At 41.8% G+C, this 72,089-nt stretch overlaps 1 protein-coding gene across 1 annotated transcript; it reads right to left on the minus strand.

The window, feature by feature from the left end:
• Positions 1–517: 517 nt before the first annotated feature.
• SCAMP1 (secretory carrier membrane protein 1) lies at positions 518–41,569 on the minus strand. The gene is made up of 9 exons (XM_063181538.1): positions 41,424–41,569; positions 29,083–29,160; positions 21,314–21,412; positions 20,943–21,054; positions 14,591–14,719; positions 8,992–9,151; positions 7,240–7,341; positions 5,343–5,460; positions 518–3,769 (listed from the first exon to the last, which is right to left on the minus strand). The coding sequence occupies exons 1-9, from the start codon at positions 41,478–41,480 to the stop codon at positions 3,605–3,607; spliced, it is 1,020 nt and encodes a 339-aa protein (XP_063037608.1). The 5' UTR covers positions 41,481–41,569; the 3' UTR covers positions 518–3,604.
• Positions 41,570–72,089: the final 30,520 nt, after the last annotated feature.

A 72,089-nucleotide genomic window follows, 5' to 3' on the forward strand; every position in this document is an offset into this window, starting at 1 on the left:
GAATTACGTCCCATGAAGAGCACTAAAATTGTGTAATAATTCTAAACATAAAACATGACTGGATCATACGGCACAACCATGCTTACATTTACAAGAAAGTACAAAACTTCTTCCTTCAGTCTGCTGACACTGCCATTCTAGATCTGTAAATTACAAAGATCAAGTGGATGAAGAATGTCAATACTGACTGATGCATGCATGTGAAAATGTCTTCAAAAACACACGTCTGCCATCTCCCAAAATAATCCTGACCATACCTCAGAGCACTGTTCACTGTATCAGTGCATGAATATGCATCACGTATTTGCAAACTTACCTACATCGTCACTCAGCCCTTCAGAGGAAACCCAGGAGTAAGATGAGTACTAGAGAGCAGGTGCTGCAACTGACATTACATGAAAAAAAATCAACAGATTGTGCTAGTGACAGAAAAAAAAAGAAAGAGCAGGATGGCAGTAACACAGAAATGTTGATTCACTGGCAGAAATTAGGAAAATAAATACTACCAAGGCAAAACTTTTTTCAGCAACTTCATTTTACTTTCAATAATGTTTTAAGAGTCACTTAATACCTGTAGAATTCCATTCAGTCATGACAGAGCATGTTTAATTTTATCCCTTGTGAGTTTACAGCACAAGAAGGTAAACTGCAAGTATTTTAAGAATTTTCTTCGTAACAGTTGAGTAGACTAATTCTCTATAACCAGATTTATTGATAGTGGACATTTTGCTTCACCATTTCAGCAGAAATACAGCATCTATATACAGAATTATAAAAAGCAAGTCAGACTTTTACATAGATCAACCTCCCTGCACATCACCCTGACTGTTAGAAGAAAGATCCCCATTATTGGTCAAAACTATACAGAGCAAACACCTAGGAAAAAAGTATTTTTTTAATTCTATGACACTGTGTTAATACAATAAATATACAAAACTTCTGAACTACCCAGACATGCAACAGAGGGACAGAAGAAGTGCATTTGTACAGAACCATGACATTCACCAGGATGGCTGAACATTGTTAGTAATTTACAAAATATACAAACATCCTCAGATAAATAAAAACAACTCCTAAATTACAAATCAAAGACTACTGACATACCAGTGTTTAAACTTCATACCTTGTACTGTTTGTCACAATACTACAAAAAGACAACTCAAGTGGGCGCCATACTCTGATTATTAAGAGATTGTAAAATCTAATTTTTGTTAGATACAAAATATTTTTAACAAATTTCAGCCTTCTGTTATCAAAGCTAAACAAACTTTTTCCTCCCTTTCGGGTTGCAAAGTGTCACAGATTTCTGGTTTAAAGAATTCACGTGACACAACCCTGAATTTCACTCAGAAGGCTTAAATCTGTACATTCAACCCATGATATTACAAATCAACAATTCTTATACACAGAACATTACATATGTTTTCTCAAAGACCCTTCAAACATTTGAGAAAAAAAATCTACCTGTCAAATTCAGGTTTTATTTCTAATGTTTTTGGTGTTTTTTTCTGGTAATCTATGCTATTATGCAATCTTCAACTTCAGTTAAATTCTAAGGATGATGTTCCTAGGATTCCAATCCCAGAGATACCAAAATTTAGATTTAAAAGTAATCCATAGCAGAGTTCCTAGATACAACCCTCAAGTTAAGTTTAAAATATGAAAAGAATAATCTTGATATATAGCTTCTAGAATGATGGTCCCCCAGTCTCAGCAGAAGACAGTGACTTTAATCTGGAAAGCTTAAAAAACATTCCACGCAAATTTAAGTTCAATGTTAGCATGTCCACTATTATGACATTTTTAACAGCCTTGTTAGATAGAATATTTAAGCAAGTATATTCATTAATGTGAACTTCAGCATAGGTGACACTATAACGCTTTTTCAAATTCAAGTGTGGTTTAAAGAATTTAGTAAATGAAAGGAGACTAATAGAAGAATTCATGCTACCAGTATATTACTGATTCAGTGATTAAGCTAGGGGAGTATTTTTTTAAATGAACTTCTGTTAATATGAATACAGTGTATTGAAACAGAATACAGTGTATTGAAATTCAATCCACTTTCAGAATGTGGAGGGGCCTCAGAACTTTATGCTGTGTTATGATTCACCTTAAGAGCTGAATTAATTTCAGCCATGGTGTGTACTTACACAAGTTATGGGACGTAATTTTTCCATTTCCTGGAAGAGTTTGAAAAACTGTGTAAGTATTGTATGTAAGTCTCATGAGGCAATCCAAAAATGTAAGGTCTTCAAAGCAGAGAAACTCATACTATACCAAGTCCTGACTGTATTATATTCTAAAATATTGTGATGGTATGTGTACCATTATGGATTGTTAGTTTCACAGCATCAATCTAACCTCTTAGGCCTCCAATTCAATGAGTTAAAATCTAACTTTAATAAAGATAAACATCTCTCCCTTTGCCGAATCCAAATAGTTTAAAAACTTTTTTCTATAGCTTAAATCACATCACAGAGATGGCTGAGTTAATATTAAAATTCATTCAAGTATCTGTTAAATGCCATTGCTTCAAGAGCCTGGTTTTAGACAATATACCTGTAGGAAAATTAAATACTGTATATATAGTGTTTTGGACAGGCAGTAAACAGAGTGGCTGTCCAGGAGAGAGATTTAGTACCACTGTTAAACATAAATCTATACTTGAAAAAAATCCAAACAAAAACTAACAAAAAACCAATCCCAAATAAAAATACCACGACACATAGAAGAGGGACAGAGGATATGTGAATACTGAAGTTAAAAACAGCAAATACATAACCATTTAGCTCTGTGATTGAAATCACCAGTTAACTTCCTTAAACTGAACTATTCTATTACAGAGAATATTTATGCCCCATAGTAATTTCCCACAGGTAGAGAATACTCCATGGAAATACATATAAACAAATGCTATAAAGTGGCACAGGTAAATTCTGGACCAAAACACTACTTAAACAGGTAAAAAGATCAGGTAACTCAACAGTATTCATGCAAACTTACAGGTTTATATCAAAAGACTTACCTAATAAAAAGAAAACAAAACCAAACAGGAAAAGAATTTATACTCTCTGCCTTACTTGTATTTGACCCCCAGCAGTTGCTGAAAGTGCAAAAACAATAGTCAAACCTAACTCTATCTCTCAGTCACTTCTTACTGACCACTTATTACCCCCACTTCTTATGGCAGAAATAGGGAAGTCAGTTCTTGCAAAAAAAAATCATTAATCCAAACTGCTTTCCTGAACTTAAAAAAAACAACTGGTGTGAATTGCTAAAAAGCCTTCTAGATTCTTATTACATTGACTTGATCATTATATACCAGAGTTCATTCTCAGGCCAATTGTTGAAATTATTTATCCCCCATAAAATATGTAAAGCTTTACACTGCAGAATTCAACATGTTAAAGAAGGGGAAAAATTGGTTTTCTTCTTAAAATAAATAAATTTATAATAAAATAAACCAACCATTTCCCATTTAACCCATGCACAGCTGTAGAAGAAACAAACATGCTGTGTGATTTTGATCTAGGCATTTAGGGAATACAGTAAGTGACTGGGAAATAAAGAACAGTTGAGGAGAACCGGGGTGACTGTTTCTCTACATCCGGTTACCCTTGAAGGCGTTCTGGGCTGCGCTGGTGGCCGCTGTCGAGGCGGCATTGGCCGCAGCAGTTTGTACAGTTTTGTTGGACATCACTCCCGTGGCAAACTCCTGCTGCGCCTTCTCAAAGCTCGCGCCAGTCGTGCGGTACAGCCCGTGCACCTGTGGAGAGGAAAAGCACTGAGAAAGTGGTGTCACGCTTCCCATTTCTTAGCAGAGCAACAGCAAAGTCTCAACGCAAAGCAGAGCTGTGAGGTGGGGAAAGGTGATTCGTTCATGTGTTTGAGCAAATACAGAGATGAGAACATGGATTTTTCCCCACAAACTTTTGAATTTTTCATTGTCCTGCTGCACTCACAATTTGACTGTGGGGGTTACCTGTAATTATCTGCAAGTTCAGAGGGATCTCATCATGGTCACTAAAATATGTGATGTATATTTGGTGAATTTTTCTTTACAACAATATTTAGAAACATTTTAGTTATTCTGATTGGTAACAAGAGTAAGCAACACTCTGACTGAATATTAAAAATTTCAAAATATCCATATTACACAGTTACACATTTGCAGAACTAGTGTGATGACCAATAGCTCTGCTTAATAACCAGAGGAATAAACAATATGACTTACAAACACTCTTAGCAATATGGTATGTAACAAAATAAAAACCACAAAACCTGACAAAAAAAAATCTGATTAACTTCCAATTATCTAAGTATTGAAATTCAAATGCTATTTTTCACTCAGTTAAGTCACAAAAAGGTTGTTAAATAATACTATGAAGACATTTTCATTCCAGTGTAGCATGAAAATTAACATAACTTTTTTCTCTGTTATAAATGTGACTACTTCTCATCCATAAAGATAAACCAAGTCATATATGAATATGCAGACTTTTTGAAAGAATCTTTGATAAGAAAAGTAAAAGCATATTCCACCACACTTTTTTCTTGTTTGTTGCTTCTTATGTATAGAGTATTTCTACAGAAGACAAGAAAGGACATCTCCAGGCACACATGTATAATTTCTAGTTAATGTGAAGAGGTCAAAATAATTTATGCATGTGTAAAATCCTTAAACCTAACTATAACTGAGGTTGAATTACTGGAATCCAGCCAGGACATCATAATCAGAATTCTCAGTTACATGTATCTCAATGACTACTACTGCATCAGTATCTATACTTAGATATTCTGGGTGGAAATCCACCAGAAGTAACCATCGATAAAGAGTTTATTTCCTTGAGTTTTCATGCTCCTGCATCATTAGCTGGCAATAAAATATTAAAAAACAGAGATAGAGAAATAAAAATAATTTTCTGAGGTGCTAAGCATCTCTCTCTTCTATTGATTTTAATGGGAACGATTTTGGTAAGAGCTGTAACTTAGCAATCATTTCAGTCACGCTTCTCTGTGCCTAATGGACAACCTGGCATGTACAGCTACAGTCACAGTGTCCAGTGCTTTCACCTACTCCTTTGTGGTGGGGTTTCCTCTCAGATTCTCTAATTCAGAGCTATCATTCCCCATTTGCAGAAAATACCTGCATTGTACAAACAGCATTTTGTACCTCCACAACAGTATAAACAAAACTGTACAAATGTTAATAGGCAAGGCTCACCTTGAAGAATGTAATTTAATCCCCACTACTTTGTGAAAGAGTACCTCTCTCAAAACAGAAAGCAAAATCCAAATCAAATATAGGAAACAAAAGAGGGGAATAATACATAACTTACCTTCTTAAACATAACTAGAGAGATAACAGCAGATGCTGTGAAAAGTGCAGCTATGATTATCATCATAATGCCAACAGGAATACTCTTATTAAGTCCAGTAAGAGATGAAATCCATCCACTGAAAGAAGGAGAAATAACAAATTTTACTAGTACAGCCCATGAACTATTTATTCAGATACCCTCACCAAAACAAATTTCATAACCTCCTGGTTCTTAACCATTTTGAGTATTTTTAAAGAAAAATAATGGGAATTTTACATAAGCATATTCTGGTTCTATGATATGCTTTTAAAGTTTAATTTCCACTTTTTTCACAGAAAATGCAGTGAAACTGTATGAAAAGTTGTAAATATTATTGTCCTTGAGCAAAATTGTGGAGAAATTAGAAAGCTGCTTCTCAACTGTCATTTCAGATTGATTCAAGACTACATTAATTCATAGATGAGGAAATATCCCTAAAAAGATAGTTTTTAACTTCTATAAATACAGAACAGAATACCACACATACACAGCTTCTATATGAAGACTCATTTAATTGTATCCACACAGTGATGCTTTCCCAACTGAGGTAAATATTTTTTTTTAAGTAGAGAGCATCAGATGAACTAATAGAAAAAAACCTGCTAAATAAGTATCTACTTCAAGCATTTCCCCATTGTTCAAAACTGAAACACCAACAGACACCAACAGTTTCAGACCTGAAAATTTAAAAAGCAGGCTGCCTTATGAACAAAACCCATGCATTAAGACGAATAAGATTTTTCCACGTTATTAAAAAAAAAAAATACAAATAAAACCCTAGCAAAAAATTATGTAAATCCAAACCTTAAAACTGTCCCCTACCTGCTTCACACTGCTTTGATATCCACTGTATCCCACTATGATATACCACAAAACCCCAAAATCTGAACTGTAATTAGGATTTCCTGATTTTTCTGATTATCTGGCTCATTTCAATACTTCTTCCCCAAGTATGCTTAAAAGCACACTTCCCAGACTTGGATGAATAAGCAATAGAGGATTTCAAAGAAAAAAAAAGCAGGCCCTTTCCTTACATAACAATTCTAAAGTAATACTGTTTTGTCTGCCTTCCATATATTTCGAGGTTTGCAGCAAAAAGCACTGATAGAGGGAAATGTCATTACCCAACTACAGCACTGCCATTCATGACTCCTCATGTTACCAGCTGGCTACTACATCATTCCTTTTAGTTAATTCCTTTATTTCAAGGACAGTGACTGATTCCCCATAGTTTCTCCTTGTAAAATCTAAGTATTAGACCTCAAAGATTCAAATAAAAGATAATCTACATACAAGCTTCATGTAAAAGCTTATATATTTGCAAACATTTAAAAGAAAGATCAACTTATTGCAGAATATGAATGTGACTCTAACCAACGTACTTTTCAAATAATATCCAATATTCACTCAAATGCCTTGTTAAGTCATTCTACAAAGTTTAGCCATAAATTTCTCAATAAGTAGCAAGTATATAAATATAACTAATAATACCTAATGATATGAAAAATATGCAAACAATATATTATTGATGTCTAAATTTTTGCTTTTCTTTACTTTAAATACAGAATGAGTAATAACTCCTTACACCACAAAAATAGAGGAGGTAGTGTAAGAAAGAGTAAGTTCAAGGTGGTTTAAATTGAAGGATAAAACTGTGAGTAGCCCAGTAACAGTACCTCACATTCTTTGGATACATTTCACCCACTGCTCCTAGTCAAGAGCACTCCAAAAATGCTTTCTTTTGAGAGCTAAATGTAACATTCTAGTGAACACAAGATTATTCCTTTGAAAACATAGACTGTATTGCAGTTGTTACTTCAAGTAAGAGTGTTTGTCTTACAGACAGTATAACACTATGGCAAACAAGAGTACTCACCAGTTTCCCCATCTTTGAAATCCTGCAGCTTGAAGTACATGTACAGCAAACTGACAGATATATACAAAGAAGAACACAAAGAACCTGAATGAACTGTCACTCCTGAAAGAGGTGGGGGGAAAAAGATTAAAGCAGACAGAAAATTCATTATTTTTATTCATATTCTGTAGTACCAATCTAACATTTTACTGCATTAACTGGGCAAAAAGTACTTTCATTTATCAAGTGACCTGAAGTATCAGCAATTCTGTGGTTTTTTAGTGTGTTTATTTACAAGAACTGCTCTTTTTCTTTAATATAGTGATTTTGCCACCTGCATCTCTAAGAAAGGTGAGAATAGTTCTGTTCAGCCCAGAGCAGGACCCTTCAACTAACCATTTAAGTTTGCATTCTGCACCACTTTCAGAGTGAAGTTCACAGTGATAGCAGGATGGGAAGATAATATTTAACTTGTGAAAGGAAAGAAGATCTCATATGGAATTACTTAAACACATGGCACACCAGAATACTGAAGCAGCAGTTATTTTAAAGTAAAATGTACAAAATACATTTCCTGGCAAATTACTAAAATGCCAGCCTTACAAAGACTGAAAATAAATTTAAAAAAATGAGCCAAATATAAATGTACAGGCAGAATTTCAATGAAGACTCAAGTTACTACTCTCAAAACCATTGATCATATAAAATGCTTCCTACTAGAGTTCTAAAGAAAGCAGAAATCATTTATTTAAGTCACAAAAAGAGATTTTGTCCTTAACAGCTCTTCCTGCAGAAGGGAGTTTGTAATTTCTGTATAACCAGTTCAGTTCAATAACTATTTCATTTTCAGCTGAGCAACTGACAGAAAGTTGAATATGCAAGTAGAGTTTTCCTTCCTCAACCAACAATTTTTTCTAAGAAAAGATATGGTTTTATTAGACAAGAAATGCAAGTTAAACTATATGATTCCTCGAAGATTTGTGGGTATAGCAATACCTCATTGGTTAGCAAAAAGATACACTTCCTGTAGTCTAAATGGTAAAGTTAATTGCAACTTCTGGCTATCATTAAAAGATTGATGAATCGCTTCAATGTAAAAAAAAAAAAAAAACAACCCAAAACTTCCTGAGTACAGGACTTAAAATCTCTACATGCTGATCTTCACTAAGAAAAGGTTTAATTTTGCACGCAAACACATCATTCTCTTCTTAATCACACACCTTATGCTTCTGAAGTTTACAAAGATTGCTAAGACTAGGAAAAATACTAGTTTGTCTAATATATACCTGCTCTACTAATTCTTAAGAATCTCAGGCTATTTCAATTAGAGACACAATAAGTGTCTATCACTTAAAATAACAAAAATACAAGATTTTAAAAGTAGCTCTTCATGAAGTTCATTCAGGAAGGAAAAAAATTAACACACTATTGACTACTAATCTGCTCAAATTCTTGGTGTGTAGAAACAGAGATTTAATGAGAGAATGTTGTTTGCAACTGTTACCAGCCCTTACTAACTTCAACAAAGTTAAGGATTTCTGACAAATATTTTGTCTGTGGTAAAAACGGTAAATACTGTAAAGGATATTCCATGGTATTACTAACTACTGCCATCTGCATTTCAAATTCGACAACTGAATTAATGGCAAACATACTCTTTGTTTCTAATGAAAGCACTTTAAAGGATTATCATCATGATAATCAAGCAAATTCTCGAATGTTAATGCATTTTGACAAGTTTTTAAATACCCTAAGTCAAGCTGAAGTTGTTACCTGAAAGCTCCATAAAGTGGTCTGTACCAGCAGACAAAAGAACATGGGGTAAAAAGCAAGAACCAGAGAATACTCAATCCAAAATCAACCCCTCTTGTAGCATCAACGTAAAACCAGGCCAAACATCCAAAGATATTAAGAAACAGTGTCACTGTATGGACTGTAGAGGCAAAAGCAAAATAGTATTAATTAAATTATGTTTAAACAATAAATTATTACAAATGCTAAAGTTATACCCGAACTTTAAAACATTTTAAACATTTAAAGAAAACAGCATTTTAAACAAAACATCAGCATGCAGACAATACCAATACCATCTCAAGGCCTTCTGTAATAAATTGATTTTTATAGTTTTCTAAATTTTAGGTAAACCCTATATTCACAAGTAAGAGCACTCAACATGAAATTTCAAGTACCATCAGCTACCTGGCAATGGAAAATATCTTGTCATAAAAATAAAATACTTTCAAACATTAAATTAAGAAAAAAGAGGTTTCTACAGATGCAATAATTGATTCTTTTCTACAGTAATAACTGAATACAAATATTTATGAGTCTACTGAATGTTTTTTGAGAAAGCTTAAAAATTAACAAAGTGCATCACAAAATATACACTGTACACATTCAAATTCGAAACCAAAAAATTCCCAAATAGTCTTTCAACAGAAAGCTCTTTGTCTTCCATATAATAAAACAAATACCTCAGTTACTAAGAATGTTCTTCAGTAAAATATGGTCTGCAAGAAGCTGTTTGAGATGTTTTAATGTATTTTGTATATTCAAATATTTCTTAGGACACTGGTCTTTCTTAGAATACCTGCCTTTTTGGGTGGTGTGTTGTTAGCTCAATAGTACAATTTTCTCACTGGCAGACCTTGTTACATAGTAATTATTCAATTTCTACTAAAAACAAATGCATTTGCATTATGACTTTACGTTTTATTTCAATTAAGTTTACTTCTTAGAACAGAATAAGGCAATATTAAGAAACATTACAACTACTACCTTCATGCTATCTGGCACAGAATTTAGTTCTGCTAGACTTCAAAGATGAACAAGAATTTTTCTCTTTGTTCAGCAATAACCAGTGATTCAGGAAGGATTTTGCTGCCTCAGAGAACAATTTCTTTCCTTGCAGATCAAGATAAAGTAGGATATTTATAACTGCACAAACTGCTGCTGACAGCAATGATTTTATTTTATTTAAGTTCAACAGAGCAACAGAGCAACATTTTAGTCATTCTCCTGGATAGCAAGGTTAACAGAACAGGCAAAATACTAAAGATTCTGAAAAAGGGAATCCTGAAACTCTTTGTTGTTGTCTTAATCATGACTTGAGCTCTAAATCAACACAATGGGGAAAAACTCTTAAAAGCAAGATGCACAGATCATTGCATGGAAGACTGATGAAAGTGAAAACATTTCCTCAGATAAATCATATTCTCTAGTAAGAGTTGCCAGAATCAAAACACTTTGTTCTTTAAAATAAAAGGCAATTATTGCACCTATGTATCTTAGCACTGCCCCAAGGGGTAGGCAAACCAACTCCTTTCTGAATTTGTGTGTTTCTGCCTCAAAGCAAAAGAAACTATACAAATCCCAGTTCCTGCCTTCCTTTGATACGTACAAGAAAGGGGTATTCTCTCTTTTTCTACTCAATACTGGAACACATCGAGACCCCTATGTTACTAGAAACATTCAAATTCTGGTGGAAACTGAACTTTACAAAATTACTTTCTTTTAATAACTGCAATTAACAGGACAAGTTTTAAAAGAGTAATGTCAGTGCAGAAAAGGGGGAAGCATCACACCCACTACTGATACTCAAACCAGCAACCCAGGGGTCTGGCTTCACTACAGTAACAGTCTCAGCAGTACAAAACAAGTATTAGCAAGCAATAAAGGAAGAGAGCAGACTTGACTGACAATTCCCACTTCACTGTGCTTGCCATTCACTTGCCTGCTGCAAGATACAGAGAATCACTTACACTTATGCTTTGAGCCAACGCCTTCACTAAAGGATGTAGGCAAGCTTAAGCTCTTATATGAACAGACGTGTTTGTAGGTTCAGGGTAACAGTTATAAAGTACCTTCCACCTACTTGCCTCAGCAAATTAAACCATAATACAAGCTATTAGAAAATAATGACTACCTGGGAGCTGAAATCACCTAGGGCTTAGTCAGAAGTCTGCAACATGCAATTTCTGTATGACAGCCTCACAATAGACAGCTGTAACAATAGAGTACCCTGTGTGATTGAAGAAAGCCTTCTCCTAGTTTGTGTGTGGAAGCAGCTGAAGTTGAACAAAAAAGTTGTTCATGCCAGAATAAGAGTCAACAATGGAAAAATACATTAGTTTAATAAATATTAATACTTTTTTTTGGTATAAACTTCCCTGAACAGAAGAATTCTCCTTTAGATATATTCCTTGTCTTAATTAACTACACTTTATCATCCATAAATGTCTGAAAGAGAGTTGTAAATTAAAAAAAATCACAAGTTGCACTGAAGATATTTCGCATGTACATTATTAAGGTGATTTTGCTACTCCATTTGAGACCATATGAAAACAAATTTTTGTACTAAGCTTAATTTCAATAATATTTCATTGATTATATTCTCAGGAAACCTAAGTCCACATTAGGGCACATGACTGTCACCCTGGATTGGAACTGCCTTAAGGCAAATGGGATGCCTGTAGAATGGAGAGTTTTGAAACCACAAGGCAACTCACAAGTGAGGACTGCACTAGTGAAGTTTGATCACACATAATCTTGGAGTACCAAGGAGCTTCAGATGTTGTTTTGGCTTTTGTTCTTAGTCTTTTCTGCTTACTTGGGAGAGATGTGCTAACATGCCTTACAAAAAAGAGGAAGATTTTCCATAGGGAAAAAATAAGATTCTAAAACACTAACATAACCATTAAACAGCCTTGGATTAGCACATAAACATGTGCTATCTAAAATGTGAAGGTACATTTTAAAAATTTCCTGATGCTACACACTAAAAAACACATAATAATATGGAGCGGACTAACAGTGAATTTGTATGACAGCAACCAGTCAAACCTTGAGAAAACATCACCCACAATGAAAGGCTGAGTGAAATATGCTAAGTAAGGCAAAAGGAGATGACTAATGGGCATAAATGTATTTTCCATAGCAACAGTAGATAGAACATGAAAGATCAAACACAGGAGAGGAGAATTAAATTAATATAGGAGAGGAGGATTAAATTAATATACTAATAAACATCTTCTAATTCTAAAAGTCAGCAATGCATTAGAACAAGCTTGGAGGGAGTTTGTGAAGTGTCTATCATTGGAGGTTCCCAGGGACAGGCAGGACAAACATCTACACAGACTGATATGTATACAGACACACCATCTCTCATATCCTCAGACAAAGGATGAGATTAAAATCTCCTGAATAGAAGCAGAAAAAAAGTTGGCACCTCAGTGTATTGTTCTTCTACCAAAATCTCTTCCATTTGTAACTTCAAATAAGAAATATTCTTTAAAAATCAAAATGGTGTTTATTAGGCACATGCTATCAGCCTGTGGGGAAAGTAGCTTGGAAACATGCTTTTGAGTATGTTTTTGACTGTTAGCACAAGTCAAGAGACATTGTACTTGACGCTGGACACAGTAATAGCACAAAAGATCTAAACAGTGCTAATGAGCTAGGAAAACTGTCATTTTCATGTGTAAGCCCTTAAAGCACCAATGGCCACAATGCCAAGATAGAATAGAATAGACTTTTCACAGTTGCTCCAATGGCAACTGTGAAAAGTCATTGCTAATTGATTGTTATAGTTCACAAAAACGTGAGCATTCAGTCTCCTGGAAAAAGTAAAGTTTCCACTAATGGCGGAAATACAGAAACTAACCGAGTAAGTTTGTTCCCAGGGCTACTACAAAGAAAAAGGACTACTTTATAAAGTGCGGAGAATGCAGTACTGGATTTATCCAAATGTGATTATGTTCACAGAACCCCTAGACCTTACAAGACATAGGAAGTTCTGGAAGAGGAAAAAGAAGAGGCAAGCAGAAGCAGGTCTACCATGGCAATAAATACCTCCTCAGAGGATAAGCAGTCAATGAGAAATTACCCAAAGCACACAGATGCAATCTTAGGAATGAAAAGACCCAATTCAACAGCCAACCCTAAGGGATGAGGTTCTACACCCAATCTTTTTTATCTTTCTGGTTTTTACTGTGAAGTAGATTTTGGGGTTTTTTTTTCCTTTATTATGCCCTATTCCTGCCTTCCTTAGTAATACATGTAAATCAGAGAGCACTACAGCTAAAGAACAAAGAATGCAAGAAGACTTGGTTGAAACCTCAGCCTACCTAGAAGACAGTCATGTCAGTATAAAAGCACAGGTCCTATGTATTTTGAAATAATATAATATAATATTACTTCTTTATTTGTTGCCATAAAAAGGAAAATTAAGAAGAGTATTAATATTCCAATTCTAACTGCCTAACTTCACCTCATATTTGAAGCATATCCACTTTCAGAACTCAGTCCTGCAAATGGCCAGAATTGGTAACCATCCTAAAATTTTGAGTATTTCACCTTAGATTTCATATACATCTCAATTATCTGTCAATTTTATGAGAATGACCAGTCAAACGCTTTATAGTTGCTTTATCTGAAGATTAACGATCTAGCAATGAATATAGAAAGCAGTAGATTATTGATGGAGTGGAATTGATTTGATTCAGTGCAGCCTGCTCATTTCATGTGTTTCAATTACGTGGTTCAATCACAGCAATAAGATTACCAGAGTAATGCATAAAATTATGGAGATTTCCTACCTACATCTTAAGCTACAAAAAAAAGTTCAGAAAACATCTGAAATCCTCATTTTCTTAGGAAGGCTGAAAATATATTAAAGGCATCAAAGTATCTAAATCTTGAAATTTTGTCAGAGTCAGAGTATTTATTAGTCTTGTATCAATCACAGTGGACAAGGCAGAAGAAACAAGTACGGCATCTGCACACTTCTTTAACCCAATACTTCTCCAGTAAAAACACAGACACCCAGTGAGGGCAAAATTAATCTTACAAAGATGGTGTAGAGCAATCTTTGCCTACAAAGGATAGCTTTAACATGGACTGATTCTTCAGATAAGTGACACTATTTCTTAAAATAGGGTATAACGATATTAAGCCTTTGCTATATGAGAGCCATATTAAACTATATAAAATTATGTATATTAAAGTAAATGGATATCATACATCTAGAACTCAAAAGTCCATTAACACTAATAAGCTGATTTTAAAACCAGTAGAATTATTTCTAAGTTAATAAATGGTCGAAGTTCATTTTACAACTGGAGAAACTTAAACCAGACAATTGCAATAAATTAGAACCAAATTGCCCTAGGATAATCCTCCTTTTCTTCTGTGGAAGCTTTTATGATGTAATTCAATACTTTTAAAACTGAAGTTAACATAAAATTTTGCTTCAATATTTGGCTTCTGGATTTAAAATAATTCTTCACTACAGATGCTCCAAAAGCCAAAGTAGCAGGTATACATTACCAAGCTTGAACAGGCACTTTATTTTTCTTCAAAAGAGAATACTTACACATCCACAGATAGTACATAATCTTTACTGTCTTCTGGAATTCTACAGGAATGTCTACTGAAAAATCCTGGTAAAAACAAGGACCTACAGGAAAATTCTCAGGGAGAGGTGGCCAGTTATTTTTTCTACCTGCAAAACAGAAAAAAAAGGAAAAAAAAATGGTGTTTATAATGTAGTTTCAGTCTCTGTATACTTGAAAGAGATACACGTTTGAACTTGTTTGAAGTGTTTAATGCATGAGTTTCTCAAGTGGATGGATAACTAGTGCTACCAAAACCCAAGAGTTTTAAGAGCTATCCTTAATATAAACTTTAGAAATTAAATACAATTAAGTGTAGCCAGGTCAAGGAAAGTAAAATAGTTATCTACATAAAAGACTGAGCAGGCACCTAACATTTCCTAAAAAGTAAGAGAATTTTTCACAATTTTTCACAAAACAGATATGGACAGAAAAAAAATTTTTGAGAATTCCTTGACTTTTAAATGAGTATTTCCCTAAAGTCCCACCATACTCACATAGTCTGTTGAACACAAAGATAGGGGACTGAAAAGCATTCTTCATTTTCAGAATCCTGATATTCTTAGTGTCAATGTATCTCTAGTTTCCAATATGGTTTCCTGTCAAAACTTACCTAAAAGGCAGGAAGTCTCAAGAAAGACAGTTACTGAAATGGTCTGTAAGTACCTTTTTCTAACAAGAATATGCCCTACAGCATTATTGTATTTTGATACAGTCGTGTGACAGAGTGAGGACACTGCAAAGGACACAGGATCGGACACTTGGATTTCCTGAATGCTTATCTCATGGCAGGCTAGAGTTTACACTCTGCTGAACACAAGTCATACCAAGCACACACTCAGAGATTCAGTTGAGACAATCACTGCAACAAACCTTTGCCATAGCATTTCAAACTCTGAATGCAAGAGATATATTCACCATGTGACCAAATTAATTAGTTGAAATAGGAGGCAGCACACTTTTATTATGTTAAATGCAATGCTGCACAGAACCTGAGCTGAGAAGGTCAAAGGCATCAAGCTGACATACCAGCTAGAAGATCTTTCAGTGCAGTCAGTGCAGTAAATTAAGACAACATATGACAACAGTGTCCTAGATCTGCAGCCAGCATCTTAAGGCAAATGAATGCAAATAGCTAAAGAATTCCAAAAGACCCTGTTTTCTAATCAAGACTACTCTACGTGTTTTCAAAAGAGTCCAAGTTAGTGCGCATGTCCCTGGGATCCAGAAATGTAATTCACAGAATAGTTCAAAGTTGTGCCACAGCAGGTTCACAATGGACATCAGCAAGCATTTCTTTACCAAGAAAATGGTCAAATACTAGAATGGATTTCCTAGAGGAGTGGTCAACATCCTCAGCCTGTCAATGTTTCAAGACATATGAACAATGCCCTCAATAACATGCTTTAACTAACTGTCGCTGAAGTGGACAGGCAATTGGGACTATACAGCCATTGTCAGTCAGGAGGGCAGCAGCAGCAACCAAAGTAAGTTTCGGGGGTGAGATCAAGCTCTGCAGAGGTTTCTTGAGCTCAGGGATACCTGAACAGCAGCCCAAAGCCCTTTCAGGACCCAGAAGCTCTCACTAACCGGTCAGGAGTGGAGTGAGCATTACGAGGAGCAGTGTGGGAGACTTAATCAGCTTTAGGGAGCATGAGTGACCAGGATATGGTGCATCAAAAAGATGTGGTGCAGCAGTTTGTGCAGCAGGGTGAGCAGGGAGGGTGCTGCCACGCCTCAGGTAAGTGCTAAGTGCTCTAAGCATCTGCCATAATGGCGGGCACTTGTCTCAGAATCAAAACAAGTGTGTCTACTGAGACAGCTCAGAAAAGTCTGACTGACACATCCACTGAGGGAACTGGTAAGGAAAGAAACATGAGTACAGGCAGTAGTTTGCAATGGATGCACGGATATTTCTACTGAAGAAAAGGCTTGTACCTGCATGAAATGTGCATAGTTTGATGAACTGCTGCTGAAGGTACAAAATTGCAGCAGGCAGTGATAGAGGGACTGAAATGGAGATAGAGAAATGGCTTCAAAACAAATACACCTACAATGGACATCACTGAGTGTGAGACACCTTAGATCCCGGTGACCCACAAATACAGAGCTCAAGTCCAACCTCTATCCTCCAACATCCACACCAGAACAGATATGACGTTTTAAAGGTTTTAGACGTCTATTAGCAAGTCCAACAAGGAACATACGGACCAGCAGCACATAGTCAATACAGTAAAAACAAACTCTGAGTAATTGTGGAGGGTGACTGTCTTAGGGTCCCTAAGACACCAGCCCAGTCGAGAGTTACAAGATGTAATGCTGCCTACCAGGGACAAAGATCCATCATGCTGCCAAGAGGGCAGCCCAACTTGTCAAGAGCATGGACCACAGCCCACTATTCCTCTCTCACATAGATACAAATGCTACCACAAGCCAAAAAATATGCAGGATCATGGAAGACTATAAAGTGCTGGCAAGATAAGTGACAAACACTAGTGCCCAAGTCATCTTCTCATATATCTTCCTGGTCACAGAAACAGGGACAGCCAAAAGCAGCCACACTGTGCAGCTCAACATCAGGCTTCCTGGCCACCATCAAGGTTTTGGCTTTTATAACAATGGGTTTTGCTTGAATGATTGTGGCCTGTTAGGGAGGAATGAGATCCACCTGCTTAAAAAAGGGTAAGAGAACCTTTGGTAGCATACTGGCCAATTTGGTGAGATGGATTTTAGACTACAGGACTCAAGGGTAGGGTTCAGTGTGGCTATGATCATTGTATTGCTTCCTTCTAGGGATGAGGTCATGTCAACCAGTGCATCAACAGATATTCCTGGAATAGATGAGAATCACGGGGCTAACAACATCAAGGGTGTTCATGGTTACAATGAATCCTGTTACACTCTATCTAGGGAATCTGGATGCTAGATTACCTGTCTGAAGTTGCCTGTACACACACAGCAGCATGGGGAATAAACAACAACTGGAATTTTATGTGTAGCTGCAAGGCCATCACCTCATGGCAATCAGAGATTTGGTAGAATAGCTCACATGACTGGAATAATTTCACACATGGTTGTGGATTTTTTAGAAAGGACAGGTCAGAGAGACAAGGTGGTGGAGTTGTTCTTCATATAAGAAAGCAACTGAAATGTATCAAGCTCTATTCAGGGATAGACAAATGAGTTGACAGTTTATGGATGAGAATTAAGGGACAGGTTAATATGGCTGATACTGCTGTGGGTGCTCACTTGTACGCCATCTGATGAGCAGGAGGAAGTTGATGAGGCTTTCTATGGGCAGTTGGCCCACCATCATAGCCTCACCATCATAGGCCCCAGTTTTCCTGGGGACTTCAACAATCCTGATATTTGTAGGACAACATGGCCGAGCACACATAGTCCAGGAAATTCCTGAAGATCACTGAAGACAATTTTTTAATGCATGTGGTAAATGAGCCAATGACAAAAGATGTGTTGCGACAATTGCCTTGGGGTGATTTTTTCAATGATACTCTATTCCCTAATCATCTGCCTTGTTCCCCTGCTTGGGTTTTATTCAAAGCCTCTCTCTGGAGGGTGCAGCTGTGGTACGGGCCAGGACATCACATTCTTGCTTTTACTAGATTAGTTTTTGCTAGCTTAAGCACTTTTTTTTTTTCTTTCGCCTGGCCTGGAGGCTGCAGCAAGAATCCCTTCAGCAGTGTTTAGGTTTTTTTACTGAACGGTTTCTGCTGCATTTTTGGTTGGAGATCGAAGTTGCTGAGATGGTGGACCAGCAAGGGGCTACTCTGAGCCCCAGACTTCAGGAAAAAAGGTTGAGCCAACAAGAGAAAGGACACCAAAATCCACTAGCTTCATCTGGTGTGAGGAGGACAACAATGCCAGAAGTTTCAAAAGATCCTCGTTTGTTTTACCTGAGTTGTGGTGTGAACTCCTTTTTTCCCTCCCCTGAGACAAAAGGGCCAGCTGCCATTTTTTTCCTCCCAAGCCACACCTCCAGGCCCTGGTAAGATGCACCCACAGGTGCTGGGGGAGCTGGCAGATGCTGTAGCAAAGCCACTCTCCACTATCTTTGAAAAATCACAGGAAACAGAAACAGGGCCTGATGACTTAAGGAAAGCCAATGTTACTCCCATCTTCAAAACTGGCAAGAAGGAGGGGGATCCAGGAGACTACTGGCCAGTCAACCTCCCCTCCAACCCTGGAAAGGTGACGGAACAGAACATTCTGGAGGTCAGCACCAAGCGTGCAGCAGAAAAGAAGGTCATCAGGAGCAGTCAGCAGGAATTTCCTGGGGGGAAATCATGCTTGACCAGTCTGACAGCCTCCTGTGATGGCAGGGCAGGATGGCTAGGTGAGGGGAGAGCAGTGGTTGTTGTCTGCCTCCACTTCACCAAGGCCTTGGACACCATCTCCCATAACATCCTCATAGGTAAGCACAGGAATCATGGTTTAGATAAATGGCAGTGGGGTGGACCAAGGAGTGGCTGAATGGCAGAGCTCACAGGGTCAGGATCAGGATCAGGGCAGCAGAATCCAGTTGGAGGCCTGTAGTCAGTGGTGTTCCCCAGGCATCAATACTGGGCCCAGTCTCACTCAGCTTGTTTATCACTGGCCTGGGTGAAGGGATCCAAGGTACCCTCAGCAGGTTTGCTGCTGATCCAAACTGGGGATGGCTGATACACCTGAAGGCTCTGCTGCCTTTGGGCTGGGCCTGGCTGGGCTGGGGAGTTGGACAGGGAGAACCTAACGAGGTTCAACAAGGGCAAGTGCAGGGTCCTGCAGCTGGGCAGGAATAACCCCAAGGAGCAGAACAGGCTGGGCTGCCCCACTGAAGAGCAGCTCTGCAGAGAAGGACCTGGGAGTCTTGGTGGACCACAAGGTGACAATGAGCCAGCAGTGTGTCCCTGTGGCCAGGAGGCCCGGTGGGATCCTGGGCTGCACTGGGAAGAGCGAGGCCAGCAGGTCAAGGGAGCTGATCCTCCCCTTCTACTGGGCCCTGGTGAGGCCACATCTGGAGTGCTGTGTCCAGCTCTGGGCTCCTCAGTACCAGAGAGACAAGGAGCTCCTGGAGAGGGTCCATTGAAGGGGCACAAAGATGATGAGGGGTCTGGAGCACCTCTCTTAACAAGGAGAGACTGAGAGAGCTGGGCCTGTTTAGTCTAGAGAGGAGAAGACTGAGAGGGGATCTCATCAATGCATATAAATATCTCAGAGGTGAGTGCCAAGAGGATGGTGCCAGACTTTTCAGGGGTGCCCAGACACTGGACAAGAAGCAATAGCAATAAACTAAAACACAAGAAGTTTCCCTTAACATGAGGAAGAACTTCTTTACATAAAGAGTGCTTTACATTGAGAGCTTTGTGGAGTGTCCCTCTCTGGAGACTGTCAAAACCCACCTGGATGTATTCCTGTTCCTGTATCACCTGTTCCAGGTGACCCTGCCTTGGAAGAGATTACCTCCAGAGTCCCCTTCCAACTCCATTTCAATCAGTATTCTGTGATTCATTGTATGTCCCTTCCAACTGAAAATATTTTTTTCTATTCTACAAAATGTCCTGACAACTTGAATTACTAAGGAATTAAGCAATTTGGAATTGTAACACTGCATATTCAAAAAAAAACCAGCATGTGTGAAAGTAAAACAGAACTGTAGATAAAAGTGAAATGACCAGATAAAGTCAACCTTTAATACAATGGTTTGCTTTGTTGGGTTTTGGGGTTCTTTTGAAAAGGAATATTCCCACAAATGTAATTGTAGAAAAACATCTTCAGTTAAGAGGATGTAAATCTCCTCACACATGTGAAATTGCTGTAAAAAACGGTTGATTTTGCATAGCATAGAGTTCGTAGCATACAAAAATTTTATAAAAGTTTAATAATAGATATTTCTGGTATTTGTGCAGAATATTATGTTTATAACACCGCAAAAGAAATTAAATGTTTCAAACCAGAAGAGTTCTCATACAGGTGTAAATAGATAAATGAGAAATCCTAGATGTTACTTCAAGAAGTTGGTTTTACTTCATCTCAAAATGTTCCATTTTTTTCAGTAGTGTTACTCAGATACTAATCTAGAATAAAAATAGATGAAAATAATAGATAAAGAGAATAACATGCTACAGAGGCCACATTTAAATTTTTTCAATGAAAATCTGAAAGGACAGCACAATTTATTCACTGCATTCATTTTCTTAAGGGAGATAAACTTCCTTTTCCTGAAGACATTACAAAAATCCCTCTTCAATCTGCTTCACAATGTCATTGTAAAATTAAAAGTTTCTAAGGAAAAGTGACATTTCAGAAATTTAAAGTATATTTTTTCATGCATACCCCCTTGCTGATTGAGACTCTGCATTTCCCTTTCTCTGCGATCTAGCTCAGCTGCTTTTCTTTCCAGTTCTTCCTGACGCTTCAGCAGTTCTGCCTGGGCCAAGGCATGCTCCTGAACAAAACAAATATCACCAGATATTGACAAAAAGTATGAACATGGCATAAATATTCCAAGTCTTTTCTATAATTAAGCATCTCCACTTATGAAGACTGAACCAATAAAGCACAAATTCACATATTACCAATTACTTAAAGGCGGTATTCATTTTAATTTGGAAAGCAATACTTACTTATAAAATACATTATTCCAGAAGCATATTTAAATAATTATTATTAAAAGGAAGCTAGTGCCTAAAAGTTGCAGAACAAACCTTTGCTATTTGTGTGTAGGAAGATGGTTCTTCTGTTGGTTTCATTATTGCTGGCTGGGTACTGGGTACATTTGGCATTTTCACATTTCCTGGAGGAGGCTAAGAAAACAAAAGACAATTATAGAGAAATAGTTTCCTATTCTAATAAACTTATTTTCATTATATATGTAAGAACCAATTTACATGTTTTAAAGGAAGTGCTACTGAAATAAACTGAAATCTCAATATGCTGCTTTCAATATTTATAATCTTTAGAAAAAAAGACATCAACTGAGTTCCGTGGTGCATGTTATCTTGTATTTCTTTCAATAAACACACAAAGAATTTTAGGAATTCAGTAAAAGTAAATGGAATTTTAATTCTGTTCAGACATGAATATTAATACCAGTAACTGTTTCAGAGGATTGCAGCATTTAAGAGTCATCTATTCATACTCTGAAACACAATGTAATTTATTAATAATGTCTTCCAGAGCCTTCTACCTAACAAAGGCTTATATCACCCAGCTAACTAGTGAAGTAATGTAACATATGAAACTTTCAAATTCAAGATCCATAATCTATTACTTTATTATTTCACCAATTTTTGCTAGGTATCACTCCAGAATTTCTCCTAGGTTAATACATGTGTTAAGAATATAATCACAGCAAAATATACATTTCAGCCATTGTATTCAGAGGATACAGACTGTTGCTGAAATACAGTAGTATTTCTTTCATTAAGCACAGAAAAAAGTACATATTTTTGATACTACCATGTTTTCATACTTACTTAGCTTCATAATAAATGCTAGAAGTTCAATACAGCTTTAATGTATTTTCCCAGGTTACTATTCAAAGACCACAGCAATGCACAATAGGCACAAGTATTATAAATTATCTACAATAGACAAAGAACCTAGTGAAGAAAGCATCATGATCATAGATAATTTCAAATTGAAAGGGATCTATAAGGATCATGGAGTCCAACTCCCAGCTTAAGTTGGTTAAGCAGGACCCTCCCCTCAGGGACCAATTCTGGCTCTGACTAATGACTGTATTGTCTTTAAAGTGTCTGTCTCTTGCTCACAGAATATCCTTCTCCATAATTTTACCAGGCACTGGAGTGAAACTTATTGGCCTGTAATTACCAAAGTCTTCCCTCTTCGTCTTACTGAAAACTGGGACAAAATTTGCCAGCTTCCAGTCAACTAGTACTTTTCCTGACTCCCATGACCACTGAAAATTAACATGGAGAGGACCCAGGATAGTGATCAGCTAGCTCCATCAGTACAGTGGGATGAACTGCATCAGGCCCCATTGACTTACTTGCATTCAGGGGGAACAGTAAATCTTGAACACCTTCAGAGTTTACAAAGCCTTCAAGTCACAAGACTACAAGAGTCCCTGGGCCCAACAGTGGTAGAGGTAAAAAAGATAGAGGTAAAAAAGACACTAAACATCTCTGCTCTGTCCACACCCCTAACTGTGAAGTGACTGACCTCATCAAGTAATAGACCAATACTATCTCTGAACATCCTTTTGCGGTTGACTTTTTTAAAAGGTCATTTTGTCATCTACCACAGTGCTGCCCAGCTTGGATGCTCATAAAGCTTTAACCCCACAAATCTCCTCCTGCAGTGGCAAACAGCATCTCTGCAAACCCTCTTGCGTCATCTGTCCTTGTTTTTAATGTCTAAACATCTCCCATTTTTATTTAAGTTCTAGAAAAAGATCCCTGCTCAGCCAGCTTGGCCTTCTGACTCACTTTCTTGAATAACAATACTTTGAAATTGCTTGCTCTTGAACTCTTAAAAGATGACTCTTTAAAAAATTACCATCGTGCTTTTTAAACTCAGTTTGATCTAAGTCTTCCTTCCAAACTAAAGTACTTATTTTTATAACCCTAATCAAAGCTGAGAAGCAAAAAGGATACCACAGCTTCTTACAATGAAACAAAGAGAAGTATTCAAATCCCTTGGAAAATCGTTTAGCTCCCAAAATAATGCTCAACAAAAAGCTCTGCAAAACATAGCTACACAGTCTGGGCTTTTCAGAGAAGTGAGGAGCACTGAAGTATGTATCAGTATACGCTGAAGCTCCAGCATTGTACTCACACCCTGGGCTGCATCCATAGAAGCTTAACCAGAAGCAGCCGCCCGTGTCAGGGGAAGCAATTCTGTTCCTCCTCTCACCTCTCATGACACCCCAACTGGATTACTGCATCCAGCTCTGGGATCCCCAGTCTAAGAATACCACAAACATAGTGAGTTCAGAGGAAGGACACCAAGAGGGTCAGAGGAATGGGGCACCTCTCCTTTGAGGACAGGCTGAAAGCTGGGTTTGTTCAGCCTGGAGAAGAAAAGGCTCTGGGAAGACCTTATAGAACATTCCAGTACCTGAAAGACAGCTTAAGCTGGCTGCACCTTGAGAGAAACCTAGAACAAAGAAGTTCCTGGGCTTCTATACCCTCACAACCTATGACCTCATTCTCTACACGTTCTTTATGAGCTCTGCATATGCCTTTTGGTCCCATATGATTTTTGATGTGGGGCCTACTAGTTCTTTATGGAATTCTTTATGTGTCACTGTATTTATCTGGACAGACTTGCAGCTTCAATTGCAGCTTCTTAATCATTCAGCCTGCATTTGTCTTAGAGGCTCCCTTCACAAAATTAAGTAACACTTAAAGAATAGTTCAACTTCTCAAAGTGAAAGTTTGTAGTTTGCAGCCTAAGGTTTTAGCAATAGTCAGTTCCAAAACAATCAGAACACAGTTTAAAAAAATCATCTAACTAAACTTGTTTTTAAGAGCTGACTGGAGATAGGTGTTCAAAAGACATTCTCTCTTGAATTGATTCCTCATACAGGTGAAGTTTATTTATTTGGGACAGGTTAAAAATTCCAGAATAAGTTAGAGCAGATGATGTTTGATTTCTTACAGAATTCTTTATTTTCTGCCATGTTTAGACACAAGATGGAAGGATAGGGAGCTACCCAGGAATTTGCTGGACAAAAAAAGTTCACAGAAATACATCTCTTGAAACAACAACAGAAAATTCAACTTCACTAATGATTTTATCCCAATTTTCTAATGCAGTAATTTGAAAATGGTTGCTATATGCATTATTACGTATAGGTATTGCTGAAGTTTGGAAGATGTAGCTGGGGGTTTGTATTCTATCACCACCTGTTAGAGGTGGGGCAGTTATCTTCTGAGGAAGATAACTTTTAATCAGGCAGATTTCTTTCTCTCTTCCACAACCAATCCTCCCACCAGAGAGATATCTTCTGTTAAGATGGGTCATTGAGTGTCACTGCATGACTGATAAAATTACATCAACCCATTGTGAGATGCTCCGCCCAGGGGAGGAGTCAGGCTTTCCTACCTGGATATAATCTGAGATTTGGAACACCACAGTTAGCCTTTTCCCACTGGATTCCCAGAGAAGCAGCTTTCTTCTCCACTGCATTCCCAGAGGAAGACCAAACCCACCTACACCACCACAAGACCTTCAAAGGAAAATTCCACCCTTCTACAGGATTGCTGCTCCAACAGAACCGCACCTGGCACTGCAGGAGGACTGCAGCCACCATTGAATGGGAGTGCTACCAACACCCTGATCCACAGGGTGTCAGGATGTATTCTGACTCTGTCAGTGTTGCTTTGTATTACTGCAATTTTTAATTTTATTTTTATTTTCTTCCTCAATAAAGAACTATTATTCCTACTCCCATATCTTTGCCTGAGAGCCCCTTAATTTCAAAATTATAACAATTTGGAGAGAGGGGTTTTACATTTTCCATTTCAGGGGAGGCTCCTGTCTTCCTTAGCAGACACCTGTCTTTTCACACCAAGACAGGTATACATGGGTATACATGCATATATGGGTGTATAGGCTTATCTATATACAAAGAGTGCTCTGAAAAGTTCAGAACATAGAAGCAGGGGGAGATTAAAACTCTCTTTAACATAATTTCATTAAATGATGAAGAAGAAATACTAATTGCATAATCTAATCTTCATTGCTGATCTTCAGAAACATGACAAAAGATACAATGTAATCTCCATGGTGACTACTGGAGCTGGAGACAAAACCACTGAAGGTCAGCCAAGGATACTACAAAAATATGACATTTACACCACTGCCTACTTTTTTTTTTGTTCAATCAAAAACAAGACCGATTGTGAAATCTGATAAACATAAAGGGAAAAAAAAACCCTAACAAAACTGATTTTTCATGTTAGACACTAAGGTGGTGCCATATGCAACCAAAAGCCTCCCATGCCTACTTGCTCTTCTCCATAAGGCATACGTTACCTTCCTACCACTGAAGGTGAAGGATGAAAAGAAGTCAAGGCACAAAAATATCAGAAGCCAGTAAACAAAATAAGGAATACTGAGAAAAAGTAGAATATAGGGTTTTTTTTTTTCCTGTGTCCCATCCTGTATCCAAAAAAGACTGGTAGGAAGTACCTCACTTGACAAAGGGAGGCATAACTGAGACAATGCAATTAATATTAGTATTCAGATTGAAATCACTTTCTCCCACAATAATCATCCATTGAAATCCATCTGGATTTGAAATGGAGAAATATTTTGCACTCTAGCATACTTCATTAACCATTTGGAGAGAATGGGGAAAGAATCACAAACACCAGTCTGGAAGGAGACCTCAAGGGCCATCTCGTCCAACTTTTCTTAGTTAAAGCACGGTCTAAACAATATGGCCTAGCATTCTGTCCAGTTCAATCTGAATGCTGCAGAATCCAACAATTCCCTGAGGAGATCAGTCGAGATAAGTTGACAATCAGGTTGTTCTCATTGTGAAATGTTTTGTTCTTGTGCGCAATTGAATGTTCCCAGCAGTAACTTTTATGCACCACCTCCCATCTTTCATTTGTGACTTCTTGTAAAAGTGGAGTCTCCATCTTTTCTGCAGTCACCTTTTTGAGGCTAGAATATGGACTTAAGGTCTTCCCTAAGACTTCATTTCTCAAAGCTGAACAAACACAGTTTCCTCAATCATTCCCCATATGTCAGGCTTCCCAGGTCTTTGACTGCCTTTGTGGCCCTTCTCTGGATCCTTTCCAGCCCGTCCACATCTTTTATGTACAGCCAGGATGAAAACTGAATGCTTTGTTAATTCTAGAGTCTGCAAGATACCATCTTGGTACAACCACTATAAATCTGATAACTGACTCCCACCAAAACTACTTGCATGCTTTTGCTCTGAGCAGTACACAAAACAGAGTGATTCTATCCCTATTTGATGGACATCAGACAGAGATACTGACAGACACCTGGGTACTTCCCCAAGTCTAAAATTCATAGACCCTGCTTCTAGCTCTGGTTTTCCAGTCTATGAAGGTGTTCACTTCCAGGGTCTCTTCAGCTACTCTTGTTGTACATATTTCTTTGTATACACACATAGTATGCTCCTCTCTTGCATACAAACCTGTCAGAAAAACAGAGCTGAACGCTTGGAATTGTGAGTATATCCTCAGGTACCTAGGTACACTCTTTCAAATGCATATAATTACTGAATAAATACTCGTATGTTCAGCACTCACAAGATAGAGAGGAAGGTGAGTAACACATAAAGGTTGATTATTACTGCACTCAATTTTTTCAGTCTTGCTTGTCAGGTAAATCTGTGCAAGTTCTTTACCTTCGCAGAGAAGTGTTCATTCAGTGGATAATTTTTTATTAATCTGTAAACATGCCAGAGATTATTAACTGAATCACAGTGCATTGTAGATCTGACCATTGACTTAGATTTCTTTCATCAGCCCAGCTTTTTGAGTAACATCTCTAATGAGCAATCAGAATTTTCTATCCAAGCACATCTGACTGTTCAAAGCCAGATAATCTTAGCCATATGCTTCAGCTCTCCTTTTCCCACAAAGCTGTATGTTAAAACAAATACAGAAATAATAAAAGAAGTCAGAGTAGCTCGAGATCATATTTTTGTAAAACAAGATCTACTTTCTTGTAGATCTTTCTTGGTCAATACAAAGTAATTTCAAAAGTCTTCAAGCTTGATAAAACAAATTCTAACATAATTCCTGATATTGTGATCTAGGAGAAAATAATTTTGGAGACTTAACATTGTTGCTAGCTGTAAATATTCTGCCTTAAACAGCTGATCCAAGGCATACCCAAAACCAAGCTTCCTCCACACAGAATTTTAAAACTATATGAAATCTTACTGTTTCATTGCTATGCGAGCCTGCTCTCCCTGCTCCCATTATTTCCCACAATCTTGCTCAAGTTATCAGCAGCAACAGTTGCAGTGGATCCATCTGGTTGTGAAAACTACAACCAGCTCTTAAGAAAGTCTTGGGGGAAACAGATAACAGTACCCAAGAGCTCATCTGAGCAATGCACCCAGCTAAACATAGTGCTAACAAAGATTTGACTTAGAAGAAGCTAACTTCTGTAATTGGTATGCAAATATGACCACAAATCAATCAATCACCTTACTTCATAAGCAGTGCACAGCCCAGGGCCCCTTGAGCTCTTCCATGCAGCAATGGGCTGCGCACCAGGACCTCCCCTTAAATAGGGACACACCTCAGCATTGCTCCTCAAGGCAGATAAATTCTTGCCACAACAGATTTTCAGTAACTGACACTAAACTTTGAAATCTTAGCTAAATGATAGAAAGGGCTGATTGTGCACATGTAGTCCTTTAAATATATATCACTGAAAAAATCTGGGACTAGGTCTGGATCCATACATACCAAACCCACAGCCCTCAGAAAGGAGTCCAGAAAGCAATAGGGCCCTTTCTGAACCTCATGACTAAACAGGAAGGCCTCCCTGACAGCTTTTTCTGACCGTGTCCTCTGGGCAGTAATCAAATGCACCTCACCATCAAATCTTGTTAAACCACTTTACCACCACATTTGCATTTCCTATGCAACTTTGTTAAAATGCTGGTTTATATCAATTAACATAAGCTCCTTCTCTCTCACAAGTGAATTCTGTTGCTCCATCCATGGCATTGCAAATACTCAAATACTCCCTAACAGCACTACCAGATTTGTCATAAAAAGTAAGACTGCATTTTAAAAATATGATATTAAATATTTATGAATTATAGTGACAGACAATAACTAGCCACATACTTTAATAATCTTGCACAAGATGTTCACTATCAAAAGCAGCATTGAAAAATGTGGTTACAGTATGAATTTACTATCCTATTTCTTGTATTCCTCCCCACAATAGAAAAGAAAAGCACAAGGTATATTGAAACAATATAAATTAGAGGCGTAAAGCAACTGTTTCTCTGATAATTTTTTCCTTTCACTACTGCACCACTATACAAAGCCTGTGGACCATTATTTAAACACAATGTTTTCCTTATTCTGAACAGCATTTTCATTAAGTGAAACAAAAATCAAAAGCAAAACGCTGGGTAAGTGTGCCACACTCATGAGCTCCAAAGCTAGTGAAATGCATAAAACCACAAGGACTGGCTATCAGAAGTCTGTAAAACCAGGAAAAATAATTTAGTAAAACTATCAGAAGTTACTAAAAACAGGAAAAAAACCTCAGTTCTGTTTTGGTCTCCTTTCAGAGGGCCAATCTTCCTTAACAAGTCAAAGCTCTGTGAAATCAACTTTGCCAATGCATCCTCTAAATACTTAATGGAACTATCTATTCTTCCACATCTTCCACCACCTGTAGCCAGCCCATTCTACAACATTAGTCTCAATTCTGAAAAGAAAACCTCACAAATAAAAGATTAACAGCATGATTAGGAAATAAACATGCTTACTGTTCTTGAATCAGAGAATGGATTGTACTCATCAAGCCCTGGAGGAACATTTCTTGTCACTTGTGTAACAGAAGGATCCTAGAAGAGGAAACAGTTGTGTAAATCTGTGCACATGAATATAATCAAAAAGGTGACACCCATATCATCATATCATATAAAAGTCAGATTTTGTTTCAAAGTACAAAAGGTTTGTTTTCACTAAAAAAGTCTGTAAACATCTACCTCTTTATCTCCCAAACTAACATCATTTAATTCTGAGCTTCTTATAAACCTAGATTAACACAGTGTTAACAGAAATCCCATCTGTCACATATTTGATTTATAAGGAAAAAAAGCTCTCATGAGAGAAGGGAAAAAAACCTCTATCCTGCTATGTTGACCAGGCATGGACTCCAGCCTATACAACTGAAAAGCACAACAGAACAAAAGAGCTTCCGGTAACCCTTGGACTTCCCTACAGAGAAGTACACCCAACCCCATCAAGAACAGAGAAAGCATTTAATAAAAATGAAGCTGAAGAAACAGGGTCCCATAATGCCAAAAGCACTTCTGATTCAGCTTCTACTTGAACTACTAAAATTAAGGAAAAACGTTTAACTTTTTTCTACCTCAAGGAATTATACAGCAAAAAAGACTGCTCAAGATTTAGCTTGAGAAAACAATTTCAGAAATTAAACATTTCTCTGTGCTACTGACAGGGAGGCTTTGTTCTGCAGAAGAGCCCACCACAATGAACCACACCAACTTAGTCTGAAAAAACCTGTACTTATTCCATGTGATGCCTGGTTCTATCACATTGTTTCTGTGCCTTAAAATTTTTGCTTTTTCAGAATATAACAATGGATAAAAGGTAGATTTACTGATTTTCAAGAAAACCTATTTATTCAATACTGTTAGTTACATATTTACATAAATGTACCATATTTTATATGTACACCAAACATAAAAAAGAGCTACATATATACTTATATATGTAAGTATTTACTTATTTTATAACCATGATGTTTAAATATATAGATATATATAGATATTTTCTCATTTCCAACAGTCTAGTTCAACATTAGAAAAAAACCCTGGAGTTGATAAAGACTGTAAAGAAAATAAATATATAGCTACATATATTTACATTCATATTCCCTTTGAAGAGAGAGACACTTAAAACCTTTACATGCGACACAAAGGATAATAAGGGCTTCTACAGGTATGTTAAGCAGAAAAGGAAGGTTAAAGAAGTTCACCCCCAAAAATGCAGCTGGTAACAATGGAAAACTGGTAACAATGAAGGAAGAGAAGGTTGAGGTACTCAACATTTTTGCCTTAGTCTTCACAGGCACCTCTCTTCCTACACCACTGAAGTGGATAGCTGACAGGAAAAGAAATGGGAGAACGAAGTACTACCCACTGTAAGAGAAGATCAGGTTCATGACCACCTGAGAGACTGAAATTTACCTAAGTCTGTTGGACCTGACAAGATGCATCCCAGAGTCTTGGCGTAATTGCCGGCTGTAGGTGCCGAGCCACCCTCCATGACATTTGAAACATCATGGTGCTCAGGGCAAGTCCCAGGTGACTGGAAAAGGGGAAACACAGTAGCCATTTTTAAGAGGGGCAGAAAGGAGAACCCTGGGAACTACTGACTTGTCAGCCTTCCTTCTGCGCCTGGGAAGATGATGGAACAGATCCTCCCAGCAGCTGCGTTAAGGCACATGGAGGACAGGCAGGTGATTGAGGACATCAGTGACAAGTGTCCCTCAAAGATCTGTACTGGGACCAGTATTATTTAATATCTTCATTAAAGACATAGACAGATTGAGTGCACACTCAACAAATCTGCAAATGACCCCAAGCTGAGTGGTGCAGTTGACACAGCTGAAGGATGACAGGCCATCCAAAAGGACCTGGACAAGCTCTAAGGGAGGGCCCATGGGAATCTCATGAGTTTTAACAAGGTCATGTGCAAGGTGCTGCCCGTGGGTCAGAGCAGGCCTGGTACCAGCACAGGCTGGGCACGAACAGATCCCAGCAGCCCTGCCCAGAAGGAATTGGGGGTGCTGGTGGCTGAGAGGCTGGACATGCCCCAGCCATGGGCACTGCCAGCCCAGAGAGCCACACGTGTCCTGGGCTGCATCCAGAGCAGGGTGGGCAGCAGGGCAGGGAGGGGATTCTGCCCCTCTGCTCTGCTCTGCTGAGACCCCACCTGCAGGGCTGCATCAGCTCTGGGGGCACAGCACAGGAGGGACAGGGACCTGCTGGAGGGAGCCCACAGGAGGCCACAGAGAGATCAGAGGGATGGAGCACCTTCCTTTCTGGACAGGCTGAGAGAATTGGGGTTTTTCAGCCGGGAAAAGAGAAGGTTTCAGGGTGACCTAATTGTGGCTTCCAGTACCTGAAGGGAACCTACAAGAAAGAGAGAGACTTTTTACAAGAGCATGTAGTGACGTGTAGGAATAGGGGCATGGATTCAAGCTGAAAGAGAGTGGGTTTAGATCAGATATTGTGAAGGAATTCTTTACTCTGAGGGTGGTGAGACACCAAAACAGGTTGCCCAAGAGAGTCGTGCATGCCCCATCCCCAGAAGTGTTCAAGGCCAGGCTGGATGGAGCTCTGGGCAACCTGGTCTAGTGGAAGGTGTCCCCACCTATGGGCTGGAGAGATGGAACTAGATTATCTTTAACACCCCTTAACACCTAAGTTGTTCTATGATTCTATTACATTTTTTTGTTTAAGTGACTTAAGTCACTTCCTTTTTAAAAAAGTGACTTAATCTACAGTTAAGTTAATACAGAAATTATTCAGCAAAATGAAATAAAAATCAAGTTGAAATGCAGACTTTGCTTTTTTAGAATCAGCATCTATTATGGCCTTAGCTTAGTGTTGCAAGCAGGAACTTTATCTGCAGATGCAGGAAGAGGACTTTCTTAATGGCTGCAGTCAACTTATTTACAGCTAGGAAAAAAGAACAGGGCAGAACACCAACCACTTCTAAAATTCAAAGGAACAGAGCAAATGAAAACAAGTCTGTTTATTCCAATAGCTATACTCACTAAATTGTTCATATAAGGCAATTTTAAAATTTGCTACAAAAAAGCTTAAGAAAAATCATTGCCTCAAAAATTAAAAAAATATATGGTGTCTATTTTAAACAAATTCATATATATAAGCATACTTAAAACACCCTCTGGTCACAAACCACTTTTCATTAAAGCATACATTTAGCTCCAAAACAGTACTCCAGTGGTCCCTGAACAAGAATAATCCTTTCTAAAGATGCATACAAAACAATGTTAAATGCAATTCAATATCAGCTTTCTTATATTTGACTCATCTTTAATTAGCTGCTTCAAAACAGCCATGCCGGTGAGTCTCCCTCACAAGCCCTCGATAGTTACCATGCTGGACTCAAATACATTGTTACAACTAATGACTATCATCAGGTCTTACATAAACTGGTAAACTAATTAATTGTTACTATTTTATTTGCTAAAATGGCGATCACAAAAGACCGAGCAGATGAACCACAAAAAAGAGAGTAAACATGGTGCCATGAGTACGCTTCCTGTCAAAATTCAACCAGAAATTACTTGAAATGTTGAACAGAAAAGTACATAAAAATATGCAAATACTTAAATATAACATTTGAATTCTACATTGGGCAGTGGGATATGGAAGAGAACCAAAAAGGAAAAAGCAAATACAACTTGTGGCTGTTAAGAAAACAGACAGTTTAAAGGTGGGAGGGGAGAGGGGAAAGTAGAGGCAAAAAAAAAAAAAAAGGCAACAAAACCCCTCAAGTCAAGCAAAGGCAATTGCTCACCACCTCCCACCATGTCCATTCAGCTTCTGAGCAATGGCTGCTTGGAGCAGCTCCGCCACTGCCAGCCTTGCTGCCAAGCACGATGTTATGCAGCATGCAAGGTCCCTCTGGTCAGCTGGGGTCAACAGTTCCGCCTGTGCCCCTCCCAGCTTCTTGCCTGAGTCTACTCCCTGAGAGGAAGCAAGAGTGTGAAACAAAGACGGTCTTGGTGCTGCGCAAGGACTGCACAGCAATGTGCAAGCACATCAGTGCGTTCCTAGCACTGTTTTGGTCACAAATCTGAAGCACAGTACAACAGGGACTGCTATGAAAAAAATTAACTCCATCCTAGTAAGGCCTAGTATGCTTATTTCAGTCTTCACTGGAATTAATTACATTAATTACATTAATATCAATTAGCAGAGCATAAAACACTTTGTTCATGCTTTCAATGTGATACCCCTTTCAAGAATGCTCTCATATAATTCCCTCTTCCACAGAAAAATGTTCAAGTATAGACACATGTGCAACTTGTGATTGCTAACCATCAGCCACACAGAGAAATGGCAGGTCTAATTACTATGACTTGAATAGTACTTAGGATTTTAGGTTGAATTAGCTACTTAAAAAGCATATTTCAACACTGAACTTGTGTTTGAAGAGTGCACTGCTAACCAAATAACTGAACCAAATCAGCCTGCAGGCTGTAAATTCAATTATTTGAATAACTACAATATCAGACTCATGAGACATCCACTGAACAGCAACCATTTCCAAAAAACATGAAACAATGGTCAAGTCAAATTCAGAAGAGCAACCTATATTCAGAAAATAAAACATACAAACAAGAATCAATATCTGATGAAAGAAAACCTTTTTTCTTCAAGTTTCCAAGAAGACCATGGTTTAAAACTCAGATCTCCCTGTACATCTACTGTGACATTCCAACACTAACAATGAAAGAGAACATATGCTAAGACAACAGGGTATACTAGAGCAAGTCTTAGCACTCAAAAATAAGTTCAACACTTAAATACACACAGTGATTAGAGCAAGAAGCCCTTTGTCAAAAGTCAACTGTCATTTTGAATTAACAATTGCTATACCTCTGCCAAATATTGCTATTGTTTACTAAAGTAGCAGCAGCTCTAAAAAAAACCTGAATGACCCAGAGGACATTCAATAAAGGCTCTATTCAAGTAAAGCCTCATTACTCAGCAAAGGAAGAAAATACAGTTGTATAGAAATACACAACTCCACCACTGCAAGTAGCATTGAAATTGTGCATTCCGAAAACTTGAATTACATAGTGAAGACTTCTATTGAAGTTTGTGACACAGAAAGACTCAAGTAAACCAGTCATCACAGGAAAACAGGAATGCCACAGCTGAAGGAGGCAAGTACCAGTCTGGAAATTCATATCTCTCCTATAACTCATTCACTGCTACCACCATCCTCAGCTCTTCACAGTCAGGGTGCCCAGGTGTAGGTGCTATTCTAATTGTTCTGAACACCTACAGTGCATCAAATGACTGATACTAACAGGAGCTACACTTCATATTTCAAAACACTACTTACAACATTTCTGAAGAGATTAGATACTACATCCCACAAAACACAAAGAATTGTTTTGAATGATTTACCTTACACTTATTTTAATAAGTGTATAAGTATATTTTAAAAAGTGTATAAAATAATAAGATTTTACACATCTTATTTTAAAAATGGGGCAAACGCCAACTCATCTAAACACAGTGATGAAAATTGTGAAGCACTCATACTCACTGATGCAAAATAAAAAGAACCACTGAATTTAGAAATTGTTCAGGGTTTGAATAATGAATACAACCAATACATGTTGTGCAGAATGACATACTCAGAAGCTAAGCCTTTAAATGATTGCTGTCAAATTTCTATTTTGCATGACATGCATGTTCTACTGGTTAAAAACAGTAAAAACTAATATTACACAAGAGTAAGTGAATCTATGCTGTAATAATTTATTTTCTGTATCTCATGTTCCACCCAGTCTTATCTCACCCAAACTCCTGCCAGTTCAAACCCAGAGCTTCTGATCTTTTTATTTAACAATTAGTCACACAATCACAGAAGAGAATTAAAAACAGACTATTTTTCATATCCAGCTATTGATGCATTTAAGTCACACAGTCATTTCAGACGACATTTTCAAGATCTGAATTAGTTAGGAGACCGAAGTTTTAAGAAAGTAGCACAACTTAATTAATTTAGCCATTTTCCATCTAAATCTTTCCTTTTACCTGCTTCTTGCAGTCTCTCTGCAGTACCGTCAATCTCAAAATGAAATATTAACATACTTTTTTAAATCCTGACAAGATAGGTACAAGCAGCAACCTATTTCTTATGCCAAGAATGGGAAAGTCATAAAAAACACCTCAACACACAGTAACACAAACTGAGAAAACAAACACAGAAAAAGCAACACATTTATATTTCATACTGGCAAGAGCACCTATAGAACTATTAAAAGCATCTTCTGTGTCAAGGTAACAAATTATGCTCACATCACTCAGGTATAGATAAAATTAATTGAATTCTCAGTTATCACAGAGGATGTACTAACACAATTAACTACAAACAAGGATGTTTAAAACAGAGCAGAACAATCCATTCTATGTGAGCATTTACAGCCTTCTGAAAAACAGAATTGAAGTGAACAGACCTCTGTCACCTAGGAGACCAAAACTAGTCATCAGCTACCAGTTTCACTAACATGGAAGACACTACCAAATTAAAGACTGAAGAAGTAAATACATCTCTAACAATGGTTGGTATTACTCTTCACTGGACATGGGTCCAGAATTTTTCCCCCACCAATAAACAACTTATATAAAATACACAATATAGTAATAATCTCAAAAACAGCATCAGCTAAGCTTATACTGTTAGTTGTGATTTTAAGTGAAGGGAATATCGTGAACTAGGAATCAGCCTGTCCAAACCGTCATTCATACTGCTGAAAAACTTTTCACTTTGAGGAATACCTACTCTTCCATCAAAAGACAAAAGCATTTTCTTCACAGAACATTTTTTCAGTTTAGCCCCAAGGTCTAGCACGGAAATAAAAGTGGTATTTTATTGTAGAGGTCAGGAAATTGAATTTATTAACACTAAACACTGATTTGGATACAGATTTTAATGCTTTTACAACACATCAGCAATCGAAAACAATTTCAAATAAAAATCCCTGAAGCTACCCAGAACCAAAAAAACAGTTGGAAAGTAAGATTTAAGTAAGAATTCATCCTGAAGTTTCGTGGATTTTGATTCTGGGGGTGGGAAGAGGTTATAGTAACAGTAGCAGTTGTAGTTCCTGCTCTCTCTGAAGTACTCCCTAAAATAACACCACAGGTTCAGAAAATTAAGCATTAATTTCTGCTGCAAAAATGCAATACAAAATGCCTGAAACTATTGGTCTAACTTTTTTGATTTCTTGAACAAAGAGAAAATTACCCATCATACTTTACATGAACAGGTTCTGGAGTGTTTCTCCATCCCATAAGAATGCCAGATTAAGCCTCTGAAACTGCAATTCACCCATGTGGAATAAACATTTGGTAGAAAAATTCTGAACTTCCAATAATAAAAATTCCCAAGTAGCCACATAACAGTTCCTTCATAATTCCAAGTTTTTCAAGATTATCATAGCAAATATTGCCTGTTCTATGTGACATTCATCACATGAAAGCAGAGCTGTGAAGGGCTCTGAGCAACTGAGCAAGGCAAGATCCCCACCTCTGAAACCTAGAAGAACTTCAGAGACTGAGAAGGCCAAATTTGTCCTAAAGTTTGCACCAGCCTCACCTTCCAATGGAATACTGGAATGCCTAACAAAACATCACCCCCATCTCCCAGCTGCTTTCAAACCATTCTCCTTTCCCAGCTATGATATGTGTATGTTCCTCTTTGTAACATTCAATCTCAGTATACACTGCAATAGTAACCCTAGGCAGTATGTGCTAACACTTCAGCGAAAATCTAGAGGGAAAAATGCAGCTATAAGATACTGAATAACTATTAAAACGCTCCACATTTTTAACAGATTACAGTGCACTTAAAGCACTGGTTAAGTGTACTCTTGGCAGCCAACTTCCAGGCAGAACAGCTAAAGGACAACCCACTACCACGATGTTCAGCATTAATTTATGCAAGATTTTGGGGTATTCATAATTTTTGAAGACATGAAGGGAAAGCAGATAATAAAGTCAGAAAAAATGCCTATATTTTATGTTCTAAACTAACTTTAAGACAGACAACTTAAATCAGTACATTTTATAGTCAGATACAGGAATTAAAACTCAGTTCTGCATTTAGGCATTGACAAAACTGCTTCATTCTAAAGCTGCACAAACATTTTATGTAATAAGGGTCCCAAATCTTAATAAAAAACTCAGCACTTCTCTTTCTTCCTCTAAGTTTCTATCACTTTAGTTTCACCTCAGCAACAACAATATAAACTGTGTAGATTCTGCTGCCACAGAAGGTGACAGTCATTTGCACAACTGCTCTCAGTATCAAACATCTAGGTTGTATTTCCCACCAAATCTGTGCTCATGTGAGTCAAGATTAAGCATAATATCCAACTTATAACTGGAATTACTTCTGTACTTAGCTCTAGTGACTCAAGTAATCCTGTGACCTCAGTGGGAGCAATTCAGCGCCATTTCTGGGTATGGCAGAGTACCTCAGCCAACCAAACAAGAATGTCAGTCATGACAGAACTATGTAACATCTGTCTTTTTGGATTAACAATTCAAAGGTATCAACTCACAGTCTGGAACCCTCATCCCACTCACAGAAACTACTCAAATACTTAACAATACATACATTTGAGGTCTGCTCTGATTGTGCCCTCCCACACTAAATCAGATGAAGAAAAAAGAAAAATCTTCCCACCACACAGTGATTTGGCATTTCCCTGAAAGTCACCATACAGATTTGAACAGAAATGTATCTTAGTTTTCAGGCCTATCATAATTCCTATGGTGTCAAATACACGCATCTGCTCAGAGCTAAACAGATCAGATGAACTGACCCAACAGAATTTATCACACAACTCAGTCTTTAGAGTTCTCATTCTACAGCCACCAAAAATAACTGTTTCATATGGTAGGATAATTAACAGTCAGTTTTCAAACCTTTTGCTGTCAGCCAAGATGCAAGGGCCTGTGAAATTCATAGCTCTACTTAAAAAGACTTCTCGGAGTAGTAGGATTGTTTGTTTACAAAAAAAATAAATAATCAAACCAAGAACACAGAACCAACAATTTTTATTGTAGATCAACTGCTGATTGTTTCAGAGTAAATGATACTTGCAGTGAATTTTGAGCCTGCTATTTCAGAACCTTTGTAACTGTATCACCTCCCAAGACAGAAGACTACAACTATCACCTATCCTATGACATTAAAAAAAAAAAAAAAACACAAGGAGACAGCTACATTACAAACATGCATTTGTTTTGTCATAAAAAAATTATTTCATGCTGCTTTACCCTATTTAAGACACACTCTCAGGACCTCGAGGATTCCCAAACTCCTCTTAAGTGGTCAGACCCTCACTCCTTACCTGATCGTCACAGGACTGTTGGCTGATCCTTTTTACTGCTTTCACTGGATGTGGTCCTGGCCCCGGCTTGGCTTTCTAACCTGGGCTCAGATGTGTCTCCTCTCGGTAGATCTGCCTAGCACTGAATGCAGTTACCATCGCCACATCTGCTCTGCTCACCCTCTTTGGGTGCTGTGGGACTGCAGCATTTGAAAGTGAGAACTTTACGAAGTGTGAATTCACACTCACAAGCTAAGACTAGTGCTTCTTAGTAAACTAAATTAATAGATTTCATTACTAACTCGCTTCCAATCATGATACCCGAGGTTATACCAACTGTGTACTTCTTCATATTGGTGATACATTGTATTATAAAAGGATTCTCATATCTTCATTTGTATGGTACATGGATACATTTTGTTTTGCACAACTTAAATGCTATCAAAAGCTTGTAAATGTTAGCCTGTCACTTTTCTGTTTATTTCAGCACCCTCTGACTTTCAAAAAAACCCCATCTTTTGGATTTGTTGGTAGAGCATTCAGAATGCTATTCCCATTTATTTAGAGAGGAAAACTGTTACTTCAAAAGCATATATGACTCTGGATTCAGGTCCATTTTGTTGCTTTTTTTAAAGCAACAAAGAATAAAAACCGCAAAGGTTAAGTAGCCACTTGTATCAAAATCCACAGCACTTAATGATCAATCCAACTAAGCTAATTTCAGTTTTTCCAGCAGATAATACTTTTGGAAGTCTAAAAGTAAATTAACTACCCAAAATACTGAGCACTAGGTGTTTATGCTTTACCTTTGTCTTTCCAGAGAACACTTTTATGTGATTCAACAACAAGCAAGAAGCTCTGCTCTAATATTTTTATTAAAAAACATAGGAACAGTTACAGGAAACCTCCCACATAGATCACAGACATCCAGTAAAACCAAAATGTTTAAGAAAAAAAGGATCTATCTTTAGACCCTGGCAACAATGTTCCACCTGATGCCTTCCCACCACCCCTTCTCTGCCATACTACTTTATGATTTTACATTAGCACAGGAAGCAGCTTCAAAAGCAAGGAAAACAACTAATCACATCATACATAAAATTATCAGCAAAGACAAAAATATGAGTACATTACGATAGTGTTTAGGCAATATGACTTAGGCTGTAAAGGTCCATCTGGAAATACTGGTTCTATGCATAAAGTATTTTAAAACACATAAACATAAATACATACATGCACTAGTACCCACAAATTTCAAAGCTGTTCTGACAAGATGGCCATCAAGCTTTAGCTTACATATGAGGTCTTTTGCTCCTTCAAGTAAAATGCACAGGTAAGTAAAGGCATGCAAGATAACTTTTATGGGCAGTAGAATGTGATGGAGGCTAGCAAAGACTGAAGGAAGGGAAAAAAGCCTCTGAAAAAGTACACAGCTTTCCTGACCCATCTCCTGCAAATGAAGAAGTCCAAATAGAGAGTTCAAGTTACAGAGAAGCTGTTACAGAGTCCTTTTATCACTATGCACTGCAGATGAGAAGAGAGAATGGATTCTGCCCATCAGTAACAACAGAAGTCTTTCCCTACAGAGAAACTGGAATAACTTTTGCACTTTAAGCAGTATCTTCGAAGTAGAAGTATAATTCAGGTGTGTGCCTAGTTTAGGTCTCAGCACTACACAGGGCCAGTTCCACAGCCTGATGAGCACTGCAGAGACAGCTATTTTGCATCTAATATCCCTTACTGCCCTGGATTTGGCTAGGTGTTATTTGATTAACTATTACAAGAATGATTGAAGTAGGAGGAAAAGCATCATGTATTTCTGTCGCTGAAGACGCATTCTAGAACGACACATTTTCAGTGTTTGGTGCCAAAAAGAACAGTGCTCACCGACGCTGCTACCAGCTCAAACTATTGCTGGCAGCAGACTCAACACGAGGACTTGTGTTCACCTGGAAGATCACTGTACTCCATACAACAAGTGAAAACACATCTTAGCGTAAGGAATTCTAGGCTAATGAATACTATTGCCTATGTTTTGTGACCATAAAAACGAAACTAATTATTCAGACCAAAACTAATGAACAAATGTTAGAAACATTATGCTTGCAGCATCTATTCGGAGAGAAGTATGCTTGGCTTGAAATATAACACCTCAGTTTTTAAAAACCTTAATTATTCCAGCTAACACTCTAAACTCACCGCCATATACTATCTGTGTGCTTTAAAGTGCCTGCAAAAAGTCCAGTAACATTATCAACGGAGGTCGCTTCAGAAGTTAGTTGAACTGGATTCAAACAACAAAGAAAACAGAAGGGAAAGCATCCAGAGAGGTCAGCTCATTTTGACAACTGAAGCCAGTGAGTGAAGAAAGAATTCACAGCTGTATGATAAGTCAACAGTGCAAAACCTAAAAGCTTTAAAGCACATTAAAAAGAAGCAGTTTGAAATGCAGCATAGAATTCATGCCAGCCATTGGTACCCTGATTGCTTCAGACAAAGGTAAGGGAACAAGTAAGCTCAGAGGCAGTGGGAGGAAACTACAGAAGAAGAGGGTAAATTCTCTAATTCATTAAATTTAACTATTTAGCTCAACCAGGCAAAATAAAAAAAAAAATAGTAGTAGCATTACCTCTAGCACAAAGCTAGTGTCAAAATAAAAACCCCCAAACTTTTCTCTTTTTTTTTCCATCGAAATAACGCATCTGAAATACGACTCGTATTATTTTAGGTACGGATGGAAACACGGAGCTCTTAAGTTGTGAAACGCTGCCTTTCCTCCGCGCCCTGCCCCCACCCCACTCCGAGTCTCCGTAGCCCTCTCAGGGCAGAGACCCCGGCCCGCAGCTGCCACGGGGCCCTTCCTTCCCTCCTTCTTCCCTTCCCCCTTTCCTTCCTTGCTTCCTCTCGGGGAAACTCCGAGGCTCGGCGCAGACCGACACCAAGGAAAACGCACGGCCCCCTCACCTTGAAGGGGTTGTTGAGGTCCGGGTCGGCGAAGGGGTTGCTGTCGAAGTCCGACATGGCGGGGACAGGCGGGCGCTGCGGTCCCCGGCCGGCGGCTCTGCCCCTGCGGCGGCGTCCCGACAGTGCCCGGCTCCGGGGTCCCCGCCGCGGCTGTCACAGCCCCTGTCACAGCCCCGCGGCCCGGGCCGAGCCGAGCCCGCCCCGCCGCACCGACCAGCCACGGACCGCCCAAAATGGCAGCCCCGGAAGTGAAGTTACGAGTGGGATGGCCCCGGGATGGAGACAGGGATGAAGGCGGAGCGGCGGCTCCCGGGGCGGGCGGGAGGGGAGGTCATGCCGGAGCCGGGCGGAGTGGGGCGGGGCGGGGGCGAGGCGGAGTGCGAGAAGGGCCGGTCCCAGGACTGGCTGAGGGTTGGCCGTAAGCTGTTGGTTAGAGGGCCTGCAGTTACGGGCCGGCCTCGTGTTCGAGGCTGCTCCTCTAGGGCAATGGGGCTGTGTCCCGCCTTCGGTAGTTTAGCGCTGTCTGGGAGCCGGGGGAAGGAGGCCCGGGGCTCTCCGAAGGGCAGCCGGACCGGGGGCGGGCAGGGGCGGCCTGGCGCGGTGTGTGCGTGGGTGTCCCGGCCCCCGAGCAGCCCGTGCGGCCTCCCCGGCCCTCCGCTCCCGCGGCCGTCAGGGCGGGTCGGGACAGCCGGGCTGGTCTGGGGAGGGAAGTGGACGTGCGAAGGTAGAAAGCCTTACTAGGTAAAACACGCATTTAGTCTCTCGTTCCCGCCTCCTGTTGGGATGGTAAATAGTTAACCCGGCTGGTGGCTTCAGGTGACTTGTACAAAGGTTCTACAAGGATAGTAGGGAAGGTTTGGCTTTGAACCACGGTCACAAAAACCCGCTTCCCTGGGAGGAAGCATTAAAAAGGCCTCTTGGAAGTATTCAAGCATTTCCAACTGTTCAAAAGACTTTTTAAATACTTCCTCAGAAATGCTGACAGTGCAGTTTGAAAAACCTGGTCCAAAAGATGCAAATAAAAGCAAAGGAGCACCTTTAGTTCAGAGCTATGGTTTATTTGTGAAATTCAGTGCCACTAAAACAGTCTACATTGATGCAGCACTTTCAAAACCAGCAGATCCTGAATTTTCTTACATGCTTTCTAGAGAAATTATTTGGAGTTTCATTTAAATAAAAAAAAAAGTTGAGGCACGTCAGACAAAATAAAATGGTTATGGCAGTAAACCTGTTCTTTTTTGCTATTCAAATGTGTATTTTTTTCCCCACATAATAATGTAGACTGTGAGGCACACTAGTGTTAGGACTTCTATGATTTTTAATAGCTCTACATGTATCATTACTCTGATCTTTGTGCTGACAGTCATTACAATCAGGCCATTCTGTCAACAGGTCAGGAGGAGTACTCTAGGTAAACGACATTGATTTTGCATGTATCAGTAAGGAAAGCAATACTTGCTTCAGGGTCTGCTCTGATTTATACAGACGTTTCTCACTTTTTGTGAAGTACTGTGAAGTATACTGTCAGACATAAAATGGTATGGAAATGGGACAAATCATAAAAGCATAGTTTCTAAGCAAAACAATTTCCACTTCTTGGTTGCTATGAAGTGTAAAATACTTTTTAAAAATTACAAGGCAGGTTTTGCACAATCAACAGAAGTACATCACAGTATTATTTCCAATCTTACATATATTTCAGTTATGGTGACAGCACATGAAGTCATGTTGTTTTCCCATATTCACCCATGGTCATATATATCATGGCTCAATATATGTTGGTAGTCCAAATGCTGTGTGCACTCATAACTGTGTATTTGCTTCTCTTTGAGCTAAACATGAATGAATGCATGCATGCATGAATGAATGCAAGATTGGATGAAAATAATGCATTTTCCTGTATGGTTGCTGGTGCTTCAAATCACACATTTGACATTGTGACATTTCTCTGATAATAATTTGTACACAGAGGAATAATCTGTCCTATGCCTTCCAAGGCAATTATGAATCTGCAATGAGAGGTTTTCTTTGGAAAGAATACTAGGTATTTTACAAAAACATCAGGCTGGCATCCAGTCAGCTAGTGGGATTCTGCAGGGCTCTGTCCTCTTCAACATATTCATTCACCTGGACGCAGAATTTGAAGGAATACAGTTTTCTGGCTACATTAAACTGTGAGGAGGTGTTGACTCCTTTGAGGGCAGAGAGGCCCTGCAGAGAGATTGAAACAGAATAGAGAGATGAACAATCACCAACCATGAAATATTTAACATCCCAGATTCTGGCCTGGGATGGGGCAATCCTGGATGTACAGACAGACTGTTTCTAATTCTGTTGCAAGAAAGAGCTCAGGAATCCTTCATTCTGATTTATGAAATGCTAGTAAGTTTATTGAAAAATAACTCTTAGTAGAGAATGGGTGAATTGCTTTAGATAAAAATGTCTTTCGTAACAAAAAATTCTCAAGTCTTCTGGAACTGGTTTTATTCATTGCTTTTCGATAACTGAACCAGAGACTTTCTTAGCAAACAAAACTATCATAATCTGAATTTACTTTTTTTCCTCAGAAAGAGGAGTTCAAGCTCCTTCTGTGAGAGCTGTACTTGGATACTTATGTTTATGAAGTCTTGTGTAAGGAACTGACTTCATATTATTCCTCCAAATCCTGGTTCTCTCAAATTTTCTATGACTTGTGAGATTTGCAATGTTTATGCCAAACTCAGGTGGTGGTGAGGAGTGCTCAGATAGGCTGACAAGAAAATTCATCAAGTTTTTTCCGTCTAAAATGTTCAACTGCTGAGTAGACCATCAAGTGGTCTGTCGTGATTAGTAGTCTGCTCCAATGAAATAGATAACAGTTTTATAGAGAATGGACCAATAATAAAACCAAGCTGTAACAAACATCTTTTTAACTCTTATAAAGATTGTTTCCTCTCATAAAGTGAAGCAAGCTTTCCAGCATCAAATGCTAGCATGATGGTTAGAAGAAAACAGGGATGAGTGTCCATGTGCCACATGAGTACATAGCTAAGACTGCAGACGTTGAGCAGAATTACTGGCATGGAAGACTGCATGACTGCTAGGAGCTCACATAGTAGAAACGAGGAGTAGAACTCTGTGATAGTACAAGTTACAACTTCAGATTAGGTAATGTGCAGATACCACTAATGTCTTGCAAAGGTTTAGGCAGACAAATAGTCTGTTAGGTAAAACTTTAAGTGAAGAGTTATTCAATAGTTGCTCCTACTAATAAAAGAAGAGTGATTCAATAGTAGCTCCTCCAAATTGAATAATTTGAAGCAGCAAGATAATTTTTCTAGGCTTTACAGCAAAGACATTTACTTTCCAAATTTTGGAAAGATTTTAACTTTAGGGGAAGGAACAGAAATGTGTTAAACAGGCATTTCATTGTAATACTTGAGGATCATGAGCTACATTATTTCCTAAAATCTTTCACATCAATTTAAAAGAAAAATGCATGGAAAAAAATAGGAGAAATGTCAGAAATCATAGTAGCATGCAGAATTATACGTGCAGACTTCCATTTCACCTCTTGTTATTATCAAGGAAGCCCTGAGTCCACAAGAAAATTATCTCCGTTTCACTGTGCCAATGACTAAATCAAAATCTCTTTGTTTCCAGCATACAGAGTGTTGAACTAATATAAGCCCGTTTTAATAGTCTGAAGTTGCAGCATTAGTCTTTTTCTAGGAGTGGGGCAGCTTTGCCAGTTCTACAGTCGGAAGTTATAGTAGCACTCTTTTCTGAGTAGAACCAGCTCAGCCTACTTACGGGAGGCAGACAGTGCATAACCAAGTCAAGCCCCTGGAGTCACCCAACAAGGACAACAGTGAATGCTCACAAGCTGATGAGCACCTTGCCCTTATAAGAAGCCTGACTACTTTCTGAAGTTCTACACTTAGATTTTCTTGCTGTGTTCCAGAGTTGTAGCAAGCTATTTGGAATTCTTCTGTAAAGAGCTCACCCCTTTGAGAGGAGAAGTATTTCCAAGGCAATAGCTGATTTTCAGAAGGGAACAGGTGAGTGGTGCACAGCCAGACTGCAGTCATTTTGCCAAAAGCCAGCCTAGTACTGCCAAGTGATCTCGTGCCATGCATGCTCATGCTCTGCACCATTCTTGCTATGGCTGTTGCTGCCCTATACACCACCCCGGACCCACACTGAGGTAAGAATTTATGAATGCAGACATTGTTCCTCATGCCCCTCAGGAGGATCAGAATTGAACTTCAGTTTACAGCAGAGAACTAACTTCTTTTATTTGCTTCTCAAAGTAACTGATTTTACTGATGCCCAGGTGCTGTAATGGCATGCTGTGTATTAACAAACTCATGCCAGTCTTGGCTTCAGTAAAAAATCACTTTTGCTGGCTTAGAATGACATTTCTCAATGTCATGTTTTCAAAACAAAGGTATATGAAAAGTAAAAGCTGTCCTCAGTGGGCCCATTAGATGCTGCAGCTCTTCTAATTCCCTTTAGTTCAATTGTGATCTATCTGTTCTGGGACAAAAAGTAAATCATCATCAAATCATCCTTCCCCTCTCTTTTTTACCCTGTGGACCAGTTGCTGTTTTACCGTAAGGAGTAGAGCCCTTCTCCCATGAAAGGGATTGCCTGTGTTTAAGGATTGTGCAGGCACATGATAACAAGGTGTCTTCCTTCTTCCCCGCCACTGAACTTGTCTGCCTGTTCCCCATCCCACAGACAGTAAATGTAAGAGCCTGGCAGTCACTGGCACTGGCCAAAACATCATGATGTAATCATGTAGCAAAAGTTACTCCTGCTGGAAGAACACCTAGTTATTTGTCTAGAACAGTAGCAATTTTCCCCTCCTTTCTAAAGAGTTATGACAGGTGTAGATGCAGCCACACACTGCCACAAATGCTACCTTTACGAGGATAGCTAATCCATCATGAAAGCCAGTGTGTGGGTGCAGTGAATAGTAAGTTGCAGTCATGAGGGAAGATGTGATGAAGCAAACACATGCTGTTTGAGAGTGAGGAGTGCATTCCAAGTAGCTTTGAAATGAAGCCAAGCAGCACTGGCAGTCTGTCCTGCTTGCATATGTTCTCTTTACCAACTTGAGAGTGGGAGGAAGAGCAGAAGCTAAGGAAAGCGATAAAAGAGCTGTTTCAGTCAGTGAGATCTCGGTCTCTCCTACCACTGTGTTTTCTCTTTCTGTATTATACTGCAGATGCTTGTCTTCTTATACCTTTTCTTATACTTCATGAGCCTCTCCTCACATCTGCACCACTCAATAAGAAGTACACATTTGCATCAGTGGGAATTTCCTAGACAGTGGTATAACTTGCACTATGATCCCTGCCAGCCAAATGATCCTGGGAAATAACTTTTTAGTGTGTCTCTCATCCTTTCAATTTTAAAACTGTGCTTTTGTAATTGAATGTAAATAGTTGTGTGCTTTTCTTGGTTATTTTATGTTTGGCATTGCTTTTAATCTCTTGTATTTTCTCATAGTTGCTTTCACTTTCAATTTCAATTTCACTTTCAATTTCACTTTCAATTTCACTGTCCCTCTGAATTTGCCCTTTGACATACATAAGAGGTAGTAAATCAGATCTGTTAAAGAAAAAGCATTTTGGTAGAACTAAAAAAACCTACCCACTCACTAATTTCAGAGGCTATTTTCAGAAAGGGCAAATTATGGGTATGAAAAATGACAGATTTCAGCACGCACATTAGGCTGTCTCTGAAGAAGTAGAAATGTAAATTGTTTGCTAAACTTGTGCCTGCTCAGATTTAAAGTCAATTAGAAAAGGAGTCTATTTAATGTTAAAAAAGCAGTAATTGCTCTCTCAGTAACAGTAACTCAGTGCATGCTTTTAGGACAAAAAGTATTGTTTCTTTAAAGCATCACAGATCTCTAGAGGAAATTAATTCAACATTCATTCAATTTTGTACTGGTTCTTTATTAGGGCAGATTTGTTTTTTAAAAATGGGTGTGGGAGATAGCAAATTACATAGATACATGACTAAATTTAGTTGCTGGGGAGAAACAGAATACAGGAACCAGATTAGTTGTTTTACTGTGACCCTGATTGGTTATTTACAACAGTGTTTTAATTAAAATCCTTAAAATGTTAAGTTACCAAAGGTTAGTTTGTTCATGGTTGATACAAGCATCACTGGAAGCATATCAAAAGTGGAGAAAAACTCTCCATGCCTTTTCTGTCTTTGGAAAAAAGCCTGTCTCTGAAGCATTACATAGAAGGAAAGCAAAACTGCATTATTAGCTCAAAAGTTTAAAATTCTTCAGGTTGCATGCCAAAACCCCTGCAATTCATGAGAAAGGATTTTCTTATTAGGGTCACATCCCTTTGTCCCTGTTATGGTTTTGGCCTGGCAAAGCCAGAGCCCCCATGAGTACACCTTCTCCCCGGTGTCTGCTGTGAGATGTGACCAGGAATAAGCAAAGCAGGCTCCAACTTAAAATAAAGAAAAGTTTATTAACTAAGCTACACACAAACAATTACTAAACTACACACAAAAGAAGAAAGAAAGGGAAAAAAAAAAAACCACGAGGAAAATGAAAACCTCACAAAAAACACTCTCCCCCTCCTCCCCCCTAAATTCCCAATACAATACATCCTCCAAAATCACCAGTTCTGGGTCCAACACCACCCTTTAGAATGCTCAACCTTCAGTTCCTCAAGAGGAGAGGGAGTCCTTCCATGTGTCGTGGTGGCCTCTTCCGTCCTTGTCCCGGTGCTCTCACCACCGAACAGGGATCAGGACTGCTTCCAGGGTTGTCTTTTTAAGGATGCTTTGTCCAGTTCCAGAAAAGCACAGTATCTCACCTTCCCACCTTTGGGACATCTATCCCCCCCATATTTTATATACCCCCTGGGGCCGAGGGGTACCCACACTGAATCTTCTTTGGCACTGGGACATTTCTCCCCCTGGACTCAGTCTCTGTATCACACGGAAACATGGCTCTGTCCATGGCTACACGAAAGAGTCCAGCATAACATGCCACTCCATCTTCTCCATTCTTTCAACATCTCTCACTCTCTCTCTCTGGTCCAGACCTCCATCACTCGTTCATTTCCTTCGTCCTCCTCCACTCTTATCACTCGTCTAGGAAGGGTTAATGTTCTGTAAGGTTTTCATTGTCCAAAAAAGGGTTAAAAAACTCCTTCAGGCGGCTGGACTCCTGGCTGCATCCCCCCCCCATCTCCTCAGCCGGGCTGCCTGCTGCCCACACATATTTACTGAGTTTCGAGATAACGACACAGGCTGCACTCTCTCTCTCTCTGTTCTCTGTCTGTCTCCAAGGGAGGGGGGGGGGGAATGGCTGCCCGATGTCTCTTGTTGCTCTCCACCCTTCCATCCTCCAAGGCCTCCTCACCCCCCATCTCTGTCCAGGCCCAGGCCTACCACATGGCTGCCCCTCCCCTGCCCAGCAGCAGCGGCTGGACGAGGGAGAGATCCGACCTCCGTCCCTCGAAGTCCCAAGAGAGTCTCCCAGGCCTGAAGCTCTGCTTTTAACCCCTGGGTGTTCTCAGAGGTGTGTCCAAAAACCCACTGGCTACACCAGGTGCCAATATCAAAATCCAAGCACCCATTGGTTTGACCACAACATCCCAGAATTCCCACTTCTTCCTGGTCAAACCACCACAGTCCCACATTTAAAATAAATTAAAAAATGCTTTTTCTCCAGTTTTGAAAGATGCTGTTTACATTAAAATGCAGAATTAGCTAAGGATGTCCATTAATCTCCATTCCAACCCCTTGTCTTTATTGACCAGGCAGCCTTCCATGTCCAAGATAAGATAATCAAAAATGACACCAATAATGTTTTTATATGGTGATAAACTTTAAAATTATCTGAATGAATAGGTAAAGAAATCCAGAACCTCACAAAAGTGCTTGACATTAAAGGTCATGGCACTAATGCTGAACTGTTGGTAAGCATGCTAAAGTGGAATCACTATTACCTGTGAAATACTGGGGTACAAATGTGCAGCAAGTTCTAGCCCATACTTGAAAATTCAAAACTCAGAATAACCTAGAAGCTGAAAATGATGAATCACCATTTTAGTAAACAGAGATCTGAAGTATTGGAGAGGAAACGTGCAGGTCTATGATGAAAAAGACTGGCCACTGACAATGGGAATGTTTTGCCAAAGATGTCCTTGTTTCTCTCTTTCCATAAGGATGAAGTAGATGATACTATTAGCATTAATGTGGATAAAGAGTTATGGATAGAGAATATACTTAGTACAGATCTATTAAACTGGGTAGCCAAATTATTTCAAATATCATAAGGTACCATTATTTCTGTGAGGTATAGCTGTAGTGTATGCAGAGTGCTCTGCTCCAGCTTGTGTTCTCATAGAATAAAAAACATTTACAAGTACATGTGGACTACTAAAATACTGTGAATCAATCCAAAGCGAGTTTTTCCCTTAGAAAATTCCATCTCTCTTATAGTAAATTACTTATGAATTAAGGACTTATGAATCTGTAATAGAAGATTGAAATATCCGTAAACTCCTCAAACCATTGAAAGTGCTGGAGTACAGCCCATAAATAGGTATTACAAATTGGTAAATTACTTTCTTTTTTAAGTGTCATGGCATTTTTAGCACAAAGTAAGGTTTGATTTTTTTATCTACTAGTGTATTATTAATGCCCTAGATTATCAATATCTGGAGAGTACCAGTATCAACTAAACAGTCATAAGCAGCCAGGAAAAGATGGTATAATAAACTATTATTTTTGTTCTCAGTCACATTTGCCATGAAAGCCCTGAACTCTTTTCCCTTTTTTTATGTTTTCTTTTGATATGTGTGTCTGGTTTCATACATAAGGTTCCACTTCTATTAAGCCTCATTTTTTAAAAAAGTCACCAGAAGCTACATGATCTGATTGGTGGAAAGAAACTTACTTTGAAACATGGCATCAACCTGTTAGACATCTCTCAGAAAAAGTATAGAGAAGTTTATTCTTTAACTCAAAAGAGTTAATTTTTTTTAATATAAACTATGACTGTAACTCAAAATAATTTATTTTTATGCTGTTTAATTTCCATAACTGTATATAGAAGAAAATCCATATTTAAAATCAGTGAAAATATGAATAATAAGGAACCCAAAGGCGACAGAACACAAAGTGCAGAATTTTGAATCAAGAATACTATTGGAATTTCTATTCCAAATGGTAATTTCATTGTAAAACATTTCTTCTTTAATTTGCAATATTCATAATAACAGATTAAGGATGCTGTATACTTTCTGCTTTCTGCTTCTTGCACATGCTGTGAGATGCACTTAACATTTGAATAATATTTAGCAACTAAATAACATTCTTCCTTATTTTGTGAAAAGACATCACAGAAAGGCTGAGAAAATGCAGACAGCAAAATAATATATTTGATATTTAATTCAGATGAAAATTAATGTGAAAAATACAACAAAAGTACTCCATCCTCTTAGTAACTATCTGGGAAATGTTAAAAAGCAATGCAGCTTCACTTAGATGTCCCATCCAAAAGATAAGCTCGGTAATGATTCTGTCAAGCATTTGCAATGAACCATAAAGTGAAGTAAAAATGTTAGAAATACACACTCATAGTGGCCCCTTTCTTATCCACCCTAACACCTAAAAACCCTTTCAGCATTTCATATCTCATTTACTGTAACAACTTTCCCTGACCAATCCATTTTTCATTGCACATCTTTTCCCAGAATGCTGTTGCTAAATAAATTTCCACTTCAGTTTTACAGCACTACATGAGCTCTCCCTTCTCCCATATGTCCTGTATAAAGTGGGGCCTATGTAATCTTACGTTTTACATTGACATATGGGACAACAGTACTGGTGAATTTTATAAATATTAAAATGTTCCATGAAACAGATAGTACATAATTTGTGTTGCTTGATTAATTTTGATGTCACAGATGTGATCTGCATCAGCTCATTCTAATTTTTTGCTGTTTGTTCATATTTTCAATCCATATTCCATACATTTAGAGACTCTGAATTTTGCCTTTTAAAACATAGCAAAACAATTCCCATTGCCTTTGAAGGCTGCAGATGTCTGTATGATATGTTGTAAGGTAAATAGTTTTGTCAGCTCGCTTTCTAGTGACTGACAGCTTTTATAAACTTTTTATAAGTGATTGCTTTTAAAAACTCCTATCACAGATAGTTATCTTTAAATACGTCTGTTAAAAATATGTTTCCCAAGGTTGTATGGCATAGATAAATACTTACTCTTGTTTGAGACCTGAGCAATGTTTAATTTGAGCCTGAGTGAAAACATTTTTTTCCTTTCTTTCTCTCTGTGTATGTAAATGTGTGTATGTTTCTACGCACTGTATTTATACTGATAAATTGTATATTGCCCAATATGCCATGGACGGTCACTTGTGCTTTTAAATTCTAGAGGTTGTTTATGCTTGCAAGAATTGATAAGCAAATAAACTGAATATTTTTCACCCAGCTACATTACAAGATTGAGGTCAATAAAATCCATTCCATCAGTGTTTCTGAAAAAGTGTTTCCTACAAGAATTTTGTGACAGCATTGTCCGAGTTTGTCCTACCACAGAACTGTTTCAGTTGTTCTATTTTGTGTACTAACTTACAAATTAACATTTAGGAATTGTTTAATTATTTTGTAGAGTTATGCAAGATTCTGTGGATTAACAGATTTAAAAAAAAAAGAACTGAAGTCCTACTGTACATTTAAAGTTGAAGAATTCACCAGGTATTTTCACTAGTAATAACATTTTCACATTTACAAAATAGTAAGCAAGGGCCATTCCATATACCATTGAAATAGGTCCTCCTTCTTTGTAACATTAGTGCCAAAACATCTATTATCTATACACTTCTGAAGCATCTACCATCCTTCACTATTTTAAGCAACAATGTGTGTGACTGTATGTGAGAGTGTTTTAATTAATTTGGTTATTGCTGAAAGAAGCCTATATTCTTTAATCCTTCCCAGATTTATTATGTATATTATATGATGAACATAAAGTATAAAAATATAAGGAAATCTAATTGCTACTTCCAGTAGGTAAATCCCTCCACCTTGTTCTGTGTCCCCCCACAACTATCCAAAATGGCTTTCAAATTCACAATATTGTAAGTATAACAAATGTCCATATCTTTTTCTTCCATATAAAGTTACTGTTTCTGGATTTTGTTACTAGCTTTTAGCTGTGAAATAGGAGTGAAAAATAGCTCTAGCCAACAGCAAGCTCAATTTTTTAAAAATATAGACGAGGAGTTGGAACACTAAGGATTCCTGCTCTGATCTCTGTGAATTACATTGTGTTCAGGGAAATTTGGTTTAGTTGCTTATATTATTATTTTTATTTTATGCAATGAGGAAACAATTCCTAAGGACTTAAGAATTGTTTGTAAAGGACTTTGAAGTCCTTGGATGGCCAATTCCCAGTCATCCCCCAGCTTGTCCTCTTTTTTGTGTTATGCTGCATGACATGAGAAACATTAACACTTAGGAGCTGTCACTGGAGACAGTGGGATACAAAAACACCCCTGCAAACCCAGAGTGCCTGTTGAAGGATGGAACCATGGCTCCCCTGGCGATCTCTGTCTCCCAGCTGGTGGCAGCTGCACCCTTGCATGCCCACAGCAAGGTGGGTGGCAGTCAAGTTCCTCAGGTATTTTAATGTATCAGCAATCTGCAACTTTCCCCACTTACTCCCCAGCTTAATATTATGACGCCATTAAATCCCCCAAATTATATTTAAATAACACAACAGTGATGTGATTGTAATTACTGCACTAATGGGCTTGGTGAGGGTGCCAGGCTCCATATCGGTAAAGAATTGAAATAACAAAACATGTAATTTACAATTATTTATTGGAATAATAACAACAATATGTAACTTGTAAATTGTGTGAGGAAAAGTGACATGGGAAGTCCACCAACTGCTACAGCACTGAGGAAATATTTTGATTTTACTCAGCAATTTAGCAAATTACAGGCCAATGTCAAAATGTATAATTTTTATTCTTTAAGAGTTTTCTGACAAAAAAGCCTGCTGACAGTTTTACTATGATAGCCCTTGCTCTCAGGAAAAAAGCTCATGGCTTCCCTAGGGCAAAGAAAAGGGCTGACAATCCTCTGTCTGAACTTCATGTGGGAAACTGCAGGGATGACTTCCGTGAGAGCCTGGCAGATGCTTCCCCATGTTTGATGGAGCCAGTTCCAACTGACTTCAAGATGAAGCCACATCTGGCCAAGGCAAATCTATCAGCAAAGCTGGAATCACATCAAGGATAAAATATTAAAGAAGAAGCGGGGGGGGACAATATAGGACACTAACAGAGAAATGAAAAATACATATTTGATTTATTTTTCTTTATCCTACTCTGGATTGATTAGCAATAAATGAAATACATTTCCACAGTTTCTAATCAGGCAGAAAATACCAGAGTTTCACGTCTATGTTACAATTGTATCAAAGAGGATAGAAGAGGAAAAAGACTGTTCATCCCATGGAGGTAGTTAATTCTTTCTGGAGTTCAGAGCTCTGGCCTGCATGAAAGGCTGTTCCTTATCCAACCAAGGAGATTTACAAATAAAGGGTGGGACTGGAAGGACTGACAATGTATTGTTTTAAGGCACATTTTAAGAAAAATGACCCCTCAGTGTTCTGGCAGGTGGTCAACATGCAGGCTGAAAAGAAAGCAAGATTGGAAAGGAAGGAAGATTTGATTTGCTAAGCATTAGATAGCAAAGACGTAAACCTAGATGAGTTTTGCCACATTCGGGACCTAAGTATTAAAACAACCATGAAGGCCATTAGTGTGGAAAAGCAAGGTTGTTTATGTTCCTTTCCTTCAGGAATCCCATACTCAATTGAGATGAATACTCTCCATACGTCAAGGGAGATGGAAGAATGAGATACAATTTCTGGAATAAATATTGACGACAAAAACACTAGCTGACAAAACCAAAGAGTGTGTCCCCATCGATTCCCCTGAGAAACATGCTGTTTCTCCAATTGTCTAGGAAGGAGTGATGAGGTGAGTGACCAGCTCAGAGGCCAAAGGAGGGAAAACATCAAGCAACCTTATTGGGCACCAAAAGGAGATTTGAGAAAGGGGGCAGCATGAATGCCTCCACTTTGAGAGGAAGCTTTGGAGTTGCCTCTCGGCTGAACAACTTGCAAATTCTAGCTCCTCTCAGAGCTGGAGGAGAGCCATCGGGAGGAGTCCTGCTGCTTCTGCAGGGCAGGAGATGAGGTTCTGGGCCCTTGGACACAGACAGACTCCTGGGCACGTTCAGCTGGAGACACCTTGCAGAGAAGCACCGACAAGAGCCAGGGCTGTCCCTGCACTGCTTTTGCCCGTCTCCTCAGACGACTCAGGAGAAAAACCCAATGGCAAGGCTCTCAGAGCAAGCTTGCAGCAGCAGAAGTAAAAGGGGCAGAGGTGGCCCATGCCTCTTTCTGTCCCATGGCTCCCCTGGGGTTCTACATGGAATGTTGCGCTGTGCCCATAGCAACTGTCGTTGTCTCCTGCTCCTGCGGCCCTTGGTGGAACACTGCTGGAGCAGCGCTGGAGCAGCAGCTGCAGGATCAGCTCCTGGGCTGTCCCTGACCAGCCACCTCCTGCACTCAGCGCCACACCCGGCCTCTGCACCCACATCCTCGTCTCCTCGGCTGCCTCCAGGCATCCCCACAGCACTTGGGGATCGTCCAAGGTAAGAAAATCCCCGTTTGCCCTCAAAGCACTAACACAAGGGCACGAGGCTCCAGCTGCCTCTCCCACCAACCACGACACACAGGCTGCCTGCTCACTTTCCCCACGCCACCTTCCACATCAAAGCGGGCTGCAGCTTCTGAAGGAATCGTGTTGCCTCCCAGGCAAACACAGACCTTTCCATAGAGGATGTAGAGAGCTGTCCCAGTGCAGTTGCAGATCCTCCTCCACGGATCACCTGCTTCAAAGGTCTTGGCACCCATTGCAGTCCTAAACCTAGCTTGTGGGGACCCCCAAACAAATTGGTCATGTCTGAGGAGTTCAGGGCTTCAGTGTCAACAAATCCCCTTATGCCCTGACTCAGCTCACACCTGCTCCAAAGCTGCAAAAACCAGAATGATGGCACTTCTCCTCTGGGATCCCTCTCATTCAGGCCATGGAAGAATTCACTAGGCTTGTCCTCAAACACAGCTGTTCAACTTCAAAAATCATCTGCTATCAGCAATCCTTATGTGCTTACATAGTTACATCTCTGATAGATACATTCTATTTTCATATCCTGTAGAGACTTCTTTCAATGCATGTAGGGCTGCTTCTACCTCATGCTCAGGGGCAGCTGTGAAATGCCATCTTCTCAAGAACACAATCACAGTACCAGAGAATTTTCTGGCTTGCAAGGGATTCTCAAAGATCACTGAGCCCAACTCCAGGGCCTGCCCGGGGCAGCCTCAACAATCACACCCTGTGCCCAAGAGCACTGTCCAAACACTTTTGGAGCTCAGTCAGCCTTGGTGCTGGCACCCCTTCCCTGGAGAGCCTCTTCCAGTGGCCAAGCACCCTCTGGGTGAAGAGCCTTTTCCTTCTATCCACCCTAAGCCTGCACTGCCACATCTTGCAGCCCATTCTCTTGGCTCCTCCCAGTGGCCCCAGGACTGAAGAGAGTAGTGCATGGCCTTCTGCTTCCCCTCCTCAGGAAGCTGCTGACTGATGGAGGCTCCTGCCTAGGCAATTCCACCTCAAAAGCACGGCAATGACAGCAAAAAGAAAGGAGCTGGGACAGAGGAGCTCAGGGCTTGCAACGATGAGGTCGAGAAGGAAGGCTACTGACACATCCTGGGCGGAACGATTTCTAACTGGAGCATTGTTTGGATCTTTTTCAGGTGGAAAGGAGAGGCACAATGAAAAGGAAAGCAAGAGGCAACAATCAGCCGTGAGTTTTGGCCTAGGGTTAAAGGACAGCAAACTGGAGGAATGGCCAGGAGGAGAACTGCTCTTTCAGAGTCAGGCTGGGATTGCTTCAAGCCTGTGCAGCCAGAGGAAGGCTCTCTCCGGCACTTGCCTTTCATACCTTCACCTCTTTCTCCCTTTAGGCACATCAATGTTGGCAGCGACTTTCAGGCTGAGCTCCCAGAGCTGCAGAGCAGAGCACCAAGTGAGGATGAAGAGCCTGCAAGCCTGGTCTGGAAGCCCTGTGGAGAAGATGACTCTGACATGGAAAAACCTGACAGAGGTAGCTTCTCTTCAAGCTTTTCTTCCACCCCTGACATACTTGGATCTTTCAAAGTCTCCTTTTGCATAGAAAGGCAGCTTTTTGCAGGCTCCGCTTCTCTCCCTGTCTCACGTGTCTTCCCATCTAGAAGTGTTAGAGGCAAGGAGAAGGCTCTGCTTCTGCAGCAGAGCAGCAAAAAGAGCAAGCATCTTGCTCTCCAAATCGGTCAGGCCCATTAGCCACTGCAAGAGAGGAGATTGGCCTCCACTTCTTCTACAAGAAGCTGCTCTGAAGGGAGAGCCAGCACTGCGGGGGCCCTTGCTTCAGCTGGCCCTGTCTTTGCTCTCCTTTTCATGCTCTCCAAGCCGCTGCCTTTAGCTCCTGGCCTTTCCTTCCGCCTTGCATGGCAACCTTTGCTCTTGCTGGCCTCAAGGCTGACTTGGGCTGCCTTTTTGTTGTGCTTGCAGTAAGACAACTGCTGGACATGGCCAGCTCCCGTGGCATTGCCGGGCCAGCAGCTGACCTGGAGCGCGCCCTGCACTGCCTGCACCAGGCAGGCGGCAGCCTTCCGGTAAGAAGCCGCTCTGTGGGCGCACAGAAGAGGGCACAGGGAATGCACAAGGCCCGGCCACTGGCACAGCCTTTCCTGCCTGCTCCTTGATGAAGGCTCTTGACAGGGAGCAGAGCACCTGCTGCCTGCTGTGTCTCCTCCAGCTGCGTCAGGGCTGAGCCCAAACGGCTCCAGCAGGGAGAATCTCCCTCCTGCAGGCGGCGGCGCAAGCTCCTGCAGCCTGCTGCCTTGGAAATCGCCTGCAGCTCTGGCTGCTCTAAGACATTTGGAGAGGAAATTCCCAGAAGCCTCACTCAGCTGAGGCCATTCTGGCTGCAGGAGCCCCAAAATCATTCGCTTGGGGAGCAAAATGCCACTCTTGGGCACCAGCATCAAAGGGCTGGGCAGCAAAAACTAGGCACTGGGATCAAATCCCAGGCTTTCATATGGCATACAGTTGCTTGAATGTCTGAAGAGGCAAAGTAGCTGAAATGCAGCATCTGTGCTTTTCGGCTCATTTTGGATGTGGTGGGGCGCCTAAAGCCTTTTCCCCTTGGATCTTGCAGGAGGCTCTGGAGATGTTGCTCTCAGGGGGGCCAGCAACAGCTCAAGGCCATCCCTTGGCTGATTATCATTACGCAGGTAAGCAAAGCAGAGCTTCTTCCTTCACTGACAGATGCTGCCGTCCCCTTCAGTGTTGTGGCAAGTGTTTCTGCTTCAACAAATTGTGCTTAACACCAGCACAAGGTCTTGTCTTCTCAGGGGCTGGCGAAAGCACCAGCATCTAGTCCTTCAGCTTTACTTCTTTTCCAATCCTTTTCCCGGCGGAATGCCTGCTCTTGTCTTCATCACCTTCTGAGGCAGCAGACATGTACTCACACGGGAATGATGGTCTGCAACCATTTGCTTGCGGCGGCCAGTGGGATCTACTTCATGTGGATCGAGTGATCCATTTACCTGCTGCTTTTTATTGCCAGGCTCCGACAGATGGACACCTGAGGAGAAGGACTCCTTCCAAAAGGCTTTCCACACCTACGGCAAGGATTTTCATCTCATCCAGAAGCAGGTAAAGCCGCAGGACATTCTTTACCTGAGCAGATCATCAGGAGGAAAGCTTGCTTCTAGCTGGTAACAAACACTGGGCTTCGGTCTCTCTCTTCTCAAGTACCAAAACTGCTCAAGTAGTAACAAAACGGGACATCAAAGGCCTGTGTGAAAAGGATGATCCTGTCTCTCCAGCCCTTTTCTCCAAGCTCCTTTGGAATATGATGATTTATTTTCTCAGACTTGTCGCACACCTCTGCTGCTGCTTCCACAAGACATTGTGCTGGCATAACTGGAGTGAACCCGGCAAAGAAGACCTGTGCTAGATGGATTTCTTGTTGATCTGTGCATTACGTGTGCTACCACCTAGCATGATACACGGTTTACTACATTGCATGATGCCTCTCTTTCTCCATCTTGATTTCATTTTACACCCTACTCCATTTACTTCATGATTTTACTTCCTAGTTTACTCCATCTTCTACTTTTTCCCCAAAGCACCCTACAAAGGAATTTTAGATTCCTTCTTTTTCTCTTCACAACAGATCCAGACTAAGACCGTGGCACAGTGTGTGGAGTACTACTACACCTGGAAAAAGGAGCATAGAGTTGCTAGCACTCTTGCTCAGGTGAGGGGGAAGAAAATCCAGGCATGCCAGGAGGGTGGAGAAACTGGGAGAAGGGGAGAAAACCTGCTGGCCAGCCGTGCCAGACGCCGCTTTGCCAGGATCACATCGTCCCATGCGCTGGGAAAGGCACAGCAGATGCTGCCCAGGCCTTCCTTCTGCTGCTGCCCTGAAATACACCATTCTGGAGCCTAACTCTAAGCAAAAAAAGCCGCACCAACACCCAAATGGGCTTGGACTCTCTACAGATGGCTTTCTCAAGGGCTGCCACCTTTGCTGACTCCAATCAGACCCTTCATTCCCCACTTCACTCCTCCTGACATCAGCAATCCCTGTCTTCAGGGAGATGTTGCAGATTTTCAGGCAGTTTTTCTAGCATCCTAGCATACTCCCCAAGAAGCAGCTGCCAGTGCTGTGGCTCCCCTCAGACTTTCCTTACCAGCAAAGAGCAATTTGCTTGGCAAGAGTGAGAAAGAGAGAGAGAAAGAGAGAGAGATATTATTCTGGGTTGTATAGAACATCTAACCATTTGTCTTCCCTAATTTGACTGAATTTCCATCCCATTCCCTAGACATTTCTGCAGGAAAACCCAAGGGAAATAAATGTTAGGCAGAGAGGTAGAAATAAGAAATGTAGAATTCTAGATAGCCACACATTTATCCCACCCCTTTGGCCTGTAGCAAAGAGGAGCTTTTCCCTCCAAGCTCTGCCTTGGCAGCCCGCCGCAGCCCACTGGCAAAGGCAGCCCTTTCCTCAGCTCTTGAGGCTTTGCAAGGATTTGCTTAGGCCAATAGATTTTTGTGCTGGACGCAGGCATTTCCAGCTTTCTGACGGGAAGGAAACATTGAAACAGGATTCTTTGATTTCCAGGCTGTGGGCGAAGGCAAGAGGAGCAAAAGCCCCCCCAGAAAGGAGGATGGGCAGACAGGGAAGAGAAGCCGCAAGAGGGCTGGCAGCGCCCAGTGTCCCTGCTGCCAACCGCGCCAGCCGCCCCGTTCGGCGGGAGGCCCCTTTCCCTGTGGCCAGTGCAAACGGTGCGCAACTTCCTGCTCTTTCTGCTCCAACCTGCGCCTTGGCACTACAACAGGCTGACCCTTTGCAAAGGCGCCGCAGCGCAAGCTCAGGCCACTTGCACCATCGCCCCTCGCAGCCCTGCTCAAGCTTACAACCCACCTCAAACCCAAACAGCTCACTTCAAACCCAGCCTTCACAATGAAACCTTACCCTGCCCCAACAACACACACTGCATACAAGTAGCAACAGATCCATCAAAGCTTGCTTTGATGCTGCTGATCAAGTTCCAAATAGGATGCAGCAAAAGGAGGAAGACATTTCAAGGCATTGAAACAAGAAAGATCCGACTCATGCTCTGATCAATTCACAACGTTCCACTGCCCAAACAGACAGAAATTCATACTAAAAGGCAGATCTTGCCACTTGCTTTAATGATGTGTATTAAATTGAACAATGGATGGTTTGTTTCCTGTCTTCCAGGCTGTTTGAAACCATGCAGGAAAGGAACAAACACAGGAGAAGACATTGCCCTCGCAAAGAAGCAGAGCCTCTCCCCAAGAAGAAAAGACCAAATTAGACAAGCCTGCAGCTTGTCCAGCCAGGCCTAGCAAGGCTTAGGCGTCAATAGGACTAGATAGGAATAGGACTGGTTTTTAAGCTTTTAGACTTGTAGAAATTCTATTTAGTTAGTTTACATGATAGGAATCTCCTCAATTTCTTAGTTAAGGTACATGAGTATTATTCAAGATTCATTAGTAGGATTAGATTTATCAGTCAATGTAAGAGGCTTGGTGTTGGCTACGCTCCGTCTTTTGTCATTTTGCCTTTGTTGAGACACAATCTGTCTTTATCATTAAACCATGTTTGTTCCCCTCTGTCTTTTGGTCTGTATGAAATCACTGCGGCAATCAAAGACGGCACTTGCCCTGAGAGGAGAATCTGGGCACGCACGACCTCCCCAAGGCCCGGCCCCTTGCTCAGCTGGCAGGACTGGCAAAGGTGTGTCTCCTCTACTGCCAGGGAAAGAACGCTGGCGCTTCATCCTTTGATTCCTACAAATCTCAGCTGCCAGTGGGAAGGGAGGCTTTGTTTAATTCAATGAATTGGATGAAAATGAGTGCTCTGCTCTCACCATCATTTCTGCCCTAAAAGCAACCGCTTTAGTCCTTTTTGTAGCCCAGCAACAGAACTTTGTTTCATTTTGGGGCACTGATGCACCTGACCACCTTGGAAGACGTTTCTAGAACCTCTCCAATTCTATCCAATTCATATCCCATGCACCACAAAGGCATCAGTAGTTCAGTTTCAGTTTCTCTTGAAAGGAGCCCTCTCCCGCTCTGGGCCTCCACCAATCTCCTTAGCTAAAGCAGAGCGGCTGGGATCATTATCCTCTCTCTGGCTTCCCACAGCTTAGGTATTTGCACCAAAGAAGAAGCAAACTCCCTCTTTCATCTAGCCCAGCAAATGGCACTGCCCAGCAAGGCTTTGGTGGCAGGGGCTGTGCAGGGTGGAGAGGGGGCGAGGGAGGGGGCAATTGCCAGGCTGCTTCTGGGAAGCTCAGGGAAGCTTGCCCTTGTCTGATGGAGCCAGTGCAGCTGGGCTTTGGAGCCTACAAAGTATCTGCCTTGCAGTGGCACTTGTTACAGCTGCCCCCTCACTCTGCTGCCCTGTGGGCAACATGCAGCCCGGGAAGGAAGCAAGATTGGGACTGAAGCAAGATTTGCTTTGCCCTAACTATAGGCCGGGAAGCAGCAAAACTGGCTGGGTTTTGTCCTACCTGGCATCTAAGTATTAAAAGAAATGCCAAGGCCGTCAGTGTGGAAAGGTAATTCCATCAGTGTTCCTTTGTTAGAGGAATCCCTGAGTCTTTTGAGACAAACAGCTAGTTTCTCCAAGGGAGCTGGAAGAGGGATATACAAAGTCTGCATTCATGTTTGCTACAGAAATGCCACTGTGCTGTCCCTGTCTGTGTGTCCCCATCAGTTCCCCTGAGAAACATGCTGTTTCTCTAAGTTTCAAGGAAGGAGTGATGAGGTGAGTGACCAGCTCAGAGGCCCAAAGGAGGGAAAACATCAAGCGGCATTATTGGGCACCAAAAGGAGATTTGAGAAAGGGGGCAGCATGAATGCCTCCACTTTGAGAGGAAGCTTTGGAGTTGCCTCTCGGCTGAACAACTTGCAAATTCTAGCTCCTCTCAGAGCTGGAGGAGAGCCATCGGGAGGAGTCCTGCTGCTTCTGCAGGGCAGGAGATGAGGTTCTGGGCCCTTGGACACAGACAGGCTCCTGGGCACGTTCAGCTGGAGACACCTTGCAGAGAAGCACCCACAAGAGCCAGGGCTGTCCCTGCACTGCATTTGCCCGTCTCCTCAGACGACTCAGGAGAAAAACCCAATGGCAAGGCTCTCAGAGCAAGCTTGCAGCAGCAGAAGTAAAAGGGGCAGAGGTGGCCCATGCCTCTTTCTGTCCCATGGCTCCCCTGGGGTTCTACATGGAATGTTGGGCTGTGCCCATAGCAACTGTCGTTGTCTCCTGCTCCTGCGGCCCTTGGTGGAACGCTGCTGGAGCAGCGCTGGAGCAGCAGCTGCAGGATCAGCTCCTGGGCTGTCCCTGACCAGCCACCTCCCGCACTCAGCGCCACACCCGGCCTCTGCACCCACATCCTCGTCTCCTCGGCTGCCTCCAGGCATCCCCACAGCACTTGGGGATCGTCCAAGGTAAGAAAATCCCCGTTTGCCCTCAAAGCACTAACACAAGGGCACGAGGCTCCAGCTGCCTCTCCCACCAACCACGACACACAGGCTGCCTGCTCACTTTCCCCACGCCACCTTCCACATCAAAGCGGGCTGCAGCTTCTGAAGGAATCGTGTTGCCTCCCAGGCAAACACAGACCTTTCCATAGAGGATGTAGAGAGCTGTCCCAGTGCAGTTGCAGATCCTCCTCCACGGATCACCTGCTTCAAAGTTCTTGGCACCCATTGCAGTCCCAAACCTAGCTTGTGGTGACCCCAAAACAAATTGGTCATGCCTGAGGAGTTCAGGGCTTCAGTGTCAACAAATCCCCTTATGCCCTGACTCAGCTCACACCTGCTCCAAAGCTGCAAAAACCAGAATGATGGCACTTCTCCTCTGGGATCCCTCTCATTCAGGCCATGGAAGCATTTCACTGGGCTTGTCCTCAAACACAGCTGTTCAACTTCAAAAATCATCTGCTATCAGCAATCCTTACGTGCTTACAGAGTTACATCTCTGATGGACACATTCTATTTTCATATCCTGTAGATACTTCTTTCAATGCATGTAGGGCTGCTTCTACCTCATGCTCAGGGGCAGCTGTGAAATGCCATCTTCTCAAGAACACAATCACAGTACCAGAGAATTTTCTGGCTTGCAAGGGATTGTCAAAGATCACTGAGCCCAACGCCAGGGCCTGCCCGGGGCAGCCTCAACAATCACACCCTGTGCCCAAGAGCACTGTCCAAACACTTTTGGAGCTCAGTCAGCCTTGGTGCCGGCACCCCTTCCCTAGAGAGCCTCTTCCAGTGGCCAAGCACCCTCTGGGTGAAGAGCCTTTTCCTTCTATCCACCCTAAGCCTGCACTGCCACATCTTGCAGCCCATTCTCTTGGCTCCTCCCAGTGGCCCCAGCACTGAAGAGAGTAGTGCATGGCCTTCTGCTTCCCCTCCTCAGGAAGCTGCTGACTGCTAGAGGCTCCTGCCTAGGCAATTCCACCTCAAAAGCACGGCAATGACAGCAAAAAGAAAGGAGCTGGGACAGAGGAGCTCAGGGCTTGCAACGATGAGGTCGAGAAGGAAGGCTACTGACACATCCTGGGCACAAAGATTTCTAACTGGAGCATTGTTTGGATCTTTTTCAGGTGGAAAGGAGAGGCACAATGAAAAGGAAAGCAAGAGGCAACAATCAGCCGTGAGTTTTGGCCTAGGGTTAAAGGACAGCAAACTGGAGGAATGGCCAGGAGGAGAACTGCTCTTTCAGAGTCAGGCTGGGATTGCTTCAAGCCTGTGCAGCCACAGGAAGGCTCTCTCCAGCACTTGCCTTTCTTACCTTCACCTCTTTCTTCCTTTAGGCACATCAATGTTGGCAGCGACTTTCAGGCTGAGCTCCCAGAGCTGCAGAGCAGAGCACCAAGTGAGGATGAAGAGCCTGCAACCCTGGTCTGGAAGCCCTGGGGAGAAGATGACTCTGACATGGAAAAACCTGACAGAGGTAGCTTCTCAACAAGCTTTTCTTCCACCCCTGACATACTTGGATCTTTCAAAGTCTCCTTTTGCATAGAAAGGCAGCTTTTTGCAGGCTCCGCTTCTCTCCCTGTCTCACGTGTCTTCCCATCTAGAAGTGTTAGAGGCAAGGAGAACGCTCTGCTTCTGCAGCAGAGCAGCAAAAAGAGCAAGCATCTTGCTCTCCAAATGGGTTCAGGCCCATTTGCCACTGCAAGAGAGGAGATTGGCCTCCACTTCTTCTACAAGAAGCTGCTCTGAAGGGAGAGCCAGCACTGCGGGGGCCCTTGCTTCAGCTGGCCCTGTCTTTGCTCTCCTTTTCATGCTCTCCAAGCTGCTGCCTTTAGCTGCTGGCCTTTCCTTCCGCCTTGCATGGCAACCTTTGCTCTTGCTGGCCTCAAGGCTGACTTGGGCTGCCTTTTTGTTGTGCTTGCAGTAAGACAACTGCTGGACATGGCCAGCTCCCGTGGCATTGCCGGGCCAGCAGCTGACCTGGAGCGCGCCCTGCACTGCCTGCACCAGGCAGGCGGCAGCCTTCCGGTAAGAAGCCGCTCTGTGGGCGCACAGAAGAGGGCACAGGGAATGCACAAGGCCCGGCCACTGGCACAGCCTTTCCTGCCTGCTCCTTGATGAAGGCTCTTCACAGGGAGCAGAGCACCTGCTGCCTGCTGTGTCTCCTCCAGCTGCGTCAGGGCTGAGCCCAAACGGCTCCAGCAGGGAGAATCTCCCTCCTGCAGGCGGCGGCGCAAGCTCCTACAGCCTGCTGCCTTGGAAATCACCTGCAGCTCTGGCTGCTCTTAGACATTTGGAGAGGAAATTCCCAGAAGCCTCACTCAGCTGAGGCCATTCTGGCTGCAGGAGCCCCAAAATCATTCGCTTGGGGGGCAAAATGCCACTCTTGGGCACCAGTATCTAAGGGCTGGGCAGCAAAAACTAGGCACTGGGATCAAATCCCAGGCTTTCACATGGCATACAGTTGCTTGAATGTCTGAAGAGGCAAAGTAGCTGAAAGGCAGCATCTGTGATTTTCGGCTCATTTTGGATGTGGTGGGGCGCCTAAAGCCTTTTCCCCTTGGATCTTGCAGGAGGCTCTGGAGATGTTGCTCTCAGGGGGGCCTGCAACAGCTCAAGGCCATCCCTTGGCTGATTATCATTACGCAGGTAAGCAAAGCAGAGCTTCTTCCTTCACTGACAGATGCTGCCGTCCCCTTCAGTGTTGTGGCAAGTGTTTCTGTTTCAACAAATTGTGCTTGATAGAATGTATCTATCAGAGATGTAACTCTGTAAGCACATAAGGATTGCTGATAGCAGATGATTTTTGAAGTTGAACAGCTGTGTTTGAGGACAAGCCCAGTGAAATGCTTCCATGGCCTGAATGAGAGGGATCCCAGAGGAGAAGTGCCATCATTCTGGTTTTTGCAGCTTTGGAGCAGGTGTGAGCTGAGTCAGGGCATAAGGGGATTTGTTGACACTGAAGCCCTGAACTCCTCAGGCGTGACCAATTTGTTTTGGGGCCCCCACAAGCTAGGTTTAGGACTGCAATGGGTGCCAAGAAATTTGAAGCAGGTGATCCGTGGAGGAGGATCTGCAACTGCACTGTGACAACTCTCTACATCCTCTATGGAAAGGTCTGTGTTTGCCTGGGAGGCAACACGATTCCTTCAGAAGCTGAAGCTTGCTTTGACGTGGAAGGTGGTGTGGGGAAAGTGAGCAGGCAGCCTGTGTGTCGTGGTTGGTGGGAGAGGCAGCTGGAGCCTCGTGCCCTTGTGTTAGTGCTTTGAGGGCAAACGGGGATTTTCTTACCTTGGACGATCCCCAAGTGCTGTGGGGATGCCTGGAGGCAGCCGAGGAGACGAGGATGTGGGTGCAGAGGCCGGGTGTGGCGCTGAGTGCAGGAGGTGGCTGGTCAGGGACAGCCCAGGAGCTGATCCTGCAGCTGCTGCTCCAGCGCTGCCCCAGCAGCGTTCCACCAAGGGCCGCAGGAGCAGGAGACAACGACAGTTGCTATGGGCACAGCCCAACATTCCATGTAGAACCCCAGGGGAGCCATGGGACAGAAAGAGGCATGGGCCACCTCTGCCCCTTTTACTTCTGCTGCTGCAAGCTTGCTCTGAGAGCCTTGCCATTGGGTTTTTCTCCTGAGTCGTCTGAGGAGACGGGCAAAAGCAGTGCAGGGACAGCCCTGGCTCTTGTCGGTGCTTCTCTGCAAGGTGTCTCCAGCTGAACGTGCCCAGGAGCCTGTCTGTGTCCAAGGGCCCAGAACCTCATCTCCTGCCCTGCAGAAGCAGCAGGACTCCTCCCGCTGGCTCTCCTCCAGCTCTGAGAGGAGCTAGAATTTGCAAGTTTTTCAGCCGAGAGGCAACTCCAAAGCTTCCTCTCAAAGTGGAGGCATTCATGCTGCCCCCTTTCTCAAATCTCCTTTTGGTGCCCAATAATGCCGCTTGATGTTTTCCCTCCTTTGGGCATCTGAGCTGGTCACTCACCTCATCACTCCTTCCTTGAAACTTAGAGAAACAGCATGTTTCTCAGGGGAACTGATGGGGACACACAGACAGGGACAGCACAGTGGCATTTCTGTAGCAAACATGAATGCAGACTTTGTATATCCCTCTTCCAGCTCCCTTGGAGAAACTAGCTGTTTGTCTCAAAAGACTCAGGCATTCCTCTAACAAAGGAACACTGATGGAATTACCTTTCCACACTGACGGCCTTGGCGTTTCTTTTAATACTTAGATGCCAGATAGGACAAAACCCAGCCAGTTTTGCTGCTTCCCGGCCTATAGATAAGGCAAAGCAAATCTTGCTTCAGCCCAAATCTTGCTTCCTTCCCGGGCTGCATGTTGCCCACAGGGCAGCAAAGTGAGGGGGCAGCTGTAACAAGTGCCACTGCAAGGCAGATACTTTGTAGGCTCCAAAGCCCAGCTGCACTGGCTCCATCAGACAAGGGCAAGCTTCCCTGAGCTTCCCAGAAGCAGCCTGGCAATTGCCCCCTCCCTCGCCCCCTCTCCACCCTGCACAGCCCCTGCCACCAAAGCCTTGCTGGGCAGTGCCATTTGCTGGGCTAGATGAAAGAGGGAGTTTGCTTCTTCTTTGGTGCAAATACCTAAGCTGTGGGAAGGCAGGGAGAGGATAATGATCCCAGCCGCTCTGCTTTAGCTAAGGAGATTGGTGGAGGCCCAGAGCGGGAGAGGGGTCCTTTCAAGAGGAACTGAAACTGAACTACTGATGCCTTTGTGGTGCATGGGATATGAATTGGATAGAATTGGAGGGGTTCTAGAAACGTCTTCCAAGGTGGTCAGGTGCATCAGTGCCCCAAAATGAAGCAAAGTTCTGTTGCTGGGCTACAAAAAGGACTAAAGCTGTTGCTTTTAGGGCAGAAACGATGGTGAGAGCAGAGCACTCATTTTCATCCAATGCATTGAATTAAACAAAGCCTCCCTTTCCACTGGCAGCTGAGATTAGCAGGAATCAAAGGATGAAGCGCCAGCGTTCTTTCCCTGGCAGTAAAGGAGACACACCTTTGCCAGTCCTGCCAGCTGAGCAAGGGGCCGGGCCTTGGGGAGGTCGTGCGTGCCCAGATTCTCCTCTCAGGGCAAGTGCCGTCTTTGATTGCCGCAGTGATTTCATACAGACCAAAAGACAGAGGGGAACAAACATGGTTTAATGATAAAGACAGATTGTGTCTCAACAAAGGCAAAATGACAAAAGACGGAGCGTAGCCAACACCAAGCCTCTTACATTGACTGATCAATCTAATCCTACTAATGAATCTTGAATAATACTCATGTACCTTAACTAAGAAATTCAGGAGATTCCTATCATGTAAACCAACTAAATAGAATTTGAACAAGTCTAAAAGCTTAAAAACCAGTCCTATTCCTATCTAGTCCTATTGACGCCTAAGCCTTGCTAGGCCTGGCTGGACAAGCTGCAGGCTTGTCTAATTTGGTCTTTTCTTCTTGGGGAGAGGCTCTGCTTCTTTGCGAGGACGATGTCTTCTCCTGTGTTTGTTCCTTTCCTGCATGGTTTCAAACAGCCTGGAAGACAGGAAACAAACCATCCATTGTTCAATTTAGTACACACCATTAAAGCAAGTGGCAAGATCTGCCTTTTAGTATGAATTTCTGTCTGTTTGGGCAGTGGCACGTTGTGAATTGATCAGAGCATGAGTCCGATATTTCTTGTTTCAATGCCTTGAAATGTCTTCCTCCTTTTGCTGCATCCTATTTGGAATTTGATCAGCAGCATCAAAGCTTGCTTTGATGGATCTGTTGCTACTTGTATGCAGTGTGTGTTGTTGGGGAAGGGTAAGGTTTCATTGTGAAGGCTGGGTTGGAAGTGAGCTGTTTGGGTTTGAGGTGGGTTGTAAGCTTGAGCAGGGCTGCGAGGGGCGATGGTGCAAGTGGCCTGAGCTTGCGCTGCGGCGCCTTTGCAAAGGGTCAGCCTGTTGTAGTGCCAAGGCGCAGGTTGGAGCAGAAAGAGCAGGAAGTTGCGCACCGTTTGCACTGGCCGCAGGGAAAGGGGCCTCCCGCCGAACGGGGCGGCTGGCGCGGTTGGCAGCAGGGACACTCGGCGCTGCCAGCCCTCTTGCGGCTTCTCTTCCCTGTCTGCCCATCCTCCTTTCTGGGGGGGCTTTTGCTCCTCTTGCCTTCGCCCACAGCCTGGAAATCAAAGAATCCTGTTTCAATGTTTCCTTCCCGTCAGAAAGCTGGAAATGCCTGCGTCCAGCACAAAAACCTATTGGCCTAAGCAAATCCTTGCAAAGCCTCAAGAGCTGAGGAAAGGGCTGCCTTTGCCAGTGGGCTGCGGCGGGCTGCCAAGGCAGAGCTTGGAGGGAAAAGCTCCTCTTTGCTACAGGCCAAAGGGGTGGGATAAATGTGTGGCTATCTAGAATTCTACATTTCTTATTTCTACCTCTCTGCCTAACATTTATTTCCCTTGGGTTTTCCTGCAGAAATGTCTAGGGAATGGGATGGAAATTCAGTCAAATTAGGGAAGACACATGGTTAGACCTTTTATACAACCCAGAATTATCTCTCTCTCTCTTTCTCTCTCTCTCTCTCACTCTTGCCAACCAAATTGCTCTTTGCTGGTAAGGAAAGTCTGAGGGGAGCCACAGCACTGGCAGCTGCTTCTTGGGGAGTATGCTGGGATGCTAGAAAAACTGCCTGAAAATCTGCAACATCTCCCTGAAGACAGGGATTGCTGATGTCAAGGGGGGGTGAAGTGGGGAATGAAGGGTCTGATTGGAGTCAGCAAAGGTGGCAGCCCTTGAGAAAGCCATCTGTAGAGAGTCCAAGCCCATTTGGGTGGTGGTGCGGCTTTTTTGGCTCAGAGTTAGGCTCCAGAATGGCGTATTTCAGGGCAGCAGCAGAAGGAAGGCCTGGGCAGCATCTGCTGTGCCTTTCCCAGCGCATGGGACGATGTGATCCTGGCAAAGCGGCGTCTGGCACGGCTGGCCAGCAGGTTTTCTCCCCTTCTCCCAGTTTCTCCACCCTCCTGGCATGCCTGGATTTTCTTCCCCCTCACCTGAGCAAGAGTGCTAGCAACTCTATGCTCCTTTTTCCAGGTGTAGTAGTACTCCACACACTGTGCCACGGTCTTAGTCTGGATCTGTTGTGAAGAGAAAAAGAAGGAATCTAAAATTCCTTTGTAGGGTGCTTTGGGGAAAAAGTAGAAGATGGAGTAAACTAGGAAGTAAAATCATGAAGTAAATGGAGTAGGGTGTAAAATGAAATGAAGATGGAGAAAGAGAGGCATCATGCAATGTAGTAAACCGTGTATCATGCTAGGTGGTAGCGCACGTAATGCACAGATCAACAAGAAATCCATCTAGCACAGGTCTTCTTTGCCGGGTTCACTCCAGTTATGCCAGCACAATGTCTTGTGGAAGCAGCAGCAGAGGTGTGCGACAAGTCTGAGAGAATAAATCATCATATTCCAAAGGAGCTTGGAGAAAAGGGCTGGAGAGACAGGATCATCCTTTTCACACAGGCCTTTGATGTCCCGTTTTGTTACTACTTGAGCAGTTTTGGTACATGAGAAGAGAGAGACCGAAGCCCAGTGTTTGTTACCAGCTAGAAGCAAGCTTTCCTCCTGATGATCTGCTCAGGTAAAGAATGTCCTGCGGCTTTACCTGCTTCTGGATGAGATGAAAATCCTTGCCGTAGGTGTGGAAAGACTTTAGGAAGGAGTCCTTCTCCTCAGGTGTCCATCTATCAGAGCCTGGCAATAAAAAGCAGCAGGTAAATGGATCACTCGATCCACATGAAGTAGATCCCACTGGCCGCCGCAAGCAAATGGTTGCAGACCATCATTCCCGTGTGAGTACATGTCTGCTGCCTCAGAAGGTGATGAAGACAAGAGCAGGCATTCCGCCGGGAAAAGGATTGGAAAAGAAGTAAAGCTGAAGGACTAGATGCTGGTGCTTTCGCCAGCCCCTGAGAAGACAAGAACTTTTGCTGGTGTTAAGCACAATTTGTTGAAGCAGAAACACTTGCCACAACACTGAAGGGGACGGCAGCATCTGTCAGTGAAGGAAGAAGCTCTGCTTTGCTTACCTGCGTAATGATAATCAGCCAAGGGCTGGCCTTGGGCTGTTGCAGGCCCCCCTGAGAGCAACATCTCCAGAGCCTCCTGCAAGATCCAAGGGGAAAAGGCTTTAGGCGCCCCACCACATCCAAAATGAGCCAAAAAGCACAGATGCTGCCTTTCAGCTACTTTGCCTCTTCAGACATTCAAGCAACTGTATGCCATGTGGGTGAAAGCCTGGGATTTGATCCCAGTGCCTAGTTTTTGCTGCCCAGCCCTTTGATGCTGGTGCCCAAGAGTGGCATTTTGCTCCCCAAGCAAATGATTTTGGGGCTCCTGCAGCCAGAATGGCCTCAGCGCAGTGAGGCTTCTGGGAATTTCCTCTCCAAATGTCTTAGAGCAGCCAGAGCTGCAGGCGATTTCCAAGGCAGCAGGCTGCAGGAGCTTGCGCCGCCGCCTGCAGGAGGGAGATTCTCCCTGCTGGAGCCGTTTGGGCTCAGCCCTGACGCAGCTGGAGGAGACACAGCAGGCAGCAGGTGCTCTGCTCCCTGTCAAGAGCCTTCATCAAGGAGCAGGCAGGAAAGGCTGTGCCAGTGGCCGGGCCTTGTGCATTCCCTGTGCCCTCTTCTGTGCGCCCACAGAGCGGCTTCTTACCGGAAGGCTGCCGCCTGCCTGGTGCAGGCAGTGCAGGGCGCGCTCCAGGTCAGCTGCTGGCCCGGCAATGCCACGGGAGCTGGCCATGTCCAGCAGTTGTCTTACTGCAAGCACAACAAAAAGGCAGCCCAAGTCAGCCTTGAGGCCAGCAAGAGCAAAGGTTGCCATGCAAGGCGGAAGGAAAGGCCAGGAGCTAAAGGCAGCGGCTTGGAGAGCATGAAAAGGAGAGCAAAGACAGGGCCAGCTGAAGCAAGGGCCCCCGCAGTGCTGGCTCTCCCTTCAGAGCAGCTTCTTGTAGAAGAAGTGGAGGCCAATCTCCTCTCTTGCAGTGGCAAATGGGCCTGACCGATTTGGAGAGCAAGATGCTTGCTCTTTTTGCTGCTCTGCTGCAGAAGCAGAGCGTTCTCCTTGCCTCTAACACTTCTAGATGGGAAGACACGTGAGACAGGGAGAGAAGCGGAGGCTGCAAGAAGCTGCCTTTCTATGCAAAAGGAGACTTTGAAAGATCCAAGTATGTCAGGGGTGGAAGAAAAGCTTGAAGAGAAGCTACCTCTGTCAGGTTTTTCCATGTCAGAGTCATCTTCTCCCCAGGGCTTCCAGACCAGGCTTGCAGGCTCTTCATCCTCACTTGGTGCTCTGCTCTGCAGCTCTGGGAGCTCAGCCTGAAAGTCGCTGCCAACATTGATGTGCCTAAAGGAAGAAAGAGGTGAAGGTAAGAAAGGCAAGTGCTGGAGAGAGCCTTCCTGTGGCTGCACAGGCTTGAAGCAATCCCAGCCTGACTCTGAAAGAGCAGTTC

The sequence above is a fragment of the Melospiza melodia genome, chromosome Z, assembly GCF_035770615.1.
Source record: "Melospiza melodia melodia isolate bMelMel2 chromosome Z, bMelMel2.pri, whole genome shotgun sequence".
NCBI classification, from domain to species: Eukaryota; Metazoa; Chordata; class Aves; order Passeriformes; family Passerellidae; genus Melospiza; species Melospiza melodia.

Coding starts and splice junctions, on each gene's coding strand:
- SCAMP1 (XM_063181538.1), bottom strand. CDS start 41,480: ATGTCGGACTTCGACAGCAACCCCTTCGCCGACCCGGACCTCAACAAC. Junction 29,161..41,423: donor ACCTCAACAACCCCTTCAAG/GTGAGGGGGCCG, acceptor TTCCTCTTCTAG/GATCCTTCTGTTACACAAGT. Junction 21,055..21,313: donor CCTACACACAAATAGCAAAG/GTTTGTTCTGCA, acceptor TGTTTTGTTCAG/GAGCATGCCTTGGCCCAGGC.